General features: G+C 41.8%; 3 protein-coding genes across 6 annotated transcripts; all 3 read left to right on the top strand.

Moving 5' to 3' along the window:
* The first annotated feature begins 28,868 nt into the window (after nt 1-28,868).
* LOC105059312 (WD repeat-containing protein YMR102C) lies at nt 28,869-36,067 on the top strand. Of its 2 annotated transcripts, XM_010942563.4 has the most exons (8): nt 28,869-29,238; nt 29,773-30,991; nt 31,113-31,203; nt 31,313-31,470; nt 31,547-31,598; nt 34,701-34,780; nt 34,896-34,989; nt 35,089-36,067. In XM_010942563.4, the coding sequence occupies exons 2-8, from the start codon at nt 29,792-29,794 to the stop codon at nt 35,634-35,636; spliced, it is 2,223 nt and encodes a 740-aa protein (XP_010940865.1). In that variant the 5' UTR covers nt 28,869-29,238; nt 29,773-29,791; the 3' UTR covers nt 35,637-36,067. The 2 variants fall into 2 exon arrangements, with proteins under 2 accessions (XP_010940865.1, XP_073105894.1); XM_073249793.1 differs by having other exon boundaries at nt 28,869-30,991.
* A 2,882-nt stretch (nt 36,068-38,949) lies between these two features.
* Nucleotides 38,950-51,290, top strand: LOC105059313 (bifunctional UDP-glucose 4-epimerase and UDP-xylose 4-epimerase 1). 3 transcript variants are annotated; one of them, XM_073249794.1, is made up of 11 exons: nt 38,950-39,360; nt 39,449-39,498; nt 42,726-42,861; nt 45,086-45,187; nt 45,302-45,529; nt 47,432-47,509; nt 49,903-49,984; nt 50,063-50,145; nt 50,228-50,319; nt 50,615-50,733; nt 50,861-51,290. In XM_073249794.1, the coding sequence occupies exons 1-10, from the start codon at nt 39,142-39,144 to the stop codon at nt 50,697-50,699; spliced, it is 1,155 nt and encodes a 384-aa protein (XP_073105895.1). In that variant the 5' UTR covers nt 38,950-39,141; the 3' UTR covers nt 50,700-50,733; nt 50,861-51,290. The 3 variants fall into 3 exon arrangements, with proteins under 3 accessions (XP_073105895.1, XP_019711054.1, XP_010940867.1); XM_019855495.3 differs by having other exon boundaries at nt 50,615-51,290; XM_010942565.4 differs by lacking the exon at nt 47,432-47,509 and having other exon boundaries at nt 38,951-39,360; nt 50,615-51,290.
* Nucleotides 51,291-65,993: 14,703 nt separating this feature from the next.
* LOC105059314 (heat stress transcription factor B-2b) lies at nt 65,994-67,542 on the top strand. Its single transcript, XM_010942567.4, has 2 exons — nt 65,994-66,404; nt 66,518-67,542. Exons 1-2 carry the CDS (start codon nt 66,129-66,131, stop codon nt 67,316-67,318), a joined length of 1,077 nt encoding a protein of 358 aa, XP_010940869.1. The 5' UTR covers nt 65,994-66,128; the 3' UTR covers nt 67,319-67,542.
* Nucleotides 67,543-71,768: the final 4,226 nt, after the last annotated feature.

Below are 71,768 nucleotides of genomic sequence, written 5' to 3'. Positions count from 1 at the left end.
CCCTTGATCGTGGTGAGCTAGTTAAGGTATTTATAACTTGTTAGGATTTGACGCCTCGAGATTCAGCCCACATTGAGCCCACAGCGAGGTTCGCGGTGAAAAATGGAGTCCAACGAGACCAAGATCACCTGAAACGGAGCTCGGATGGAGGAGATACGAGCTTATGAAGTCGGCACGAGAATCGAGGCGGCGGAGGACCGCCGGCGACCGGCGGCGGGCGGCAGCGGCGCGGCCGCAGGCGACGGCGTGCGGGACGCGCGTCCCAGGCCCGCGTGGGACGCGGGACCCAGGCCCGTGCGGGACGTGCGACCCAGGCCTGCGCGGGACGCGCGACCCAGGCCCAGGCCCGCGCGGGACGCGCGACCCAGCGGCCTGCTGGCCCATCCTCGGTCCACCGTGGACTGGGTGGTCCACGGAGCGGTCTGTGGACCACGTGGGCGTTTCCCACGCGTTTCTTGCGGTCCACGGCACTATTCCGTGGACCGGAGCACGATCGGAGGGCCCAGGTGGTTCCCGATCTTGATCCGACGGTCAGGAGGATTTCTTGACTTTGTTTAGGACTCCTAATCCCTCTCTAATCAAGTTTAAAGAGTGTTTAAGCCTTTAAAAAGGCCCTGTGAGGTAACAGAGAGGTGTAGTTTTGTGTTTCTCGCCGTACGAAGGCCGTACGACCCCGAGAAAAGAGAGAGGCGAGGGCGCTGTGAGAGAAGGAGCGGGAGGCTCCTGGACAGCGGTCGCCAGGCTCTTCAGGGGTTCAGGGGGGTCTCCAAGAGAGAGAGAGCTTTTGTGAGGGGAACTTCATGTGAGAGAGAATTGGATGTACAAGGGTTGAGGGTGAGGTCTCCTCTTGTAAAATTTTCTTTTCATAGTAAAGTTTGCATGCCCCGTGGAGGCGAGCCCTTTTGTGGCTGATCCACGTATTTTGATTGTTTTTTCTTCTGTTTTGTTTCTTCTTTCTTCCTGCTGCATCGCGTGGTACTGAAAGGATCTTGGGAGGTGGTGTCCTGGCCAGACATCCACCCAACAAGTGGTATCAGAGCAAGGCGGTACAAGGACGCAGATTGCAGTGGTGGTGAGCAAGACTGAAGATGGAGAAAACAGGAACAATCAAGATGGAGATCAACAAGTTCGATGGTAAGAGCAATTTCTCCTTGTGGCAGGCAAGGGTGAAGGACGTACTCATCCAACAGGGGTTGATCGATGCTCTCTTATGCGATGAGAAGCCGACCACTATGGAGGTGCGGGATTGAAAACGGCTACAGATGCAGACGGTGAGTACCATCCGCATGTATCTGGCGGATGAGGCGGTGATCCATGTGCTGAGCGAGACTTCTCTGACGGTGCTGTGGTCGAAACTCGAGGAGTTGTACATGACGAAGTCTCTCACCAACACTCTTTTCCTCTGGAGACAGTTTTACCAACTGCGGATGACTGAGAGACAGAGCGTGCAGGAGCATCTGAGCCACTTCCAGAAGATCCTCACCGACCTTCTCAGCGTTGGCGAGAACGTTAAGGAGAAGACCAGGGCGCTGGTTTTGCTGGCATCGCTTCCCTCTTCGTACGAGTCCTTGGTGACTGCTCTTCTAGTGGGGAAGAGCACAATCAAGATGGACGAGGTCACCGCGGCGATACTCCAGAACGAGGTTCTCAGGAGGGAGAACCCAGCTTCGAGCTCAGGTGTCGATAGCTCAGCTTTGGTGGCTTCTGGAGGTGCAGGAGGCGGTAGACAGAGCGACAGAAGATCGCATCGAGGGCGGTCTAAGTCCAGGAGGGACTTGAGCAAAACCAGGTGTTACCGGTGTGAAGAGTTGGGGCATCTAGCCAGAGATTGCCCTCAACTGAAAAATCGGACAGTGGCTGCTGTAGCGACGGCCGGCAGTGATTCAGATGGAGATGTCCTGGAGATATCTGACGAGGTATCTACTTCTTCCCAGCAGTGGATATTAGATTCTGCATGCCCCTATCATGTGTGTTGCAGAGAGGAGCAGTTTGACTCCCTGGAGAACAGTGAGAGCACTGTATATCTGCCGGATGGATTGAGCTGTGCGAGCAGAGGCATTGGGACGGTCAGCTGGAGGACACATGATGGTGCAGTGAGGAGATTGGGGGAGGTCTGATACATACCCGATTTCAGATGGAATCTTATCTCACTTAGCAGACTGGATTCGAGAGGCTACAGGACGGTAGCTGGTGGAGGAATCCTGAGGGTGCTACGCGGCGATAGGATTGTGCTGGAGGGGAAGAAGGGGAGCAGAGGACATTATTACCTGGCAGGGAGCCCAGTGCGAGGTGGAGCATCGGGAGCCAGGTGGAGCCCAGAGCGAGGTGGAGCTCCAGGAGGCGGATCGGGCACGAGACAGGAGACTCGGGAGGACGAGAGGCGACGTCGCAAGGTAAGATTCCTATTGCCGCAGGATGATGCCCCGAGCAGGTCTCAGGTCAGGAGGAGCACAGCATACGACGGAGATGGGATCGAGCAGCCTGGCTCGACTCCCATGTTTGCCCATCCATGATCAGCAGGCGATTGCCCCAGGGCATGGGGGCGAGGAGATCCAGAAGCTCTCGGAGTTTGGAGGAGGCCGAATATCGAGTCGAGGTGGAGATTGTTAGGATTTGACGCCTCGAGATTCAGCCCACATTGAGCCCACAGCGAGGTTCGCGGTGAAAAACGGAGTCCAACGAGACCAAGATCACCTGAAACGGAGCTCGGATGGAGGAGATACGAGCTTATGAAGTCGGCACGAGAATCGAGGCGGTGGAGGACCGCCGGCGACCGGCGGCGGGCGGCAGCGGCGCGGCCGCAGGCGGCGGCGCGCGGGACGCGCGTCCCAGGCCCGCGTGGGATGCGGGACCCAGGCCCGTGCGGGACGCGCAACCCAGGCTTGCGCGGGATGCGCGTCCCAGGCCCAGGCCCGCGCGGGACGCGCGACCCAGGCCCAGGCCCGCACGGGACGCGCGACCCAGCGGCCTGCTGGCCCATCCCCGGTCCACCGTGGACCGGGTGGTCCACGGAGCGGTCTGTGGACCGCGTGGGCGTTTCTCACGCGTTTCTCGCGGTCCACGGCACTATTCCGTGGATCGGAGCACGATCGGAGGGCCCAGGTGGTTCCCGGTCTTGATCCGACGGTCAGGAGGATTTCTTGACTTTGTTTAGGACTCCTAATCCCTCTCTAATCAAGTTTAAAGAGTGTTTAAGCCTTTAAAAGGCCCTGTGAGGTAACAGAGAGGTGTGGTTTTGTGTTTCTCGCCGTACGAAGGCCGTACGACCCCGAGAAGAGAGAGAGAGGCGAGGGCGCTGTGAGAGAAGGAGCAGGAGGCTCCTGGACAGCGATCGTCAGGCTCTTCAGGGGTTCAGGGGGGTCTCCAAGAGAGAGAGAGCTTTTGTGAGGGGAACTTCATGTGAGAGAGAATTGGATGTACAAGGGTTGAGGGTGAGGTCTCCTCTTGTAAAATTTTTTTTTCATAGTAAAGTTTGCATGCCCCGTGGAGGCGAGCCCTTTTGTGGCTGATCCACGTATTTTGATTGTTTTTTCTTCTGTTTTGTTTCTTCTTTCTTCCTGTTGCATCGCGTAGTACTGAAAGGATCTTGGGAGGTGGTGTCCTGGCCAGACATCCACCCAACATAACTACATAAGAAAACATCAGTACAATAGCCAAGGGACAATTTGCCCTCTTCATGTCTAAAATATGGAGCATGATCTCCACTCGTGCAATTTGTATGAACCTTTCGATAATGGCCACCATCTTTTGTGGGAAAGGCCACTAATCCATCTCTATAACTAGAGGGAAGCAGGGGACCCAAGTAAGTATCGAGTCTACATCAAAAAAATTCTTCTCATTCTCTTTTTTTCTCTCCTTGTTCTCCAATCATCTACTAACTTAAGCATCAAGGGATCCCCATAGAAATACTTTCGATCAGGGAGGCCAACTTCATCCATCTTAGTCACCTTCCATTCACTCCCAACCACTAAGCCGACATCAATGTTAGCTTAGTGATCGACAGCAATACAGAGTATGTTAGTGACGTTGATTACCTAAAAAATTGGAAGCATGATGATGATGATAGCATGATGACTTTGCTTTCAGTTTGAGGATCCATTGAGCCTAGTTATATGCCTCGAGAGGTGCAACAACATTGCTCGGTTCATCAATAGCATCAACAACCATAGACCATAAGTATATTCAAAATTTTTGTTGAGTTTGCTGGCTAATGTGCTTTGTTTTGGAATATTTAATTTGCTTGAAGAACTTTTGTTGTGATTATTAATTAGGTTTGCTCTTCTGAAGCAGAGATGGCAAGAAGAAGCAAAATCTCAAGCTAGGTACAATGTGGATGGGAGTGTAGAGTTCTATTGATTGCAATTAGAGATATACCAAAGGGAGAGAGAGGTTGTATCAGGATTACAATGGGTCTGAGCAAGAGTACCCAACTCAACAGTTTTTTTAAATTCTCTATCCATCAGCTTAGGTTATATTTTAGGTGCACTCTTTTTTTCTTCTTTTTCATTGTGGGGGCAAATGTGATAATATTAGTTTGTTTTGAAGAGGACCAATGGGTGTATAATGTAGCCTATCTTAGAGCTTTCGGTAACCAAGATTTATTACTTTTTTTTTTGGTAAATCAGATGCATTAAATTAAACTAAATATGAATAGATATATTTGTTGGAATTAGAAGATAATGTATCTAAAGACTGAACAGGAAGATCAATCGAAGAAATCCTTGATCCTATCTAGTTTGCCATTAATGGAGTAGTGACTAATGAGTGTATCATTCTCTAATAATTCTTAATAGCAAAAATGTAAATTATCATCGGCAAGAGTTGGATCAGAAAGTCATCTCATAGTCATCATACAGTCGTGGTCTAAATAAATTTATGAAGCCCTCAATTTGCATATAGCCCTGAGATTTTATTATTTTGTAAAGGTTGAGAATATTTCTATTCTTTTGCAAGCAAACAAAAAATAGTGTTACTTTGCATGGCGGGGGAGGGTCGGACCAAGTAAGGTGAAACATCACATGGTTCTAGGTTCCCATCACCAAGAAGCTTTTAAATCTTTGATTACATATCAAGGTAAGAATAAGCTAGAAGCAAATGGCTCATTGGGAACTTTGCATGGTGGCAGTAGAGGCTGTTGAAGATGGAGATTGGAAACTTATCCATTTGTTACACAGGCAATTTTGGTGGGCTGCTCATTGGAACCTAAAAACTAACAATGCCAAATGGATGGTGTAGTTAGTGGTGATGGTGAGAGGCTGGCAGTGCAACTAACAATGCCAATTACCAGCATCAACAGGCAAACATGATGGCTTCTTTATGCAACTGTCAAGCTCTATCAATGTCTTATAATACAAAAAAGGCAGGCTCATGGACAGGGACTTGTCAAATTGCTGCCTTTTGATGAATAGGTTTCAAACAATTCATCCTTGAATGCATCACAAAAACTTCTCTTATGACTCAAATCAATATGACTTTTGATAAATCTGACTTGAGAGTATGAGAAGCTCTTGAGAGGGCACAATTGGACCATGCAAAAGATACATCATGTGTGGAGAAATATTGGTAGCATTATGTTGTCTACATCATTATTATGCAAAATAAGGATAATGTTAAAAATATCACACATTCGATACTCATGGCAATAATCAAGATTCTCATGGGACCTAATCCTCAGCCGTAAGTTCAATGTTTGTTGGCATGGTCCAAAACATGTGGGTCTCAGGATTTACGACAAATGATGGCATTAGATTGAATAAACTCATCCATAAAAAATCAAGCAAATGATGAGAATCTTGAAAGAAATTGTTTCATGCCCCGCAAAACCTCCTTGAAACATGTTCAACTCATGGTTTCTTGTAATCGATGAAGAACAAAGTTATTACTTTTTTTCCATATTGACAGCCTGATCTGGTGTATAGCACTGCAACAGAGAACTGGGGAAATACAATTTTGTTTCTTTAGAAAATTTTCAAGTTATGTCATCTCATTAATGATGTTAATTGTGTTTTTAGCTTTATCACAGATACTGATCTGCTTGGCATAGCAAGTGTGAATAATTGACAATTGACTAGTAATTATAGTATAATTAAAATAGTAAATACTTGTTTATTGGCACTAGTAAAATTAATGTGAGAATTACAAGAGATGGGGTGATCTGGATCAAAGTCAAGATTATTTTTTGCGTCAGATTAACAAACACATTCTTATCTTTTGTTGCTTTATGTGTGGATGAAGGTGGAGTGGGGCCATAGAGTTTGTATTGAAAGATAATAATGGGGTCCACTTCTGCTTCTGGTTCCAAATGAAGGTATACTTTGTGCGTATCCAAAATATGTGGGCCACTTGGCATCACCTCTTTTGCTAAGACGTTCTGCTTGTCCTGTTTCAAAGTTTTAGGAAGAAGAGAGGCCCTAGAAGGTTTCCAAAGGAGAAAGATCAGCTTAGAAAGGCCAGGCTCCAAAACAAGTCATAGTAAAAGCATAAGCTCGGACGAAATATCTTTGTCAAAAGTAGACCCACCGCTGAAAATAACCCATCACCAAACAATGAGTGGTTCATGGCTTTCTCTACCAAACAGGGGAGGGGCGGGGCGGGGCGGGGCGGCCGGGGGGGGTGTGGAGGGGGGTGAGGGAGAGGGGAACGAAGTGCATCCCCTCACATTTCTGAAATTAAAATGTCCTTCGGTCACTCAACAAATTACCGGGTAGGGGTGGCAATGCTTAATTGTTTAACCTATTTTACTTGTTTTAATCCATTGTACATGGAGCTAGATTATCTATTTAATAATATGATCAAGTTTGGATTTGAATTTTTGATCTGTTTATAAATAGGTTGGATTCGGATTGATAAATTTTGGATCTATTATATATCTAATCTGACCTGTATGTTGTCTGATCCAACCCGATTGCCACCTTTACTATTGAAGTAATTTATATATTTTAATATATTAAATATCTAAGTACAATTTAGTATCAATACTTTGAAACAAAGAGAGAGCACAAGCGGGAGAAGTAAAGAAAGGCATAACTAGGGCAGAGCACGAGTCAGGTTGGGTCGGATTGAGAGAAAAATTTGATCCGACCGAACCTAATCGGATCGAAAAAAATCCAATCCACTGTCGATTATTTATCATATATAAACCGTTTGAAACTGAAGTTAATGGTTTATAGTGGGTTCGGATGAGTTGTATCGATTTGGACTTCAATGTTGATCCAATATTGATTTTAAACATCACAAATTAATATACCAGTCAATTCATATAGAAACTAGGATATAATAATTTTATAACATCCATAAGTCAGTATATAACATATCATACTTGTCAATTTTCAATTTTCTAAACAGCCTAAGTATTGAAAATATTATACCAGTCGGTCGGGTTCGGTTTCATATGGGTTAAAAATATAGAAACTGAACCGACCGTAATTAATCGAATTTTTTACGAATCACAAACCAATTCAAGTCTTTTAACCAACCGAAATTGATGTTTATCGGGTCGGATTAGGTGGGTTTCTTCGATTTTCGGTTATTTGCTCAGCCTTAGACGTAACAATTTTTCATTGGTTAAATGGTTGCTTACTAAAAGATATGCATGGATTTGAAGTGTATCCATTGTTAATAATAGGCTTAGCACCATTATTTTGATCAAGCACATTTTTTAACCATTCTTCAAGTGAAACGAGAGGTAAACATGGTAGCAAACTAGGTGGCTGCTTTCATTGCTAAGTACCATGAAGATATTTTATGGATGAATGTGAGGACGCCCCAAGGTCTTTTAGAGATATTTTATTTTTTAATTTTTTTTGATATATTTATATTAGATTTGTATGAATGATTTGTTTTTACCGAAAAAAAATGAAAAGGTTTATAGCTTGAGTAGAATATATTTAGCAAGATCTATGGTTTTGCCGTATAGAAAGTATACTAGCACTTGTTGCTCAAAAAAATCTAGGACCTTGGATGCTTCATGGATATGGTTGATTTGAAATGAATGTACCATGAGAAATTGGGAATTGATAAATATAGTTTTTATATTGTGTTACTTGGTTTTAACTTGTTTGTTTTGTTGATGGAGAATAAAGTGAATGAAAATCATAGATGGGTTGCTGAAGGTGTTTGTGGTGTAAAATTGGGGGCATGAAATCAAGAATTATATCAAAAACTTGGAAACTTTTAGGTTTAAGATGGATATAATCCATCATCTAACCTATGCCAATAAAACAAACCAAATACATATATAAATCTTATGGATCTGGATATATACATTTTAATATATAAGTCTCTATAAGGGATCAAACTAAAGACTTCTAAGATATTTGTCTATTATTTAACCATTATGACAATATTAGCTTTTATGTGAGGATCCATGTAAATGTGTATTTATTCGTATATTGATTATTTGTTGAAAATATATTGAATACTTTAATAAGATCAAGAAATCTAAATAATACATTCTGGCTAGTATTTTTGAATAAGATGCTGAGTGGTTAAAATAGTATCAGAGCCGACTGAGCTCATAAATTATATAAACTAGGAAATATTAACACAGATTCATTGAGGCTAATTGTGGACCGATTATTATATTTGTGAATAGATTTATATGAATTTGGATCCTTGAGTTGGCGAGAATATTGGAGCTTAAATGAGGAAAATATGTAAAAATCCGAATAGGCATGTATTTAGTTCCATATTGACTATTCGTTGGAAAGATCTTAGATATTTAAACAGACTAAAGAATTTAAATAATACTTTCTAACTAATCTTTCAGTGAGATGTTAGGTCGTTACACTATGATTATCCGATTTTTGCATCTTTCGAACCATTATGGCATGAGACTATATGACTCGTGCTAATGAAACCAGGAAATAGTGTGACAGGATGAAAATATATCATGATAAAACCTAGATTACATGAGAAAATCATGATCAACATATGCTCTGCAAGTTGGTTTTCTTTGTTTCTTTTAAATTTTTCATAGAAGCTAACAAGTGGGCATTTTATCACCTATATGTTATGAAATTCAATGCCAATTTTGCATTATGCAAGGGAATATGAAGAACAATACAAAGTAGACATTAACAAAGTGTCAGAAATAAGAGATGTGATAGAAAATCTTCAAGTCTCTTGGTTCACTTAAAGCTTCAATAACTCCTTCTCATCCATGTCGGTCATTCACCAGTCGTCCCCCAAGATAGAGTGTTCTTTCTCCCCATTAATGTGTCCAAAACCATAGTAATTGGTCAGCTAGATCTTAGGTGAAGTTTTCTCTTAGGCTCACTGTTATAACCCAAAACAAAAAAAAAAAAAAAACAGAGCAAACCGAGAAGAAGACTCCCGGTAGGAGTCTTCTTCTCCGGCGAAACCCAAGAAAATCAGGACTCCTAGGACCCCTCGGAGTCCTAGGGTCCTCTATAAGAATACCCCCTCCCTCTTGAGACCGATCATTGGCCTCCTCCCCCTCTTTTCCTCTCCGATTTCCTCGAATTAGAGCCGCGGACACCGTCCGATTTCTCGCCGTATTGCTCGCCGGCGAGGTCTCCGGAGGCTGAGGTAAGTTTTCCTCTTCCTCCCCTCTTTCTTCTCCTTCCTCCTCGTGCATTGTGCGCGCTGCCAGCGACGAGAGTCGCCAATTTCCGGTCGGGGAAAGAGACCTCTGTTTTGGTCTCTTTCTCGTGGATTTTTTTCGGCACCGGCGATCGAAATCGATCGCCGGCCCCGCTCCTCCGTGACCGGGGGAGTGGCCCCCGTCGGCCGTCGGCCTCCGCCGTGGCAGCTGTGGCCTGAACGGCCCGGCAAAAGAGGGAACGCCGGTCCCCTGTTCCGACGTGGGAAGAACCAAGAAAAAAAGAAGAAAAGAAGAAAAAAAGAAGAAAAAGAAAAAGAAGAAAAAGAAAAGAGAAAGAAGGAAAAAGAGAAAAAAAAAAGAAAAGGAAAGAAAAAAAAAGAAGAAAAAGAAGAAAAAGAAAAGAAGAAAAAGAAAAGAAAAGAAAATAATAATAATATATATATATATATATATATATATTTATATATATATATATGTATGAACAAATAAGTAAGTAAATAAATAAATAAAAAAATTTTTTGAAATTGATGAGAGAGAGAGTTTCTCTCTCTTCTTTCAGACTGAACCCTGATTTTCTCTCTCTGGATTTGGACTTTCTCTCTCTACTTTCTCTCTCTAGAATTTTCTCTCTCTAGCTTGTTTCTCTCTCTTGATGGATTCCTCTCTCTCTAAAGTTATCCTTCTAAGATTAGCGTAGGGGAAGGCTTCATCTGATGATTCTGATCAAGTTTAGAGACGAGTCTGATTTTAAGCGAGATTTTAATTTTGGGATTTGTTAGATTTAATTTTGAATTAAATTAATGTAAAAATATAATTTTGGATAATAGGCACGGAAGAATCTCCTAGAAGTTAGTCGATCTATTCATTCAGTGCTCCGTAAAAGGTAAGTAATGAATCATCTTCTCGAGATATTCCATATTTATTCTGAAAATAAATAATTATTCTCTGAAATTATGCATGATTTATGGAATTATGTTTTGAAAGAAAAGTACTTTTGAAATGTTATGGTATATCGATTTATGCACATGTTTAGTGAAAGATTATGATATATATTGTGGTACTAAGTATTTTGATATAGATCGGATTTATGCTCTCAGTCTAACTATGTTTCAGTGGGCCCCGTCAATGGGGATTATACGTTGGTACTTTGTGGACCCTGCCAGTGGGGGTTGTGCGCTGGTATTTGTGGACCCTGCCAGTGGGGGTTGTGCGCTGTATTTCTGGACCCTGCCAGTGGGGGTTGTGCGCTGGTATTCTGTGGACTCCGCCAATGGGGGTTAAACGTTGGTCATAGTCGAGGCTGTTGAGTTACGAGTGTTTTGAATCGAATCGGATTTATAAATATATTATATGTGAATATTTGAAAATATTGGATTTGCATTAAATCAGCATGAAATATATTTTTATGTTTAATTGCAGCATTATTCTTAAAAATTATATAATATTTGAAATATCTGGTAGAGATACTTGTTACTTACTGGGCTGTCTAGCTCATTACCTTTCTTTCTATTTTTCAGATTCAGATAATTAATATCGAGCGTGGGACGAAATATTGGAACAGAGCTTTTAGAAGCGAGATTAGCATTGTCAACTTCATTGAACTTAGATTTATTGTTTTAGTAAAAAATTTTATTGGATGTAAGACATTTGATTTAATTACTTGAATTATAGTTGAATAATAATTATTTGAATTTATTCCGCTGCGATGCATTGATATCGTGATGAGATGCCTTGCATGCTTATGGAGAGAGTTCTTCATAAGTATGCGGCGGTTGCCATGATCCTCGATTCACAATCTCGAGTCGGGGGCGTGACAATTAATATGGTATCAGAGCATAAGTGGATAAATTATGATACAGAATTTGACATAATATGAGTGTAGGTGGGTAAACATTAGGAATATTGGGACGTTAAAGTATGAGCATCATAATAATAAAAACATCAAAAGATCAGCCAAGGGAACAGTAGACAATAAGACTCAACAGATTTATGATGAGCTGTGCTCCAGATGTGGCAAAAATCATGCAGACAAAGATTGCTATTGGAATACCGGTGCTTGTTTCAAATGTGGTCAGATGGATCATAAAATTGCTAGCTGCCCACTAAATACTGAAAATCAAGCTGGCAAAAGAACTCATGAAGGACAACATAAGGATGGCGGAAAGATTTCTAATACCTAGGGAAGAGTTTATACACTTACTCAACAGAATCCACAGGCTTCCAATACAATGGTAATAGGTATGAAAAATTTCGAGGACGAAATTTCTTTTTAGGGGTGAAGAATGTTATAACCCAAAACAAAAAAGAGAAAAAAAGAGGAAACCGAGAAGAAGACTCCCGGTAGGAGTCTTCTTCTCCGGCGAAACCCAAGAAAATCAGGACTCCTAGGACCCCTCGGAGTCCTAGGGTCCTCTATAAGAATACCCCCTCCCTCTTGAGACCGATCATTGGCCTCCTCCCCCTCTTTTCCTCTCCGATTTCCTCGAATTAGAGCCGCGGACACCGTCCGATTTCTCGCCGTATTGCTCGCCGGCGAGGTCTCCGGAGGCTGAGGTAAGTTTCCCTCTTCCTCCCCTCTTTCTTCTCCTTCCTCCCCGTGCATTGTGCGCGCTGCCAGCGACGAGAGTCGCCAATTTCCGGTCGGGGAAAGAGACCTCTGTTTTGGTCTCTTTCTCGTGGATTTTTTTCGGCACCGGCGATCGAAATCGATCGCCGGCCCCGCTCCTCCGTGACCGGGGGAGTGGCCCCCGTCGGCCGCCGGCCTCCGCCGCGGCAGCCGTGGCCTGAACGGCCCGGCAAAAGAGGGAACGCCGGTCCCCTGTTCCGGCGTGGGAAGAACCAAGAAAAAAAGAAGAAAAGAAGAAAAAAAGAAGAAAAAGAAAAAGAAGAAAAAGAAAAGAGAAAGAAGGAAAAAGAGAAAAAAAAAAAGAAAAGGAAAGAAAAAAAAAAGAAGAAAAAGAAGAAAAAGAAAAGAAGAAAAGAAAAGAAAAGAAAAGAAAAGAAAATAATAATAATAAATATATATATATATATATATTTATATATATATATATGTATGAACAAATAAGTAAGTAAATAAATAAATAAAAAAAAAATTTTGAAATTGATGAGAGAGAGAGTTTCTCTCTCTTCTTTCAGACTGAACCCTAATTTTCTCTCTCTGGATTTGGACTTTCTCTCTCTACTTTCTCTCTCTAGAATTTTCTCTCTAGCTTGTTTCTCTCTCTTGATGGATTCCTCTCTCTCTAAAGTTACCCTTCTAAGATTAGCGTAGGGGAAGGCTTCATCTGATGATTCTGATCAAGTTTAGAGACGAGTCTGATTTTAAGCGAGATTTTAATTTTGGAATTTGTTAGATTTAATTTTGAATTAAATTAATGTAAAAATATAATTTTGGATAATAGGCACGGAAGAATCTCCTAGAAGTTAGTCGATCTATTCATTCAGTGCTCCGTAAAAGGTAAGTAATGAATCATCTTCTCGAGATATTCCATATTTATTCTGAAAATAAATAATTATTCTCTGAAATTATGCATGATTTATGGAATTATGTTTTGAAAGAAAAGTGCTTTTGAAATGTTATGGTATATCGATTTATGCACATGTTTAGTGAAAGATTATGATATATATTGTGGTACTAAGTGTTTTGATATAGATCGGATTTATGCTCTCAGCTTAACTATGTTTCAGTGGGCCCCGCCAATGGAGATTATACGTTGGTACTTTGTGGACCCTGCCAGTGGGGATTGTACGCTGGTATTTGTGGACCCTGCCAGTGGGGGTTGTGCGCTGGTATTTCTGGACCCTGCCAGTGGGGGTTGTACGCTGGTATTCTGTGGACCCCGCCAATGGGGGTTAAACGTTGGTCATAGTCGAGGCTGTTGAGTTACGAGTATTTTGAATCGAATCGGATTTATAAATATATTATATGTGAATATTTGAAAATATTGGATTTGCATTAAATCAGCATGAAATATATTTTTATGTTTAATTGCAGCATTATTCTTAAAAATTATATAATATTTGAAATATCTGGTAGAGATACTTGTTATTTACTGGGCTGTCTAGCTCATTACCTTTCTTTCTATTTTTCAGATTCAGATAATTAATATCGAGCGTGGGACGAAATATTGGGACAGAGCTTTTAGAAGCGAGATTAGCATTGTCAACTTCATTGAACTTAGATTTATTGTTTTAGTAAAAAATTTTATTGGATGTAAGATATTTGATTTAATTACTTGAATTACAGTTGAATAATAATTATTTGAATTTATTCCGCTGCGATGCATTGATATCGTGATGAGATGCCTTGCATACTTATGGAGAGAGTTCTTCATAAGTATGCGGCGGTTGCCATGACCCTCGATTCACAATCTCGGATCGGGGGCGTGACAATTAGTTTTCTTTATCCAAGTTCTATAGAAGTCATGCCTCTCCTATTATTCAACATATGCTGAAAAAGTTGTAACCAATTATTGAACTCTTGCTCAAAAATTGTTTATTTCTTTCTTAACCATTGCAGTACAAACTTGTCATAAGCAGTTCAAAAACTGATAGAATTACATCTATAAGAAACAGTTTGAAGAACATCATGTTGAGACTGATCACACCTACATAACTACATAATCTAAACCTAGTCATTTGGATTTCTTCCAACATGAATCGTGATACTACTTGAAAAACTTTCTCAACTTTTGGGTTTTTTCATATGAAAAAGAAAGAAGAGATTCTACCAAAGTTTTTAGCCAAAGTTCTTGAGCAATGTTTTGGAATAGTAGGATTTTGCCAATATTTTCTTGTTTCCTTTCTAATAAACAATTAATCTCCAATATTTTGTAACAATAGATGTGTTTTCCATTTCAATTAGATACTAAGTTATCTACTTTTGCTAAATTAGGATAGTTCTTGTCAAAAAAAAATGCCATGTTAGAATAAAAAGATGCACCAATTTAGATCACTAAGGGTGAAACTAAACATCACCATAACATCCATTGCACCTACTAAATTGTAGGTATCACACGTAAATTAGACAAAGGCTGTGGTCCAGTGGCCTGCTTTTTAAGAGGAGGTTCCAAGTTCCAAACTTTTAGGCCTCTTTGTACGGGATGATTATTTTAAAATCAAAGATGATATGGATAAAGATGATGTGATCATCGTATTTGATTATACCATTGGGTATAAAATACCCACAGCTGGAATCCACGGCGGAACCACCATCAGCAAGTGCAGCTCCGCCCGGACTCCTACGGGAGCCGGGCTCCACCGCCATCAGCAAGTGCAGCTCCGCCCGGACTCCTACGGGAGTCGGGCTCCACCGCCGACAGCAAGTGCAGCTCCGCCCGGACTCCTACGGGAGCCAGGCTCCACTCTCGACATCAGCGCAGCTCCGCCCGGACTCCCACGGGAGCCGGGCTCCGCTCTCAGTATCAACTGCTGGTAAGCTCAATCCGGACTCCTATCAGAGCCGGATTTCACCCTTAACTTTGTTTGCAGTGCAGCTCCGCCCGGACTCCTACGGGAGCCGGGCTCCACCGCCGACAGCAAGTGCAGCTCCGCCCGGACTCCTACGGGAGCCAGGCTCCACTCTAGACATCAGCGCAGCTCCGCCCGGACTCCCACGGGAGCCGGGCTCCGCTCTCAGTATCAACTGCTGGTAAGCTCAATCCGGACTCCTATCAGAGTCGGATTTCACCCTTAACTTTGTTTGCAGTGCAGCTCCGCCCGGACTCCTACGGGAGCCGGGCTCCACCGCCATCAGCAAGTGCAGCTCCGCCCGGACTCCTACGGGAGCCGGGCTCCACCGCCGACAGCAAGTGCAGCTCCGCCCGGACTCCTACGGGAGTCGGGCTCCACCGCCATCAGCAAGTGCAGCTCCGCCCGGACTCCTACGGGAGCCGGGCTCCACCGCCGACAGCAAGTGCAGCTCCGCCCGGACTCCTACGGGAGCCGGGCTCCACCGCCTACAGCAAGTGCAGCTCCGCCCGGGCTCCTACGGGAGCCAGGCTCCACTCTCGACATCAGCGCAGCTCCGCCCGGACTCCCACGGGAGCCGGGCTCCGCTCTCAGTATCAACTGCTGGTAAGCTCAATCCGGACTCCTATCAAAGCCGGATTTCACCCTTACCTTTGTTTGCAGTGCAGCTCCGCCCGGACTCCTACGGGAGCCGGGCTCCACCGCCGACAGCAAGTGCAGCTCCGCCCGGACTCCTACGGAAGCCAGGCTCCACTCTCGACATCAGCGCAGCTCCGTCCGGACTCCCACGGAAGCCGGGCTCCGCTCTCAGTATCAACTGCTGGTAAGCTCAATCCGGACTCCTATCAGAGCCGGATTTCACCCTTAACTTTGTTTGCAGTGCAGCTCCGCCCGGACTCCTACGGGAGCCGGGCTCCACCGCCATCAGCAAGTGCAGCTCCGCCCGGACTCCTACAGGAGCCGGACTCCACCGCCATCAGCAAGTGCAGCTCCGCCCGGACTCCTACGGGAGCCGGGCTCCACCGCCGACAGCAAGTGCAGCTCCGCCCGGACTCCTACGAGAGCCAGGCTCCACTCTCGACATCAGCGCAGCTCCGCCCGGACTCCCACGGGAGTCGGGCTCCGCTCTCAGTATCAACTGCTGGTAAGCTCAATCCGGACTCCTATCAGAGCCGGATTTCACCCTTAACTTTGTTTGCAGTGCAGCTCCGCCCGGACTCCTACGGGAGCCGGGCTCCACCGCCGACAGCAAGTGCAGCTCCGCCCAGACTCCTACGGGAGCCGGGCTCCACCACCGACAGCAAGTGCAGCTCCGCCCGGACTCCTACGGGAGCCAGGCTCCACTCTCGACATCAGCGCAGCTCCGCCCGGACTCCCACGGGAGCCGGGCTCCGCTCTCAGTATCAACTGCTGGTAAGCTCAATCCGGACTCCTATCAGAGTCGGATTTCACCCTTAACTTTGTTTGCAGCGCAGCTCCGCCCGGACTCCTACGGGAGCCGGGCTCCACCGCCGAAAGCAAGTGCAGCTCCGCCCGGACTCCTACGGGAGCCGGGCTCCGCCGCCGACGGCAGTTGCAGCTCCGCCCGGACTCCTACGGGAGCCAGGCTCCGTTCACGACCCCTACCGCCAGGAGGGCCTCACCCGGACCTCAACAGAAATCGGGCTCCGACCGTTACCGAGCTTCAATCGATAGATCCACGCCCCCTGACAGGCCCTCAAAACGGCCACGACCCTGCTCCACTTCCTGTGGCAGACTCCGCGCAGTACCATCATTCCCTGGCAAGCCGCAGTAACCATAGCCGCCCTGCTCCACTTCCTGTGGCGGACTCCGCACAGCTCCACTATCCCCTGGCAGGCCACAGTAACGGCCACGAACTTGCTCCACCTCTTGCGACGGATACCATGCGATTCTCCTGACGACGGACGCTGCTCCACCCCTCATAACAGATTCCACGTGGCGGGTCGAGGTGATGCCCACGTATCTGCTCCATTATATTTCGCAATCAATTCTCCTGACCATGGGCGGCCCACTACCAGGCGGTTACAAACGTCGCCATCAGTCCGTTGCCTCCCCCGCCTATAAAAGGGGGACTCAGATGCTCTTTTACCTTATCTCAAAACTCTGCTAAATTCTCCGTTCGAGCACTCCATTCTTGTTGAGGCAGAGAACTGACTTGAGCGTCGGAGGGTCTTGCCGGAGTAACCCCACCTCCGGTTTAGACTTCCTTTGCAGGTCCCGGCGGCGACCGCGGCTTCCCCAACTCCAGCTTCTCCGGTGCAGGCAGATTTTTGCACCAACAGGATTGGCGCTAGAGGAAGGGCTGTGTCTTCGCAGCACCCTTGTTCTTGAAGGAGCGCTCAACGGAGCCGCCTCCGGCCATCTCTCCGTCATCTACTCCTAATCCTCCCCCGCGAGATCGACACCCGATGCCTCCGCGCAGGGCGTCCACGGCCTCCGCGGCCAGATCTCAGGCTCCGGCCTCCCCTCCTGTTTCTCAGCCAGCTCCTCCTCCCCCTCCGGCGATGGCGGTCGGCGCGGAGCAGTTTGACTTGCTGGCGCAGCAGGTCAAAGGCCTCGTCGAGGCCGTACAGGCAATGCAGCAGCAGCCGCCGCAGGCGTCGGCGCATCTGGAAGGGGCATCTCCGGAATGCCAGAACCCGACGGTGGGGCGGGCCACCTGGGCCAGCCGCCCCGTCCTTCCCGAGAAGGCGAATCCAAGGGTGGAGAGCCCTCAATCGGACCACGACTCCACCCCTGGGAGATCCCTGCCCCCGTTCTGCCAAAGGACCCTCGAGACTCGAAGTCGAGAGGATTTCCTAGACCGGAGGCTCCAGGAGATGAACCGGCGGATCGAAGAACTCCGCCATGCGCCTCCCGCTTACGGTGAGGATATCTGCACTGACCCTCCCTTCTCCCAAATGATTATGCAGGAACCGATCCCGCCGAATTTCAAGCTTCCCCAGTTCGAAAGCTACGACGGGACGTCGGACCCGGTCGATCATCTGGAGGCCTTTCGGACGATGATGCTGCTCCACGGTGCTCCTGACGCCATCTTGTGCCGGGCTTTCCCGTCTACCTTAAAGGGAGCAGCAAGAAACTGGTACTCAGCTCTGAAGTCGGGTACCATATTCTCCTTTGATCAAATGAGCCACCAATTCGTGGCCCATTTCGTCAGCAGCCGACGTCTCCGGAAAGGTTCGGAGTCCCTCATCAACATCAAGCAGAGGGAAGGGGAGTCCATACGGGCCTACATCAACCGCTTCAACATCGCGGCGTTGGAAGTCCGAAACTTGGACCAGTCGGTTGCCATGGCCGCCTTGAAAGGTGGCCTTCAGAAGAATGATCTCTTGTACTCCCTGGAGAAGAAGTACCCCAGGGATTTTGCTGATCTACTGGCTCGGGCTGAAGGATACGCCCGAGCGGAAGAGGCCTTCAAAATGAAGGATGAAGAGACTGCGAGGGAGCGTCAGGCGGGAGATTCTGGTAAGCCCGCAGTTGAGAAGAGGCCAAAGGAAGCCCGACCTCGCTCCCGATCCCCTCCTGGACATAAGCGCACCCATACTCCCCCCAGGGCGCGCAGGCAGAGAAGCCCGGACAACAGGTTTCGACGGGGTTCCCCACCAGGAAAGTTCCGCAACTACGCCCCCCTCAACGCCTCGAAAGCCCAGGTACTGATGGAGGTCAGGGAGCTGATCCCTAGGCCGGAGAGGATGCGCATGCACCCTGGGAAGCGCAACCCCAACAAGTTCTGCCTCTACCACCGCGACCACGGCCACGACACCAAAGAATGCATCCAGCTCCAGGACGAAATCGAGGAGCTCATCCGGCGAGGTCGGCTCGACAGATTCATCCACTGCAGGCCTGAGGGTAGAGGAGACCGGCCAAGAGCCCTCCCACCGCCCGAACTGCAAAAAAGGGAGGAGCAGCCCGGGGACCGGCCTCCTATCGGGACCATCGACTCCATCGCCGGAGGGCCTCAAAGAGGAGCGGGAGAACTGTAAATGTATTACTTACTATTTCGTTTTGAATCTACTTTTCTTTCTAGCTAACGCGCCCCTCCTACTTAACGCGGATGTACTATGACTGGATATGACCCCTCCAAAAACAACGGCCATGTCAGGAACAGGAGGAGAACCTCGTCCTGACATGAGCAAAGTCAAAGGCCCGGTTCTTTTAGAGCGGATGGGGGGAGAGGCCCTACAACGCCCTAATGTGCCCCCACAGCCCTGTTAGGGACAGGAGGAGAACCTCGCCCTAACTTGAGCAAAGTCAAAGGCCCGGTTCTTTTAGACCGGATGGGGGGAGAGGCCTTACAACGCCCTAATGTGCCCCCACAGCCCTGTTAGGGACAGGAGGAGAACCTCGCCCTAACTTGAGCAAAGTCGAAGGCCCGGTTCTTTTAGACCGGATGGGGGGAGAGGCCTTACAACGCCCTAATGTGCCCCCACAGCCCTGTTAGGGACAGGAGGAGAACCTCGTCCTAACTTGAGCAAAGTCGAAGGCCCGGTTCTTTTAGACCGGATGGGGGGAGAGGCCTTACAACGCCCTAACGTGCCCCCGCAGCCCTGTTAGGGACAGGAGGAGAACCTCGCCCTAACTTGAGCAAAGTCGAAGGCCCGGTTCTTTTAGACCGGATGGGGGGAGAGGCCCTACAACGCCCTAATGTGCCCCCACGGCCCTGACAGGAACAGGAGGAGAACCTCGTCCTGACATGAGCGAAGTGGAAGGTCCGGACTCCTACGGGAGCCGGGTTTCCACGACAAAGAGAAGCTTCGCCCGGACTCCTACGGGAGCCGGGTTCCGCCACCAAGGTAAGCTCCGCCCGGACTCCTACGGGAGCCGGGTTCCGCCACCAAGGTAAGCTCCACCCGGACTCCTACGGGAGCCGGGTTCCGCCGTAAGGTAAGCTCCGCCCGGACTCCTACGGGAGCCGGGTTCCGCCGCAAGGTAAGCTCTGCCCGGACTCCTACGGGAGCCGGGTTCCGCCGCCAAAATAAGCTTCGCCCGGACTCCTACGGGAGCCGGGTTCCTCGCCAAGAAAGGCTTTGCCCGGGCTCCTAAGAAAGCCGGGCTCCATCCGCAACTTCGCCAGCAAGGGTTAAAAACGGTGGCGAGGCTTAGCCACATGACGAGATCAGATGGAAGGGAAGAGCCCCTTCCCACGATGACCTCTAAGCCAAATAGGCCAAACGACGAGAAAGGGTCAACGGACGACAATATCGGTGCTACGCGCGGACAAGGTAACACAAAGTGCTTTTTCCTCATTTCCGATATATGTACTACAGGGCCAGGACGGCCAGAGAAAGAGGGACAAAACAACAAGAAAAAAAAAAAAAAAAAAGGGGGGGCAGCTACAAAAAGGGGGTGACTACAAAAGAACTCTAAGGAGGTCCTGCTCCCTCTAACCTAGGGTGATCACCTCCATCCCCCAACCAGGACTGCCTCAGGCTACCCACCGTTTCCTCTAGTTCTTCCTTCTTTTGCAGCATATCCTGGAGCGCCTGACGAAGTCGCCGGCTCTCAGCCTCCGCTTCCCGATGCCACTTCCGCAAAACTTCGGACTCCGCCTCTGCGTCCGCGACGGCCTTCCGCTCAAGCCCCAGTTGGATTTTTACTTGTTGCAGCTCGATTGTTTTCTCTCCAAGGGAGACAGAAATCCCTTCGACAGTGCCCCTTAAGGCTTGGAGCTCTTCGGTATCTTGAGCGTTGGCAAGCTGCACCCTAGTAACCAACTGCCTCTGGAGACGAACAACCTCGTCCGCCGCCCGACGGAATCTCCCTTTGTACTCTTCTACCTGCCGGCGCCAGCTGGCCCGCTGCACATCGTGGCTCACCTCAGCATCTTGAAGCTGCTTCTGGAGGTCGGAAACTTTTTGTGACCATATCTGCTCATCCCGCACTGTGAGCCGGGATGAGTTCCCTTCCAGTTGGCCGATCCTCCTCTTCGCAGCTGACAGCTCCACCTTAAGGGCGCTGATCCTGGCTTCTTGAGCCCAAGTTCGGTCGCTGGCGCTCTTCGTGCATTCCTCGAGCTCCTTTACGAAGTTCGCCTTCCTCCGGCTGTAGTCCATGATTGCCTTCACTTGGAGACTCCTGAAGTGGGCGGCCTCAGCGGCGGCCTCGGAATAGCATTTTTTCGACTTGCGGAGCTCGTCCTCCGACTTTTTCAACTTCTTCGTCAGGTGAAGGACCTCCTTTTTGAGCCGTTGGATAGTTGACTTCAGCGGGACCCCCAGGGGCAAGGGGAGTGCTTCAGCGGGGCGCTGCCATCGGAAAATGCAAACGTCAAAGATCAGCTCATTACGAGAAAAAAGGCAGGAAAGAAGGAGCAGGGGGAAGGAAAGACCATCCACAATAAGAAATTCAATTTTATTGATTAATTTTGAAGACAAGCGGAAAGGAAATATGGCGACAAAAGGAAACCACAAGGTCGGAGGTCTCAGACCTCGGGGGCAGGGGGTGGAGAGCCGGGCGCGGAGGGTGCAACTGCGGCAGCGACGGACGAAGGGGCGGCCTCGTCGTCAGACTCCTCCAAAAAGCCGAGATCAAGGTCGGGATACCTGCTGGCCACCCTCTCTCGACAGAGCTCGAACCCCTTGGTGAACGCCTCCAGGCCGAACTGGACGTTCAGCTCCCTCATCTCCGCGGAGGTCTTGAACTCCTCCACCGCAAGGGTCCTGGCCTCCGAGACCAGAACCGGAGTTTGCTCGGCCAGATGGGCGACCTCGGCCTCCGCCTTCCTTGCCGACTCCTCCAAGCTTCGCCTCTCCTCCTCCCGGACTCGTCTTTCCTCTTCCCGATCTTGTCTCTCTCTCTCCAGGGCCTCCCGGAGGGCGGCCACCTCGGCCGTCTTCGCTTGAAGACGAGCAACCTCGTCTTGGCAGTGCTCCTCCGCCCGAAGAAGATCCCTTCTCATGCGGCCCGACGCCTCGACATAGGCGAAGAGCTGGTGCCCGATCTGCAGGGACAGATGGAGAATTACAACAAAGACCGAGCAACTGTGCAAATAAAAATCCGCTTACTTCAAGAAAGGACCCCAGGGTGTCCCAGGCCCGCTGCTCGGGATCGGCACGGTCGATCCTCTCCACGACATCGGACAGAATGCAACCATCGAGCAGCCGACGGATCAGAGCCTTGTCGTTGAAGGGGTTCTCCGATCCCCCCTCGGAGCAGACGGACTCGTCTGCAGCGGCTCGGTGGCTGCTCGGCCTGCGGGCCACCGATTTTCTCCTCCTCCCCGCGGCGGGCGCCTCCGTGGGGCGGACCTCCAGAATGGGGACCCCGGTCGGCGGGCTCCTTGAGGGAGCCCGGGGGGCCGCTGGCTCGGCATCCGAAGGAATGTCGATTGCCGGGGTCGCCTGGACGGGCGCAGCCAAGCTCGTCTCCTCCACCCTGGCCCTCTTCGCCGAGCCAGAAGTCGTCGCGCCCTTCCTTTTCTGAGCTCTCATGGCCTTGGCGAGCATCCGTGTGGCTTCGACGTCCAGAATCAAAAAAAAAAAAAAAAAAAAAGAAGAAGAAAGAAAAAAGAGAAAGAGAAAAGAGGAAAAAGGAGAGAGAAAGAAAGAGAGAGAAGAAGAAGACAAGAAAAGGAAAGATATATACTTGCTGGATCCTGAGGGCTCAGGCCGATGTTGAAAAGAAGCTGCTCCCTCAGTAGGTTTGGAAGGGAAGGAGCGGGGTAACTCAGGAGCTTTTGGGCGGCCTGAAGGTCGTCCTCTCCCAGGCTGGGAGCCCGACGGACGGAATCCCTCAGAGACCCCCAAGGGGGCAGGCCCAGTTCCAGGGTCGGACAGTAAATGAAGAAAAATTTCCCCTTCCAGTTGTGAATCGAAGAAGGGACGCCCTTCAGCAACCCCTTCTTACCGAACTGGGGGGAGAAGTACCACCAGTCCTTCGCTGAAGGATGACGTTTAAAGGTGTAGAAATGTCTGAACAGGGAGAGGGAAGGCTGGACCTCGGCTATATGACAGAGAGAGAGAAACCCTATCAAAAACCTAAAGGAATTCGGGGTGACAGAGGCAAGAGAAATGTCTAAGAAGCGAAAGAAGGCGGCAACAAAAGCAGGAAGCGGAAGCCGGAGTCCGGCACGGAATGCCTCCTGGTACAAACAAAAGCAACCAGGAGGGGGAGCGCTGGCCCGGTCAGAGGGGCCAGGAAGCTCCAGGTCGTACTCTGAAGGGACCCCGTACCGAGCCCTTATCAGGAGAAGTTCGTCCGGAGTCGACGAACAAGGAATGGTGCCCGGTGCGAAAACCGGACGAGCCCCTGACCCGAGCGCGGGTTCGTCCGCAGAGACAGGGGCCTGGGGGTTTGAAGCAGAAGAACTCCCAGAACTTACGGGGGCAGAAGAATCAGAAGATATTTTTCTTTGGGGGAGAACCTAAAGGGCCCTAGAAAAGCAAGCCGAGAAGGGAGGGAGACGCCGGAGGTCAACTCAGGAGAAGACACAAAAGAAGCGAAAAGAGGAGAGGACCCTAGGCGGTAAGAAGAAGAAGGTGGGCACTAACCTATCTTGCTCTGGGGGCTTGGGGAGCGAGGAACGGAAGGCGCCTACGGCTCGAGAGGACGTTCGCTAGAGCAGACTCTCGGGGAGATGACAGACGCCAGCAAGAAATCAGAAACGGAGTGGGGCGCCTGAAGGGGGGAGGACGGGTTTAAATAGACCCTGGGATCCGGCGCCATAATGATCTCGAATCCCCCCAGGCCAGTCCGCATCCGACGCGTGTCCCACTCCCCGTGGCAGACGGCTGAAGGCGGCTGGCGGTTGGCAGGGTCATAATTGCGCTGTACCTAGGCCAGCGTATCCGCGGGGTCTTCGAAGCGTCCCCTCATACCGCCCCAATTCGAAAAGACTCCAGCACGCGCTCATTTAATGCCAAAATATCTGGGAGCGGCAGGGCGCGGGATTCGAAGGGACGGTTCCGGCTGTACTTCTGTGTACTCCTTCGTTTGAAATTCAAAACTCGGATGTAGGGGGACTGGTGTTGGGTATAAAATATCCACAGCCGGAACCCACGGCGGAACCACCATCAGCAAGTGCAGCTCCGCCCGGACTCCTACGGGAGCCGGGCTCCACCGCCATCAGCAAGTGCAGCTCCGCCCGGACTCCTACGGGAGCCGGGCTCCACCGCCGACAGCAAGTGCAGCTCCGCCCGGACTCCTACGGGAGCCAGGCTCCACTCTCGACATCAGCGCAGCTCCGCCCGGATTCCCACGGGAGCCGGGCTCCGCTCTCAGTATCAACTGCTGGTAAGCTCAATCCGGACTCCTATCAGAGCCGGATTTCACCCTTAACTTTGTTTGCAGTGCAGCTCCGCCCGGACTCCTACGGGAGCCGGGCTCCACCGCCGACAGCAAGTGCAGCTCCGCCCGGACTCCTACGGGAGCCAGGCTCCACTCTCGACATCAGCGCAGCTCCGCCCGGACTCCCACGGGAGCCGGGCTCCGCTCTCAGTATCAACTGCTGGTAAGCTCAATCCGGACTCCTATCAGAGCCGGATTTCACCCTTAACTTTGTTTGCAGTGCAGCTCCGCCCGGACTCCTACGGGAGCCGGGCTCCACCGCCATCAGCAAGTGCAGCTCCGCCCGAACTCCTACGGGAGCCGGGCTCCACTGCCGACAGCAAGTGCAGCTCCGCTCGGACTCCTACGGGAGCCGGGCTCCACCGCCATCAGCAAGTGCAGCTCCGCCCGGACTCCTACGGGAGCCGGGCTCCACCGCCGACAGCAAGTGCAGCTCTGCCCGGACTCCTACGGGAGCCGGGCTCCACCGCCGACAGCAAGTGCAGCTCCACCCGGGCTCCTACGGGAGCCAGGCTCCACTCTCGACATCAGCACAGCTCCGCCCGGACTCCCACGGGAGCCGGGCTCCGCTCTCAGTATCAACTGCTGGTAAGCTCAATCCGGACTCCTATCAAAGCCGGATTTCACCCTTAACTTTGTTTGCAGTGCAGCTCCGCCCGGACTCCTACGGGAGTCGGGCTCCACCGCCGACAGCAAGTGCAGCTCCGCCCGGACTCCTACGGGAGTCGGGCTCCACCGCCATCAGCAAGTGCAGCTCCGCTCGGACTCCTACGGGAGCCGGGCTCCACCGCCGACAGCAAGTGCAGCTCCGCCCGGACTCCTACGGGAGCCGGGCTCCACCGCCGACATCAGCGCAGCTCCGCCCGGACTCCCACGGGAGTCGGGCTCCGCTCTCAGTATCAACTGCTGGTAAGCTCAATCCGGACTCCTATCAGAGCCGGATTTCACCCTTAACTTTGTTTGCAGTGCAGCTCCGCCCGGACTCCTACGGGAGCCGGGCTCCACCGCCGACAGCAAGTGCAGCTCCGCCCGGACTCCTACGGGAGCCAGACTCCACTCTCGACATCAGCGCAGCTCCGCTCGGACTCCCATGGGAGCCGGGCTCTGCTCTCAGTATCAACTGCTGGTAAGCTCAATCCGGACTCCTATCAGAGCCGGATTTCACCCTTAACTTTGTTTGCAGCGCAGCTCCGCCCGGACTCCTACGGGAGCCGGGCTCTACCGCCGAAAGCAAGTGCAGCTCCACCCGGACTCCTACTGGAGCCGGACTCCACCGTCGACGGCAGTTGCAGCTCCACCCGGACTCCTACGGGAGCCGGGCTCCGTTCACGACCCCTACCGCCAGGAGGGCCTCACCCGGACCTCAATAGAAACCGGGCTCCGACCGTTACCGAGCTTCAATCGACAGATCCACGCCCCCTGACAGGCCCTCAAAACGGCCACGACCCTGCTCCACTTCCTGTGGCGGACTCCGCGCAGTACCATCATTCCCTGGCAAGCCGCAGTAGCCATAGCCGCCCTGCTCCACTTCCTGTGGCGGACTCCGCACAGCTCCACTATCCCCTGGCAGGCCACAGTAACGGCCACGAACCTGCTCCACCTCCTGCGACGGATACCATGCGATTCTCCTGACGACGGACGCTGCTCCACCCCTCATAACAGATTCCACGTGGCGGGTCGAGGTGATGCCCAGGTATCTGCTCCATTATATTTCGCAATCAATTTCCCTGACCATGGGCGGCCCACTACCAGGCGGTTACAAACGTCGCCATCAGTCCGTTGCCTCCCCCGCCTATAAAAGGGGGACTCAGATACGTTATTCTTTAAGCTCTTTTGCCTTATCTCAAAACTCTGCTAAATTTTTCGTTCGAGCACTCCATTCTTGTTGAGGCAGAGAACTGACTTGAGCGTCGGAGGGTCTTGCCGGAGCAACCCCACCTCCGGTTTAGACTTCCTTTGCAGGTCCCGACGGCGACCGCGGCTTCCCCAACTCCAGCTTCTCCGGCGCAGGCAGATTTTTGCACCAACAAATTCTATATAATAGTGATCCCAAATTATCTCTACTCTATAAATCACCATCTAACTTAGTGATGAGAAATCTATCTTAATTTGAGCTAAGATATTCAAGTGCAGATCTTGTATTGAAATTTGGAAACAAAAAATACCTCTCAATCTAGTGAAAAAAATTACTATATTAATATACCTAATATATTAAATCAATATTATATATATTATATTATAATGATATTATATATATTATATTTATGATATATGTTATAATATAATATATTATTAATCATATTATTATTCACTTATAATTTTATATCATAATATACATATATTATTATATATTATATTTATATTATATAGTTATTTAATATATTGCTTCAATTTACCTTATTTTTCTAATCAAAATAAATGTTAGTATTAAAATAATAATATATTATATGTATACATAAAATAATAATTCTCTAATAATAATTAATATATTTTTAAATGATTAATTATTTATAATATTAATAAATATATTTTTAGAATATAATAATAAGCATATCAATAATTTATTATAACATATTTTATATGATTAATAAATATTTTATAAAATATATCAAGGGTAGTTTTGATATTATATAATCAATGATCTTGAATTTTCATGAAAAATCAAACGGCTTAACTTATGGATATGTAGAAATTTTTAATTTTTATAATATAGTATATCAAATATAGTGATCTTAAATCATTGAGCATCAAATTATCTCGAGATAAGAATCATCGGTGATTTAAAATCATCTTAGGAATCTCATTTAGATCACTAATACCACCAAGAGGTGCTTCGCTCTTTCTATTTCTCAAGAAAAAATGCAAAAAAAATGGTGCATAGTAGACCATGACCATAAATAGGGATGTAATCGAGTTGAGCCGAATTAAAGAACTTAAAGCTTGAGCTCGACTCGATTCAAAGCATTCAAATTTAAAATTCAACTTGAGATTGATCGAACTTTAACATTCCAAGCTTGAGCTTAGCTTGATGAAGAAAAGACAATACTTGAGATCGACTCGACTCGACTAGATATCAATCAAACCATATTTGAGCTCGAGTTTAAGCTTAAATTTGAGCCTTAATCTATTAAAATGATATATATATATATATATATATATATATATATATTATAAATAAAAATAATATTATTGAAAAAATATGTAAATTTAAATATGCTTGGAAGCTTTCGATCCAAGTATTTTTTACTCGAGCTCAACATAAAAAAGCATTTAAGTTGCTTGAGCTTGACTCGATCTCAATAATAACTTAGCCGAGTCGAATTTGGACTCGAGTCAACTCAGGTAGCTCACAAACAGCTTGACCTAGTTTGCCCCTCTAGCCACAGGGCAAGCACGACTATTCCTCCCATCTGAAAAGGTAAAAACTCCATGTTAGCTTTCATAGGCATTTAGCCATTGAATAATAATGTGGTGGTATGGCTTTTAATATTCACCTAACTTTGAGGTGTTTATCAAGAATTAGAATGGGTTGCGTCACTGACTCAAAGGTTTTATAGTAGGACTTGTGCACAATCTTAAAACCACTAGTTTTATGGTTTTTTTTTGACTCCTTTTACATGTCACAAGTCATGTCCTTTTCCATACTTATTATTTTGTTCCTTTAAGCTACCCTACAAATCTCTATGCTTGTCTTGCACTCTAAAGTGGCACTGAGATTTAAGGGCCCTACTAAAAGCAACTAATCTATCAATCATTAGGAAAGGCCACATCATCATTAGCAAGACTACACAATCTGAAGCCACCATTCCTGTACCTTTACTTTCTCCCCCACTAAAAAGTCTCTAGTAGTGTCATTATCTCTATTCATCACATGATTCCTTTGTGCAGCATAAGATAAATGTTATCCTCCAAGTTTTGAGACTCCTTGTAAATATAATTAATCAACAATAGGACTCAAGCTCATAAAGCCGATAAGATAATCCCTTGTGGCAAAGATTACTTAGTTGTCCTGCTATCAAAACCAAAGCAAATTGGGCCCACCAGTAGCCTTTCTGGCACCAACTAAGTGTAGTATAAAAACCAATCTACAAGATGATCATAAATTTTTCTTCCCTAAGTTTTGAGAGTACTTGTCAGTAAAATGACTCCAAACCAAAGGAAAAGGAGCCCATAAGATGACATCAAGCTGATAAGAACATTGCTTAGCTGTGTTGGTATCAAAGCCAAGGCAAATTTGGACCACCGATAGCCTTTTTGGTGTCAACTATAGTTGAAGGGCCAACAAAGATCAAGAAGCTTAGTGGATGCATCCCCTTGATGCTAAACCTTAGTGGTGTGACATCTCATTTTTTTATTTTTTTTTTGGTGAAAAGAGGTGTCACATTCCATTGATAACGATGTTTACATTGACCTTAGCCAGTTGGAAACTAATTAAGGAGAGCAAAATTACTACAGTCAATGGAATACCATCCATGGCCCAAGCAAAGGGGTGCTCATTTTGACTTGGACTTTATTCGGCCGACAGCCCGCAAAGATTATTTAAAAGGGTGAAACCGCGAGGAGAGCAGAAGCTGGGGAGTTTTCCAGTATTTTGGAAACCGAAACTCGGATGGGATTTTAACAGTGGCAGGCGGTAGCTGCAGCGGCAGCAAGCAGACGCGAGGAAGGGGAAGAGCAAATAAAGGAAAAAAAAAAAGATTTTTTTAATAGAAAAAAGGATAGAGAGGAAGAGTTCGGAGGGAAAAATCTTATCATCAATCCTCGAAAATTCTCGTTTTCGGATATATTTGGAAGAATCGATCCTTTCTGTTTCATAGGATTTTATTTGGAAGAGCTCTGTGGAGAATTAGGGTTTTTTTTTTTGTTTTTGGCTTTTCGAGTAGATGGAATCACAGGTAAATGGACTATCTTTTTGCGTATTGTAGTTGATTTTTTTTCTTTGTGCTTGAGTTTTTTCTGTGCAATATTGCTTTTTTTCCCCGCTTTTTTGTTATTTCTTTTTTGATTTCTCGTTTAAATACGATGCACCCCGATCTAGATTCAGTGGCATTGTTTTTTTTATTCTTGCTGGTAATACTGGAGTCTTTAAATTATCCAGTGACTGTAATTTATAAAAGGACTATCTTTTTGCCTATTTTATTTTATTTTTTTTCAAGATTGCTTTTCCCATCCTTTTTATTATTTCTTTTTTGATTTCTCTTTTAAATTCGATGCACCCAGGTCTAGATTCATTGGCATTGTTTTTTTTTTTGGTGCCTTCCTGGTAATATAGATTGAACTGGAATCTTTAAATTATTCAGTGACCGTAATTTATATGTCCTTTTGGTTTGTATTATATTTTACTTGTATGTTGGAGAGAATTTAGGATTTTTCTGTGCCGTTTAAGGGGCGAGAAGTATAGATTTTGAGATAGATTTTTCTCTGCGTAGATTGTTTTGAAGTGAAACAATGAGGGCTGAAAGATATTTTGCTGGAGGAGGAGGAGAAGAGGACGAAAAGGAGGAGTTCTTGGACTCAAGAGAAGATGTTTCGACGGTGTATGATTCATGCCCTGGTAGTCCTGGTCATCGAGATTCTTGTTCTGATGAGAATTTCATTAGCGTTAGTGATTCTCTATACCGGCCTTGCATTGGAGATTTGATCAGTGTGCAGGGGCGTCGAAACAAGTTCTTGAGATGGATGGGTTTGGAGCTTCCCAGTCCTCATGAAGATTGTGTTACTCTGGATGGTGATATAGTGAATGATGAAATTACACTGCACATAGATAGAGTCACTTCGGATGGTCAGGCTGTTCTTCTGAGGAGCTCCAATTCGAATAATGGGACTTCCATGTGCAGCTCATCAAATGAGGGCCAGTGCAGACCTGAGGATAAGGCTCCAGAAAGTAATGTTGACTCCAGAACTGCCAGTTTGGATGACAACACAATGCTAATGGTGGATGACTTAGGCAGGGATGATAATGTAACAAGCATTTGTGATGCTGATTCAGACCGGATAACATCAGTTGATGAGTTTGGGAGAAGTCCTGGTCCATCATGTTTTTTTCAGCAAGTTATGCAGAGATATGGCAACAGATCAAATGATTCTGAGAAGACGGCAAGGAGGAGTATTGGATGGTTGTGGAGATTGGGAGCTGTGGCCTGCATTGTAGATAGACATTGGGGGGAGAATAGTTTAAGTCTTTCCACTTCCGATCAAGGTGGCAGTGCTAGCATCCAAAGAGTCAGGGTCCGTACATATAAGAAGCGATCCAAGTTATTCTCTGCACTTTATGTGGGACAAAATATTAAAGCCCATGATGGTGCAATCCTGACCATGAAGTTTAGCTCTGATGGACAGTATTTAGCCAGTGGAGGTGAAGATGCAGTCGTGTACGTGTGGTGTGTAATGGAGAGTGAGCGAACAGCTGAGAATGACATCCCCAAAAATGATCACTCTTGCATATACTTTTCAGTTAACCATAATTCTGAGTTAGCTCCCTTACATGCCAACAATGAGGAGAAAAAGGGAAAGCTGAGGAGTATGAGTACATCAGGTTCATCTTGTGTAGTGGTACCTCCAGATGTCTTTCGAATATCTGAGAAGCCAATCCATATATTCCGTGGACATGAAGGGGATGTGTTGGATATTTCATGGTCGAAGAGTAAGGTAAGTTTTTATATGTATAAAAAATATGCTTGTATATGTGCCTATGGAACTTAGTTTTGTTTAGTTGTTTATAGAGATAAACCTGCCAACGGTCTTCAGAATGTGAAATATGCTTATGCAGTATCTGCTTTCATCATCTGTGGATAAAACCGTCCGACTGTGGCTAGTGGGATGCGACAACTGTCTCAAAGTTTTTTCTCATAGTGATTATGGTACACCTTTAGTTGTTATGGTTTTTTCTTGTTTCTCTATCTTTGGTGCATACTCACTGGATTCCATCCTGCTGTTCTTGTAACTTATTATCTGTGATGCATTCTGCAGTAACCTGTGTTCACTTCAATCCTATCAATGAGAAATTTTTCATAAGTGGCTCTGTAGATGGGAAAGTACGTATCTGGGAGATTACAAGATGTCAGGTTGTGGATTGGACAGATATCAGAGACATAGTCACTGCAGTATGTTATGATCCAGATGGAAAGGTTGGTCAATTTGAATTCTGTCATCTTATTTAAATGAAATGATACGATATCAATGGTTTTATTTTGGTTGTTGCAGAATGGAGTGGTTGGCTCCATGTCAGGCGATTGCCGCTTTTATGATGCCACAGGTATACATAATTGCTTTATATATTTCATTCGAAATGTCGATGCATCTCTGCTCATCTATTATAGAATGGCTCACAAAAATTCATAAATCCAAACACCTTGTGCTGTCAAAAATGTTTAGCATAATTGTTATACTTAATGGTTGCTTGATAAATTAGTTCTCTATCATCAAACTTACATACATTAATGAAGATTCCTCCTAACTGCTGAAATTCCCAATGTCTGTGTGTGATATGGTTGTGATCAATTATTGTTTTCACCAATTTATTTTGCTTCTTCATCAAATTATGTCCAAAAGATTATTAATGAAGAGAGCTTGTGTGTGATAAATTTCCTTATAACATATCAATGATTTATGGTCCTAGCATTTGAAGCTTTTGGCACTTTGTATTTACATGCAACTGATCGCAATGACCTTAATCAATTTTTATAAACTGCATGACCATGGTAAGCGAAGAAATGGTTTTTGGAAATGTTGAATGAAGAAATTATTATTGGATTTTTGTGGTTGCAGCTTCTATATGATGATTGTTTGATATAGTTGTTGGGGTTCTAGTGGATCTCCATTCAAAAGTGAGAGTTATTCCTTCGATCTTTACAGAATAATACCATTCATTATATAGGTAGCAATGTCGTGTGAATGTAATTCAAAAGACCTTGGAGGTATGAAAGTACTCTTTATATGGTGAGTTATGGTTACCTTGTTTGTCTGCTACTACTTTCTGGTTGATTCCTACCATCTTTTGCTTCTGTATGCTTGTATTGTGATAGTCAATTCAATATTCAACTCTTAACTCAACGTCTACTAGTTACAGGCCATCATTGTGAAAAAATGGGCTGGAAGTTATGCAAGTGTCTGAAGTTTGACCTATCAAATGCTTTTGATGAGGCTCTTGTCGCATGAAATTTGGTTCTGAGAAAAGTATAAAACTGGTTTTTGGCAGATGAACTCTTGAAGGATGTATGGAAAGGAGGGGAAGACCTAAGGGAACATGGATAAAGGTTGTGAGAAAAAGTATGGAAAAGCTTAAAATGGCATTAGAAGTGGCTCTAAATAGGAATGTTTGGCAAATGAGGCTCCATGATTCCACCCTAGATGGTTGGACAAGGCTGGATGGTTATCGTTATGGTTAGATAAAACTGGATACTATATCTGATGGCAATGGGCTGGACTCATGGTGCTTATGCAAAGAAATATAGAAATGAAGAACAAAAATCTTGTTTAAACTCCCTGTGTGTGTGTGTGTGTGTGTGTGTGAGTGAGTGAGAGAGAGAGAGAGAGAGAGAGAAGGGGGGGGGGTTTGTGTGATTTTTGATGGGCACTTGTTGTCTTTTAGCATCCTCCGCCTCTACCCGCCCAAAGAAATGCATCCTCTCCCCAAATAATTCCAATTTGTGTATAGATATTGGTTTCCTGATCTTAGCAACAGCTTTGTTTCTAGAATTACATGTCATATTAACGTCATAATTTCTCATCAAACAAATGCTTCCAGGAAATCCTTGTTGACTACACTAAGCTGATGCTTTGAAACTCCCGCTGCCGATTGTATGAGATGATAATTTTAGTTAGTTTTCTATCATAACATTGCTTTTGCATTGCTCCTTGCACCAGCCTTACTTGTTTATTTTGGCATGCATCTTGTTCTCAACTTGGATCTTGTCTTAAAACAACAATTAGTACCTGAAACAGGAGTGGGTGCAGGTGTGGAAGCAGAGGTTTCAACAAATTTAGAGCAAGAAGCACCAAGGAAAAGGGTGCAGGAGCAAGTTTCTTAAGAGATTCCAAAATGTGTACAGTACCCCTAGGTAGAAATATCCTACTAGTAAGGAACAAAATCTTCTAGAAATTATTCATTATTCGTTATGGTAATCAGAAATCAATTTCCATTTGAGATGTTTCAGTAGATATGAAGGTCGTGTTTATAAGTGATTCAACTTTTGTGTGCTTCACATCCCATAAAATGAGGGTTTGAGTGAAGCTCTTTGGATGTCATGGGAACGATCGACAGATCCCCTGTTGCAGTCGCCTTTGAAATGCAAATCTGCATTTCTTAAGTGGCATCCTTAAGGAGCATGCTCCCTGCTAGAAGGTAATGCATAAGATCCATGATTCCTATTTAGAGGTGCAAATTTGTATTCTCTCCTTTTATAATGGTTCATAAGATGCGTGTGGACATATCTGTGAAGATTTTGTTATAAAGCAAGTTGAGCAAGAATAATATGACTTAATCCTTCACCCAATATGACAAAAAGTTTTCATATTCTACCAAGTTGTATAAATATGATTATAGCTGCAAATGTCAAACAGCATATGCTATGTTGAATGCCTTGTGTATATTTGTATATATGTGCATTACTATTTGTGTTACTAAAGCCATTTACAGAGCACCACCTGAGATCCATGTATAACCTAATACATATACAGATAATGTACACATGCTGCATGTGTATGTGCTCCTTCATTTCTCCAAACTCCAGATCTGTCTTTTGTCTCATGCAACTAAGTGATTGCTCCCTTTTTTTCCTAGGGGGGAAGGTGTAGTAGTCAGAATCATATAAATTATTAGATAGAAAGTCACGCACAGTGAAAAAATAGTATGCAGCTACAAATTTGTCTAATGAGAAGCTTGAGGAGATTATTCATTTTAACTCTGAATTATTTTTCTTGCAAATCCATCATAAAAACTGGGAATGGCATGGCAAAAAGCAAAAACTCTCTCCAGAAATGGTAGTTGGCAGTTCCCTGAAATTTTGTTAAAATGATAACTTTGGACTTTGTATTATGGATAAACTTTGAAATTTCATTGAACATTTATTTTTTTGTTTTTTTAAGTTAGAAAAAATGCATCTATTTCCATGTTGACTGAAGTTTCTTGAACTCTATTACTGGCTTAGAAATTAGAAGATCTCTCTATAGTCCAAAATATTAAATTATTAAGAATTGTTGTTGTTGTTGTTGTTGTTTGGAACGGCTTGCTTATCTTGTGGGATGTTGGTAGTAGATACTACTTTTTCAGTACCAAAAACTGGCAATCAATTTATGGACGTTCTGGTCTTGGATGCACATGGTAAAAATCTTATGGGTTTTATCTGGCATGCTTCAGATAATCAACTACAACTAGAAGCTCACATCTCCCTACAGGGTAAAAAGAAGTCACCTTACAAGAGGATTACTGGTTTTCAGGTAGTTATAATCGATGCACCGACTTTGACATGATATATATATTTTTCTATTTATGCTTCTAATTTTCTTATAATTATTCCTCTCATTGCATCATGACTGTAAAATGTTCCTCCAGTTTTGCCCATCTGATCACCGAAAACTAATGATCACTTCTGCTGATTCAAAAGTTCAAATTCTTCATGGGGTTGATATTGTTTGCAAGTACAAGGGTATAAAACCTTTGACCTAGTACTTACTATTTCCTCGAATACAGGCCAAATGCTAGGCAATCTCCAGTTCTTACAGATTATATTTACTGCCTACTCTAGGTCTTCGGAATTCTGGAAGTCAGATATCTGCATCATTCACTTCTGATGGGAGGCACATTATTTCTGCCAGTGAGGACTCATACGTCTATGTCTGGAGTTACAATAGCCAGGATACACCTAGATCAAACCAAATGAAGAGCACATGGTCTTGTGAGCGTTTCTTCTGCAGCAATGTATCGGTTGCAATACCTTGGCAAGGCATGGAATCGAGAAGTCCAGTTTCCAACCTTTCTCAGTTTCTTCCACTGGGACAAGTTCCTGACAACCAAAGCCAGCCAGGCTCAAGGGGTGACAACTCCCTATATATGTCTCCTGGTAGGTTCAGTCATGAGTTCTCGGAGTCTTTGCCCAAGGGTTCAGCAACTTGGCCAGAAGAGAAGCTTCCCTTGAGCTTGATGACCTCACCTGCATTGCCAAAATCCCAATACAAGTTCCTGAAGACTTCTTGCCAAAACAATTCTCATGCCTGGGGTCAGGTGATTGTAACTGCCGGATGGGATGGGCAGATCAGATCGTTCCAAAACTATGGATTACCAATTCATGTGTGACAATCTTCGAGCAACAGTTATCAAGGAGTTTCAAATCCTAACAGTTGATGCTGGTCCAGCTTTTAATGACATGGCATGCAGAACATGGTGTGCTAGATGCTCCTCCCAAGCTGGTTGTGCACCAGAACAATATCCATTTGGAGGGTCCTAAAGATTTGAACCAGAGTGGAGCAGCCCTTGAGGATTTTGACAGGGCCAGTGGCTGATGGGGTTCTGGGGGTTAATTATTGGTAGATTTGTGCATCACAGGCAGGATTTGGGAGTAGTAGGGGTCTAACTACGGGGCCCTTGACATGATTTGTGGAGATAATACTGTCATTATGTTGTGACAAACAACATTTATCTGGTGAAGCAGCTGCTTCAGTGCCAAGTGGTGAGATTACGTTGTTGGAGACACAAACTTGGTTAAATAAAATACAAATTCTTTGATTTATTTTCTCTACAGATGCTCATGAATGGCTACTTGAAATGGAGGTTCCATGCACCAGGATGGTTTCGGATTTCTTGTGGGATCTAGGGAGAGGTGGGAGTTGGTTTTCTGATGCTCCAAACTCTTCCATGATTTAGTTCCAGGTCTTGCTGGTTCATTAAGAATCTTTTTCTGAATATGGTTCAGGTCTTGAGAGATTGTAGAGTGGCTGATGGTGATCTCTTCCTGGACTTGATTCCTTAGGCTTGAGAATTATTGGGTGATGGAGATCTAGCATAGCTCTTAAGCATCTTGAGAATTATAAGAATTGCTAGTACTGATCCTTCCTGCATTTGATTCTCTAGGCTTGATGTTTATTAGAAGAAGGGGGCCTGCTAGTCTTTTGGTGCTCCGGCCTTGTCTAGGCTGCTAGCTTAGCTAATTTTCAGTTTTTAGTATTTTAAAAATTAAAATCCAGTTTCTTTCTTTTTCATTCTTAAAACTGAAAATCTGAAACCTGTTTGGTAGTCACTCAGATTGCGTTTAATGGCAGTTATGATGCAAGATGGCGGCAGGTGGAGGCAGGCAGTGGTGGGTGCCTGACGGTTGGTGGAGATGGTGACAGTGGTGGGTATAACAAAGATGACGGCGGTGGTTGGGCAATTTTAGTTTTTTAGCAGCCACAAATTCCAGAAAATGGAATAGTTTTTAAAAGACTACATGCAGAAATGAGGTTACTTTGATTTTTATGTTTTTCGGAAAAAATTGAAAACCAAAACCAAAAGTGATGTCTTAGCATGCTAGGTTCATTATTTTCTCCACTCTTGCAAGCATAATCTTTTGAAATTGAATATCTTGTGTCATGCAATTCATTTTTATGTGGCGGGCGTGGGTTGAACAAATCTAAATCTTTATCACGTCTGTTGTCTCTGAAGATTATGAGCTGGATGATGAGTAGGAGAGTTGAGGATGGCGATCCACAGAGGAGGGAAGCTGGTTAGAGATCTCAATATAGTTGGATATGATGGTATTTTCATCCCAATTTCTAAAAGTGTATTCGAAAACACCACAAATCGAAAAAGTTCTCTTGTCTGGGGTTTCTTTACGAGGAACCCTTCGATGCTTAAATTAATATTTCTCTATGGAACAAAGAAATTTCTGAGTGGAAGAAGGTAAAGAGAGAGAAGGAAGTCAGAGTATGAGTATAGGAGGTTTGAGTGACGATGGAGGAGAGAGAGAACTATATGAGTTCAGGAGAGATTCTTTCCCTTGGGATGTTGCTCAATCGGGAATTATAAGAGGTTCTTGTAAGGATCTCTATTGATACTTATCTTCTAAGCTCACAAGTGGGACTTGGATACTCAAAAGACTTCTAAAGACTCGATCAAACTCGTAAGATTTTCAAAGACTTACGTGACTTGAATGATTTTAGGGAATGGTTACATAGCGAGCTATAGCGATCAGCATCTTAGGACATGTGAAAGAATTTATTGAGGCTAATCGCTCGTATATAAATCTAATGAGATATGGATCTGATGGTGAGAGGAGCCGCTCTGTCATTATGGGCCTGCTGTTGTCGAATAGAAGAAGATCTGGATATCTCTATATATCTTTAGAGTGACCATATGGCAGGAGTTTATTGGCCAAGATAAGAGCATCATGATTGGTTCGTATCAAGCTTCGATTGGTTAGTTATATCATATTGATTGGATCAAATCTTTATCAGGACCTATTCCAATACATTTATGATGTTTTATCCTGAATGTAATCTGAACCAACTCCAAGGTCCACCACTAGTTGAGAAGTTTGCATTACTTGCAGTCCAAGCGATGGAATGATTGTTGACTTAAAACAGCAAATAAACCAAAATAGCCGTTACGTGATTCGTCATCAGCTGCGTCATCTCCGCCGTATTGTTTCTCGGACAAAATTAATATTTTTTAATAAAAAAATTCTACAGCCATGGAATTCTTTTCTACAACATATATACTCATTGTAGGTTAGTAATGTTGTTTTTTGAATATTTATATTGTTTTATTTTCACTTTACGTATGAAAACAAACAGCCCTTGGTGCGAATCCAGTTGGCCCCTGTGACAAATATAATCTCACGTTTGTCTCAGAATCCATTACAGATTCATATCCTTTTAAAAACTTAACATCCCATTGTGCTGCGGATAATTTAAACCATCAAGGGAACTCGTCCTTTGTTTAAACATGGAAAGAATAAGAATCTCTTACTTTCCTTTGGCCCTCGGTAGGTTAGCTTTATTTAATTTCCACCTCTAACAATGAGAAAGTTTTTTTTCCATACGTTTCCATCTAAATATTGAAATTTACATGAGCATTCTTCTAAAATTGATATATATATATATATATATATATATATATATATATATATATATAATTTTATAAATATTTATTTTTTATAAATATTATTTTTTTCTCTATATATACATATATCTAGACTATCTAACATTATTAATAAATTAATAATTTAAAATTAAAATAACTAGAATTGTACGACCAAACACAAACTGTACTGCCTCATGCTCCAACATGCAATAATAATCATAACTATCAATCCATCTACCTACTTATGGTGCTGATAAGTTCAAATCAACCATCACCGGTATCTCCAGCCCTAACATCCACTCATAATGAATGCATAATTGGGTCCTATACGTGCCTATTTTCTTGCTCTCATGGTGTAATAATTGAGTTTGGGATACCTCCAAAGCTAAAAAGAAACCCTAATGCAATCCCGGGCCCAACACAGATGAAAACTTGGGCCCAAAAAGGTACATCCAGCCCACCTCACCTTGCTTTTACGTAAAGGCAAAAGAAAACTGTTAGTGGGCCCACCGTACAACAATTCTTAAATGACGCGTCCCTCCCCTTCCCGTCCTCTCTCTCTCTCTCTCGCTTTAGCTGGCGAACGACGAAGAATCCATCCCCACCCTACTTCCTTTTTAGTTGTCGACTACTGTACCTATCCGCTTCTTCACACACTCCCAAGCTTCCTCTCTCTAAATTCTCCTCTTTATCTCTGTCTCTTGTCGTTCCTCGTCGTCGTCCTCCTCTTCGTTCTCCTCCAATGGCGCCGTTGTCGGATTCATCGTCGTCGGAGCAGCAGCAGAGCATTTTGGTGACGGGTGGCGCGGGGTTCATCGGGACGCACACGGTGCTGCAGCTCCTCAGGGGGGGCTTCCGTGTCACCATCATCGACAACCTCAGCAACTCCGTCCCGGAGGCCGTCGACCGCGTCCGCGATCTCGCTGGCCCCGCCCTCTCCCGCAATCTCCAATTCTACCTCGTACTCGATTCCTCCTCTTCTTCCCCTCTGTTTCTCGATCTCTATCTCGTCACAGTTCGATGATGAATGCCCTTGTTTTTGTTGGCAGGGCGATCTTCGGAACAAGGAGGACTTGGAGAAGGTCTTCTCCGAAACCAGGTCAGAATCTTCTCATCTTTACCTTTTTTTTTTGTGTGTGTGTGTGGTTCTTGGTACATATTTTATATTAGTTGGTAATTGACTTTGACGCTGAACCCATTTATTGCACCTATTTTTGTATATTTTAGCAAGATTGAGGGTTACGAGGTGTTTTCTTTCCTTTTTTTTTTTTTTTGGTGCCACTAGTTCAATGTGGACTGTTATTGTATAAGGCTAATAGATGGAGCAACTATATATATATATATATATTTTATATGTACGGATTTTGTGTAAAGCTTTGATCTTTGATCTGTATATGATAAGTAGTGAAGCTCTGGAGAAGCCACCCGTTTTTTGGTCTGTCGCTTGTCCTTGTTTGCTGAAATACCATCCAGATATGAATGGCATGGTCTTTTAATGTAGGAAATGGGCAAGTGCGATTTCCGTGACAGATTGCATTGCTTACAAATAGTTTTGCTTTTGATTGATGAGCAGAGTTGATCTGATTTTATTTTTGTGATTGTTTGTGGGTAGACTTTCTTATTCCAAGTGGAAGAAGGAAAGTTAAGAAAGATTATATGAATGCCATTTTTAATGCAAATTTTATTTAATAGCACTCTAAGCTCACAAGTGAGAGTGAATTTTCTACACAAGAAATGTTCTACAACCATAAGATTCCAACAACAACCAATGAAATGTATGGGCCTAAAGCTTTTGTCCTCAAGCAGGCAGGAAAAAGAAAATAGTTAAGAGCCTTATAACCTTGACAAAGAATTCCATTTAATTCATCTTGCCAAAAAGGGTGTGTGGAAGCTTGTTACCACTACAAACAGGCAGGAAGGATAATTGAGAACGAGTGTTTTCCAGGAACCGTGTGTTTTCATAGCTAGTGCTAAACACGTAGCTAGTGCTATAGGGTAGAAAGTTTTTTCCTTTTTTTCCCCTTTGCCTTTCCTTATTGAAAACTTTTTCTTGGCAACAAAATGGTTGAACTACTGTCCAAAATGACATAAGGGATCTTAGAAACCTAAAAATGTTCTAACATAAAGATCTTAAAAGCAATTTCTAGCCTATCTGCGGCACTCATCTTCATTCACTGAACAAGTCAGCTTGGAACATCAACTATACTGATAAATACAATATGGACCTCTATAAAACTTCACTTAGTTTCTTCTTATTGTCCATGTAAGCATTTATGGCCAAAGTCAACACCTTAGAAGCATTATAGCGGGATTAGGGTGTCTGTATAGATCACAAAAATACTTGTACAGTTTGGACCTAAATCTTATCATTCCCTCTAGGCTCTGTTGTACCATACCCAGTCTTGCTCCTTTTCCCATTCCCATTCTGAACTTCTAGGTGACTTGGTGTTTTTTGGATTTGCAACCAAAATTCGTTAAGCTGTATCATAAGCAATGACACTTCTTAAATCATCAAAGCAATGACAAACCCTATAGATTTTCATTTGTTTAGTTTTGTATCTGGCAACTGTTGTTGTAACTGAAACCGAACTTAACAAAGTGAGAATCTATTTCCTTGACTACCTGTCTCCTGAATTTATATTTAATGAGTTGTATTAATTGGTTCATATGCATTAAGCAGTGTAGGGTGTTCCGTTGGTACATATCATCTGATCGCATTCATTGAATAATCAATCTGGAATGCCATGATAAGATATACCACATACTGTTCTGTCCTTTTAGGCATGTACAAGAGAATAATTACATTGGTATGCTATTGGTGAAAGATCTACCATGACAACATGGCCCAGGGTTATGCTTGTAATTTTGTTTTAGATGATTACAGCTAACAGCTAATGGGATGATGGATGAATACCTCTTAAGTACAATAACAAAAAAATTAGTCTGAACCAGATAACCCATTTAAAGCAAGGGAGAGCACCACATTGAGGTACTTTATTAGAAAATATCAAAATTATTATTTTATCATTTTTGTTCATTAAAACATAATATAGCTAGGCTATTTTTGTTCATAGCATTTGTTATAATTCAAATTATTAAATCCTTATTTGAATTTTGTCCTTCTATTGCGTGTTTACTATTTTCTTCACTCTCCAACTTTCTCCTGATACTTATTTGATGAACAATGAGATTTTATTGTTACTAAATAGATGTTGAACACCAATTTGTTGTTAACTGCTTATACATAATGTTAGCTCACTCAAAAATCTGCATAAGAATGTTGCATGCATTTTATCTTGACTACTATAATTAATTGCATCTATGACTCTCATAACAGGCGCAGTCCAATCTTTAACAAATATGCACCTTCTTTATTCACAAAGAAGAAAAGGAGGAAAGTACATTAATAAATTATATAAGTGGATTGGCCAGTTCCTCTCATGCCTTTCTTTGTATCAGCTACACACATGACACATATCGGGTGCTTGCATACATTTTTATCAGAAGAGACTGTAATGTCTTCTTCTTGCAAACTTTTAAAACAGTACGAAGGATTAGCTACCTTAAGTGGGTTTTGTTGTGAATGCACGTAAGTATATCTCTCAAAATATTTTAGAATAGGAAGCACTTATGAAGTTGGTGGAGGAATGAGTTTTCTGAGAGATTCCTAAGTGGTTGTGGCATCCCAAGTAGAAGTTTTCTGCTACTGATGCTTGTTCATGACATAAACTGACAAAGAAAGTACAATCAATTAATATATTTAATGTCAAATTGGGCTAAAAAATGAATAGCTTGACCTTTGAAGCACACCTGTTTCATAGAGCATATGCAGATGACATTTTGACTATGCTTATTTATCACATGATAACAGCGCACGCTTGACATGTAGCAACTTCATTGAATGGTTTGGTTTTCATGATATAAGTTTATTAATTTGAGGCCTTAAATCATCATTGTGGTCCGGCATGCTTTAGATATAATGTTTTTTTTGCATGCTCTCTTGTAATAGGTTTTGAATATGCAATTGCTATAAATCTATGATTGTGAAAGTGAAACATTGTTTTCTTTGGAAAACCTACTTATTGTACTAGTTTTGGCACCTTCCATTTAGTTCTTTTGTACTTTTTATTGTGTTTTATGATCTAGCCTATATAACTAGTTTAGGAAGAAAATCAACCCTATATAAATGCATTGTTTCATTAGTTTTTCCTGTCAGGAAGAATCCATTTAGGTGTTTTAGCAAGGCTTTTCTTAAGCTTGTGGCTTTTTTCATCCTTAAATAATTTGTTAATTATTGTAACATGTAACTTTTTATTGTCCATGTAGATATGATGCTGTCATCCATTTTGCTGGACTGAAGGCTGTTGGCGAGAGTGTGGCAAAGCCTTTGCTTTATTACAATAACAATTTGATTGGCACAATAAACTTGTATGAGTTTATGGGAAAATATGGTTGTAAAAAGGTTTGCTCTCTTCAACTTGGCACTCATAATTTCTAGCTAACTTTGTTCTCTTTCTAAGTTTGTACATAAAAGAAAAGATAGAGATAGTATCTTAAATAACTCAGTAATTGTCTACTTTATATACTGACATATGTTTTACATGGTGATTTAAGCAATCCTTTAGAAAGCGTAATAAGTTTACATTTATTACTTTCATTGGGTTGTAGTTTTGGAAAATAGCATGTTCCTATCTTCAAAAAATCCAATGTTAGGCTCTTGCAAAAATCTATGAACACACTTCAATTTCTCATCTTTAGGGAATAATAAATTGGTTGATTTCCAAGCACGTAGCTAAAATTATGTTCAAGGAGTTGATGGTGAATGTTGTGTTTTCTAGTGTTCCCTTACTGTATGACCACCATAGTCTTAGGCCCTGTTTGGCAATGCTATAAATAGTAGAGCTTTTAATAAAAAACTGTTTGCTATTTGGTAACTATATTTTTGAGCTGTGGAACTTTAATAGCTATTTAGCAATCAAGTTGATATGGTGCTTTTTAGTATTAGGAAATGATAATAAAGAATGTTACATAGTGCTTTCAATTGTGTAAGTATTTGTACTTTCAAAAACTGTTAAATATTCTTAATTTGTAAATTATTTATTTTGATATTTAACATAAAAATATGTTAAATAATAAATTTAAAATATTTATTTTAAAATATAGCAATATTTTTATAGTGTTGTTATATTTTAATAATATTGTTATAATATAATATGATTATTATATTGCTATATTATAATGTATTATATTGTTATTGTATTGTACCATCAAAAAATGTTATTATTAAGTATTGTTAACTTATAAATAATTTTAAGTCTCTTGAGTGAGCTTTTGCCTTAAAAAATAGCTTCTCGGCATATGTTAAGTAGAGTTTTTGCCCAAAAGGCTTAAATTAGAGCTTTCCCCTAGTAGACCTTTTTCAGCTTTTGGAGGAGTTCTCAAATTTTTTACCAAACACCTCAAAATTACCTAAAAGAGTTTTTGGGCCTTCAAGAAGTGCTCTTTGGTCCTCCAAAAGAAATGCCAAAGGGGACCTTAATTATTTGGCTGTCATACTCTTTTAGCATTAACATCATTGAGATTGCTGCTGCTAAGTTTTCGTATGCCCATTGTTGTACACCATCTTGTACCAACATGAAGTTTTTTTCTAGAGTTGGTTTATTTTCGTAGCTTTTTGTTGGGTTGAGGTGATGCTTTGGATTCTGTTGGACAAACTTTTGAGTTGGAAGCATCAGTAAGAACTTATCCAAACAAGTGTCACATTACCTCATCGACAAAAAGAATCAAAGAAAAAGGAGGAAAAAAAGAAGGAAAGAGGTGTTCCCTACTCTTTATGAGTTTAAGACTTCCATTCTTGCATTTGGGTAAACCATATATAAAAGGAGCGGCTGTCTAAAGATAAAAGATAACAGAATTTATCCAGTTTTTGAGAGGAGAAATTTTCTTTGTAGAGTTGTGGCCATGAGATACTCCATCATTTCTCTTTTCCCCCTTTTCCTTTTCTATTTTTCCTTTTGTGTGTGCGCGCGCACACGTGTGTGTCTAGCTGTTGGGGTGAGGGGGGTGTTTGGTGGGCCTTTTGTGTTAACCTTTCTTGAGGGTTCCACTATATCTGGCAAAACTCTCACCTTTTATTTTCTTATTATATGAGTGCCTTATGATAGCCTTAAAGCAATCCTACTTGTGTTCGAGAAAGTAAGATTAATCTCTTTTTTCCACTCTCCTTGTTCTTGTTGGGGATAGAAAGTTTATAAAGAGGTCATCAATCATGTGATCTCACTCTGAATGGGAATAATTGTAAGTGTCGATAGGAAGATACCACCGCCAACATGTTCCAGACCTCATTTTTGTGTTTCCCTGTATACACACTTGATACATTTTGTCAACGTACCTTCAATGCTTCCAAAGTTGTCATTGTGTAATCCCTACAACCATCCCTGAGGTAGAAAATCTTGTGAATCTTTGTTTATATGAGGTGATGTGAGACTTTAATTTCTGTATGCAATTCATTGGCATATTCAGTGTGTTAACAGTTATTTTTGTTTCCAACCTCACTTGATTATTAATAACCATATTTTTTTAAAAGGAAAGGGAACTGCTTTTAATGCAGCTTTACTTTTGGCTTTACGTCATTTATGCTTGTTTTATTTTCACTGATTTGTGCTATGTAATTTTATGCAAAGTAGATGGTCTTTTCATCATCTGCTACAGTTTATGGTCAGCCTGAAAAGATTCCATGTGTTGAAGATTTTGAGCTCAGAGCAATGAATCCATATGGTAGGACGAAGGTACATTCAACAGCCCACAAAAAAAAGCTGTCTGATTCTGTGAAATGTTCTTGGGCCTCGTGCAAATCTGGTAGTTCTCGATTACTAATGCAGTTGTAATATGTGGCTTACTAGCTTTTTCTTGAAGAGATAGCTCGTGATATTCAAAAGGCTGATCCAGAATGGAGAATTATACATTTAAGATACTTCAACCCTGTTGGAGCTCATGAGACTGGTCATATTGGTGAAGATCCTAAAGGTATTCCAAATAATTTGATGCCTTACATCCAGCAAGTTGCTGTTGGCAGGCTGCCTGAGCTAAATGTATATGGATATGATTATCCAACAAAGGATGGTACTGCGGTATGTAAACGTTAGTCATCTCTGATTATATGTGGTTGTTTATTGTTGTGATTTTCTAACCAGGATGGCCTTAAGTGATTGTTAGAATGCTTATGTTCACTCAAGGTTATCAGCCATCTCTTTTAAGCTATTAACAACTGTAAAGGCATTTATTATGGATAATACACGTCTGATATAAATGTTTTTGTAATACCCGGGCCATTTGGGCCTTGGACCAAGCCCAAAATCTCAAAAGCCCAACGAAAAAAAAAAAAAAATTGAAGAAGACTCCCGCATGCGGGAGTCTCCTTCTTCCTCCCGATCGGCTCCTAATCGGAGTTGGAAACGCTGTCGGGGAGGAGTCATACTCCTCCCTCCGGCTCTATTTAAGGGGGAGACCCCTTTTCCCTTCTTCCCACCAAGGAACTCGGAGTGAAACGGCGAGGATCGCCGGAATTTGCTCGTGGAAGCCGTCACCATGCTCGCCTTGATTTCTCGCCGGAGAGGTCACCGGAGCTCGAGGTAAGCCGCGATCTCTCTTCCTCTCTTCTCTCCCTTCCTTTCTGTGCCTGTGAGCACGATTGCCGACGATCAGAGTCGTCGGATTTTGTCGGAGAAAAAGTCTCCTGTTTTTTATTATTTTCGGATCTCTGTCGACCGAACCTCATCGCCAGTCATCTTTGGCTCCACCGCCACCTTCACCTGTCACTGAACCTCCAGCCATGCCGTCGCCCTTCGTCGGAGCCCGAGCCATCGAGCCATTAGGTCCCACGATCCCTCCCCTGTTCAGCCAGAAAGAGAAAGAAGAAAAGAAAAGAAAGAAGAAGAAAAGAAAAGAAAAGGAAAAGAAAAAGAAAAGAAAAGAAAAAAAAAAAGAAAAGAAAGAAAAAAAAGAGGAAAAAAAAGAGAGAGAATTTTCTCTCTCCTCTCTCCCCTCTTTCTCCCTCTTTCTCTCTCTTGTCACTCTACTTTCTCTCTCTAAAATTTTCTCTCTCCTCCTTTCTCTCTCTAAGAAGACCTATGGATCCCATATCAGGCCATCTTTTCCCCTTCTAGGGACCTATGACTCTGAATTGATTTAGTGCCTGGGGGGTTTATCTGATTGGTCATTCAGTCAATCACTTTCTATTATTATTTAATTTTTTTGAATATATAGAATGAAAATTGATTCTAATTTAATATTTTAAATAGGATTATTTGATTCATTTAAGGAAGACTAAAGATCTAAGATGATTGAGGTAAGTAGATCTTATGCTCCTTATTTATTTTTAAATGATCATGTTTTTATGCAAAGAATTGTTATTGATGAAATCATATTTTTCATAAATTAAAGATCAGCATATGTGAAGTCAAAAAATATGTTTTATTATGAGCATTGGTTCCATGAATGTGTTTTATGAAAATAGCATGATTATGAAGCATAAATTTCATTATTTTTCCCATCTATGTATATGTATGTTTTAAGAAAAAGATATAAGGATTTCAAAGGCTCTCAGATAGCTATGAACGAATTCCTTCGGGAAGATCGACATCCGGAGCTAGCATCCACATGAAACATGGCCTTGCCAACGAGTATAAAGTTGGCATACGAAATAAGAACTCTGTCGATTAAGAAACATGGTCCTGTTACAAGTATAATAGTGATCTTAGCACGAATATCTGAGAGCAATGCTTCGAAACTTGACATGAATACATGACAAGAATGATTTATGATTGTGAAATATACATGATTTTATGCATGCATGATTGATTTATGATTTGTTTTATTATATCTCTATGAAATATTTTATTTTGTATTATCTGTTATTTTCTAAATATTATATTATCATGAAAAACTTATGCTTGATCTGATAAGAAAGCGCAAGTTCTACTTACTGGGCTAGTGTAGCTCATATCCTTTTTTTTTTTTTTTTTTTTATACAGAGAAATAGAGCTAGAACCGGTGAAGAAAATCCAAGCTTTGGAGATCTGCGATGCAAGCTTGAAAATTTTGTAGATGAAGTTTAGTTATATGATGATCACGAATTTATAGTAAATAATTATGAATTTTGAGATATGAATTTGTATTTGCTTTCGGATTTAGATACTCTGAACCAATATTAGTTTAATTATCTGATGAATAAAGAAATTGAATCTTTTTATTTGATGGATTTTAGATGATTATGATGGATTGGCTTCGTGTTATTGTGAGCTCTATCCCTCGGTAGCATGGCCGTGTTATGTCTCGAATTTGGGGCGTGATAGTTTTAATGGTGTTAACAGTCTTGCTTCACATTATCACCGTACAAAGACATTTTAATTAATATTTTTATTTTGATGCCTGATAGAATATAGCTATAGTATTATTACTTAATCTTGAATAAGCTTTAAATATTTGATGAATCATTACATCCTTGCTCAAAGCTATTTCAATGACATATAAAAGTTAGTTTTATGGAACAAAAGTATAAATTAAGAAAAAGATTCACTTGAAACACCAGTCACTTATAACTACTATTAGTGGTGTGCGGTGGTTATGGACCTTATGGTACATGGTTATTATATGCCACTAATGGCGTATGAACTCTTCTAGTGATTACAAATGCTTCTACTAGGAGTCTTTCGTGCGTTCATTTTTAACAGCTTTCTAAATGTAGAGTTATCCATTTATATGTCAAGGTGCAAGATCAGTGCGTAACTGTACATTGCAAGAAATTATTGGCACTCAATACTTAGTAATTGATTGATTATCCATTCTAGATAAAGATTATATTGACATATTCATCATATTCATCTATTTTGGCTGAATATAATTACCTCTGTTCCTTTCCCCAGCTTTTTCATTTTTTTGGGTACAATCCCCAGATTTTCTTCAGCCTCTGTATATGGTGACTGCTAATGCACCCTCTCATTTTCAGCCAATCACTTTGCTTCTTACAGTGGGCATCTGGCTAGAATATGAATAGTGATTATTATGAAATAAATTCTCTAGGTATGTCACCATATCTTGCACCTACTACTAACCATCCAAGCATTGAATGCAAAGGCATGTGCAGCGTGGCAGTCCGTCTAATGGCTTTTGGACAATTTGCCACTGCATTTGATCTGACCTGGGTTTTATATGAAGAACTTAATAAACAAGTCATGTATAGCAATTAGAGTTGATTCAAAGGGGTGTTGCATGTGATTGATGGTGTAAAGGTGGTTACAAATTTTGGGGATTCTGCAGAAACTTTCTACTCATTATCGGATTTGCAGAAAAGGGATGTTTTTTCTTTTAGAGAAAGTCTTCCAAAATTTTAAATGTGCATCAACTTGTATTATGTGTTGATCCGCTGCATTGTATGCATGCATTGACTAAGATTAGTGTGTGCATTTGTCTGAGGCCAGGGGCATAATATTTTACTCAAAAGCAGAGCATTTTGCAAAAGAGAAATATGTGGCCCTATTCAGCAATTATGAAAATAAAATGGACTGTTTTGGCAAAGTTTCTGTTGATTAAATAAGTCAAGCAGCTAAAATCAAATAAAACAACGACATTGCATAAGTTACATATCAAAGTTTCAATTCAGATAGTGCATGGTATCTTGTGGTATATCCAATTTTTAGGACTTCTGCAGCATATGTTGCTTCTCCTTGAGTTAATTTTTCTAAATAACAACTATAATAATAATTTTTTTTGGGGAAATTGATAAAGAATATGTATCAGAATTATTGATAACCGAACTATTTTTGATTGATATAAGAGGAACATGATCATTTCTTTGTTTTTGGTGGGGGTTTCCTTTGGACTTTTAGGGCTTCTGTCTAAGATTACCTTGGCCTGTAATTCATTCTAAGTCATGGAGGGCTGTGTCAGGTTAATAGTTCGCTGCAGATAAGTTCTCAAACTTGATATATTTTACAACAATCCATAAAGCCAATTCGATGGAAATGGGATAGGGCTTGATGGTCCAGGTTTATAATACCTTTTGTGGAATTCACAGTATATTCATGCCATTTCATTGTCTAGTATCACTTCAGTGACCTGGTTTTGTGCATATGAACTTAAAACCATGCTACTAATGTCATGCTGGCATGGAAACCTGATTTTATTTTTGTCATTTGCTTTGTGTTTTATAATGAACTACAAACTGATATGCACTAATGTGTGGCTTGAACGAGGACTGGTACTATTAGCAAATAATATCCATTTTTGTGCCAAACTTTGATGGTTTGTCTATTTTCTGTAAATACTTTATGTTTAAAAATATAATAATTCGAATTTATATAATGTCAACCAGAAGTGATTAATTTACATGAAGTATGTTTTAAGAATAAAAATTATTTCCATTTGGTTGACTTCTATTGCTGTTAGACAGAATAGTATTTTATTCAAAGTTAATCTTCTTATGACAATTTGTTATCCAAATCAGATACGAGACTACATTCATGTCATGGACTTAGCTGATGGCCATATAGCAGCTCTTAGAAAGCTTTTTGCTACGGAAGATATTGGTCCTCTCTCTCTCTCTCTCTCTCTCTCTGTGCGTGTATGCATCTGTTATGTGACCACCACTGCACTGTGTTTTCCAGGTTGTGTTGCTTACAACTTGGGGACTGGCCATGGAACATCTGTACTTGAAATGGTTGCAGCATTTGAGAAGGAATCTGGCAAGGTATGTTACTTATGAGCATTTTCCTGTATCTTGCAAAAAAAACATTGTTCATCCTTTTGTTTTCTTAAATTTGTAAATTCAGAAAATACCCATCAAGTTATGCCCAAGGAGACCAGGTGACGCTACTGCTGTCTATGCATCGACAGAAAAAGCTGAAAAGGAACTAGGTTGGAGGTAAGTTTTCCACTAATTATTGGTTATATGACTATTTCTTACCAAAGTTTGTTCGATACTTTTCACGAAGACCCCACCGTGCTGGTGATTTAGCAGACATTGTAAAGGTCTCATTGGGAACACATAGATCTAGCTTTAAGATGGTCTGGAATTGACACATGATTTTATCCATTATACACTATTGCACTGCTTAACATTGCCCCATTTGTTTTTATATCTCGATTGATCCATGTTTCTGGTTAAATTTATTTCATTGAGCAGTACTGAATTGGTATTATATGAACGCTACTTGCAGAGCACAATATGACATAGAAGATATGTGCAGCGACCAATGGAACTGGGCAAGCAACAATCCATATGGTTACCAGCCCCAACCTTGAATTCTCAAGTTGTCAGTCTCGTGCAAAAAGCCAAGTAGATATTAGACTATGGAATTCCAAATAATCTTTCTTTTCTGCCATGACGAGCCATTTGCCAGGTTCAGAAATGTCTTTGTCACATCATGAACTAAAGTAAGACATTATCTTTTTTTATCGTGCAGCTGGTTAAGCCCTTCTTTGTGAAAGGTTAAGTTGGAATCAAATGCACATTTTACTTCAAGGTGTTTCTAAATGAAGTTCAGTGTCAGAGAGTGAGAAGTATGGTCTGTAGAGGCTCAGGTTCCCGTTGTTGAGGTCACAGGTACAGTTCACATATGCAGCTATAGAAGTGGATGATATCGCTGGTGCTCTGTGCCCTGTTTAGGGGTGCCTTTACGGTCTTCGATCCAACCTGTTCATGGAGAACTGTGGGCGATCAGGTTGAGTTAGCTTGCTTTGAGTTTTATTTGGTTACATTGGTCTGGTTTGGTCAAGTTTGATCCACTCGAGTCTGATTAGATTGGGTTGATGTAGGTCACATTTACTTGAGTCTGGTCCATCGGAGCCATAAACTCAAAATTAATGACTTTGAAAGCAATTGCCTTGAAGTAATCTGGTTTGTTTGTTTTCTGCTGGTGATATCATTTAGAGGAGAAGGGCAGTGCCCAAACAGGCTGCAGAGGTCGAAGGTTAATAAGCTGAACAAAGCCAAGTTTGCAAGAACACTAAGGGCATCTGCGATGTCACTTCTATTATGGATAAGTTTTTCAAACAAAAGAGGTCAGATTTTAGGTTTTCCAGCTTCCCCTAAAAGTGTTTTTTGTAACCTCTTGTAGGAGCATTTTTCAGATATTTTTACCAAACTTATTTTCTAAAAAGAATTTTTGCTTTAAAAGTTATAAAATTCTATTTTTATAGTGTTAGGTTGAGGTTTTGTCCAGTGAACTGCAATTAAGCGACCACAGGTTTTAAATATGTAGTATAACTAGCATGTAACCCGTGCTATGCTGGGAGTCTTAATTGATACATAAAAGATAGAAAAAAAAAATGATCTTCAATCGCCGGTTCCTTCAGAGTGGTCATCCAAATTGCATAGATATAAAAAAATTATTAAAATTATGATTATAAAGATTTTATGAAAAAATAATAGGATAGTGCAATCAATTTAACAAAAAATTAAAGAAATTATAAACAATAATAAAAAGACACATAAATAATTAAATTTTAATAAAACTTTATGCATGTGTATATATATGTGTGTGCATGCATACATGCACATATCCATGTGTGTGTACACACACATACATATTGATCAAGAAAAAAAATTCAATTTATTATCTACTATCCTAACTTATTTTTTTAAATTCATTAATAATATATAAATTTTTTAAAATATGATGCATAATTATCCAACATAAAAATTAAAAAAAAAATAAAATAAAAAAATCTCATAAAAAATACACACACATACATACTGATCAAGAAAAAAAATTCAATTTATTATCTACTATCCTAACTTATTTTTTAAAATTCATTAATAATATGTAAATTTTTCAAAATATGATGCATAACTATCCAACATAAAAATCAAAAAAATAAAATAAAAAAATCTCATAAAAAAAATTTGACAATTGAGCTACACAAAAACTACCAGAACACACATATGAAAAGTAATTCAAAATTAATTTTTACATTCCTTATTTCTTTTATGTACACAACTTTCGTAAATATAATAAATAAAGCATACTTCACCTAACTCTTTTAAAAATTTGAACAAATAATAAATGACAAAAAAAAACATAGAAACAATTTAATTCAATTAAACCCTATATATATATATATATATGTGTGTGTGTGTGTGACTGCATGCGTGCGTGTATCTATGTATATATATATATATATATATATATATATATATATATATATATATATATATATATATATATATATATATAAAACACAAAATCCAAACAATTATCTCCTGTGTTAATAATTTTAAAAACTCTCTAAACTATTGTAGATATATAACATGCAACATAAAATCAAATAAAAAAAATTTTTCTAAAACAGAATAGTTTATTCATAGAAAAAGTATGAGGATGCTTGCATAGAAATGAATTCAGAAACATTAAAGCATGTTTTCTTTGTGGGGATGACCGCATGCTTTTTCGCCTCTTACTTTCATGGGATCGAGGTGCATAAAATTATTATACGTCTCCCTATTTAAATTTTCTTAACCCCTCCCCACTTACCCACCGTCGTCTCTTTCCCCTCTCCCTCTCTTCTACGGCTCTCTCCCAATCCACTGCCGCCCTTTTCCCACCTCCCACTCTTCTTCGGCTCTCTCTCGATCATAATATCTTTCTCTCTCTGGCTATCCCCTCTCCTCTCTAGCTATCTTCGCCACCATAACCCTTCCTCTTCTCCCCCTCCTACAATCTCTTTCTAGAACCTTCCGCTGCTTTAACCCCTACCCCCCCAACCCTGGCGGCCACCTACCGTCTCAATCTCCACCGCTCCCACCCCTTGCCACTCACCTCCGCCACTTTCTCCTCCACCTCACCTCCCGATCTCTCAACCACTGCCGGCCCCCCCTCTGGACCCTCTCTCAACCACCACCAGCCCCCCTTCGGACCCTCTCTCAGCCATCGCCTTCCCCCCCTCTACGGTGGCCACCCACCTTCTCGATCTCCATCGCTCCCACTCCTTGCCATTCGCCTCCGCCACTTCTCCCTCCACCCCATGTCTCGATCTCTCAATCACTGCCCTCCCCTCCGGCCCTCCCTCAACCACCGTCTTTCTCGCTCCTTTGCCCTCCAACCCTGCTGCTTCCCCCCTTTTGGCCCCTACCCCCACTGCTTCCCCCCTCGACCATCCATCTCTCATCTTCCTAATCTCTGACTGGATCCCACAAGTCCCATCGGACGGAGTCCCACCGACTGAAAGGCTTGGAGCGGCCGAACAGACAATGGAGTCTCGACCTTTTTCTCGCCGTCATGCTTTTCGTTGTCAATTACATGGCTACGAAGGATGACTGACGCCACCAGATCGGATCTGTTGTTTTGTTTTGTTTTTTTTTTGCTCATTTCCTCTTTCGAGATGGTACATCGGAGCATACCTTCTCCGAGACCTGTATTCCCATCTCCGACCGAGCCTATTCAAGGTATGTATCCTCTCCACTACCAATTATTTCTAAATTTTTTCATATTCTGTTACTTATTATTTTTCTTTAATCTACTTCTTCCTACATTTTTCTCCTCTTCTCCATGGTTTATTTTCATTTTTTTTTCTGTTGTCTTCTCCAATCCCACCTTCTCCGCAGCCCTATCCCCAACCTCAACTCTAACTCGAGTTCTAACCTTAACCCTAATCCTTAGCTGAACCCTAACCCAAGTTATAAACCTAACCTCAACCCTAAGACTAATCGAGCCCTAACCCCCACCCTAAAAGCCTAACCGGGCTCCAAATCCTAACTGAAGCCCTAACCCTTAGCCCTAACCAGATCACTAACCCTAACCACCACACCCAATCCAAGTGCAAACCTTACCCAAACCCAGGTTTTAATCCAAACCCTAGATCCAACCCTAGTTTGTTCCCTAACCCTAACCCTGATAGCTGGCCCAAACCAAATCATGACTCCAACCAGGCCAACTTGGGTTCAACGACCCGTTAACCAAATTACCCATTAATCCAATTGAGTCCAATAATAGTGGATCTGTAAATCTATTTTTTGATCATGCTCACCCCGATTATTCACCCATTAACCTGATAATTGGATCCATTTTCTCAATAGCCCGAATCCATTTTTCATACCTTTTCTGTTCATGGATCCCTCACTTTTTTTCCCACCTGTTCTTTCTATTAACTGATCCCTCACCCACCTGTTCTTTCTATTAACTGATCCCTCAATCGGTCTCCTCAACCCGCATGCATGTCTTCTCTTTGTTCATTGGAAGGGCAACCGTGACATGTGATTTTTTTTTTTAAACGGTGTGGAAGGCTACCAAACCATTGTAGCAACCCTGTGTCCCTTCGTTCCCTTATATGATGTTGGCAAAATAAAAAAGTTGGATGGCTATCGAAACCAATATAGCAACCCTCTATTTTTTATGAGAAACAAAATTCTATTTGTTTCTCATATGAAAAATAAAAAAATACAAAGACTACGGGATTCCTACCAGCAGCTTTATACAAACTGATGAGGGAATAAAAATTTTTAAACAACAAATAAACAAATAAAAAAAATGAAAAAAAAATTCAGCACTCACCTTTTCTCGATTCTTTGCCTGCGGAATACTTAGAACCATCCTTCTCAATTCTTTCTATCATCAAAAAAACCAACTGAATACAAAAAAATAGTAATCAGAAAAAGTTAAAAAAAAAGCAAGAAAAGTTACTATCAAACTCACCTTTCTTCTTCAATTCTTCTAACACCAAACCTTTGTCTTTGAATCATCCTCTGAACTTCCCACATATATATAGCATGGATGCGATGAGATAGTTCATTGTATTCTCTATTTTTTTTTTACAGAAACCTTCTCTCCTCATTTAAAACCTCTGAAACTTCTTTTCTATGAGACGCCTGTGTTATGTCCCTCCTTTTTTTCCTTGCATGTGCCTCTCATGATAGAAAATGGCATGGGAGAGGAGAGTCACTGTTAGAAAACCCGCTCTACGATTTTGTACATGTAGTTTAAAATTTTTTCTAAATGTCTATGTAACGTCTACATAGCGAAAATAAATAAATTAAAATAATTTTAATTTATTTACATACTAGATCAGATCTGAAAATCATAGTAAGGATCTTGATACAAACATGTAACCACGATCTGAAATCTGAAACAGAAAAATAAACCGTTAGAAAAACAAACAGAGATCAGATCTCCATATCTCGGATCCTATGGATGTCCTGGGTTCTGATCGCAGCTGTGCACGTATCCGGTCTCTACTAGTATCCACATGTAGTTACCTGATCGGAGCACCAAGATCACCAGTGTGCTAGCACCTTGCAGATCTCGCTTCTCATCTTTGGATCTAGATCTCTTTTTCTAGATCTCAAAGAAGAAGATCGCTGCACAAATTTTTTTACGCAGATCCGACAGGATCTGAACCAGATCACCATGAAGAGAAAAAGAACCCTTCTTCTTCTCTTTTTCTCTCTTAGATCTGATCACCTATCGGATCTAGGCATTGGGGATGAAGGAAGAAAAGAGGAGGCGTTGAGATGGATGTGTGCGGTAAGAAAGAAGATGTTTTTGTGTCATAAAAGAACCCATCCCCTCTTAACGCCAAAAACTCCATGCCCCTAATATTTTGTCGCACAAAATCATGGTTTCCTTACATCCCATATTAGATAAGATTTGATCTAAATCAGATCTTATCTACATCTGGAAAGAGAGGAGAAGGGGTGGCAATTAAGAAGAAAAATCTCACGCTACTTCCTAGCGCACGCCATCTTTTCTTCAAAATTTTTGTTGCACACAAAAATTCTTCCATGCCCCAACAAATCAAATTAGGTAGTTCTCTTGATAAGGCATCTCTATGTAGATACCAGTAGAGGCCGGATGCGTGCACGGCTGCGATCAGAATCTGAGACATCCGTAGAATTCGAGGTATAGAGATCCGATTTTTGTTTGTTTTTCTAATGGTTTATTTTTCTGTTTCAGATTTCAGATCATGGTTATATTTTGTATCAAGATCCTTACTACGATTTTCAGATCTGATCTGATACGTGAATAAATTAAAATTATTTTAATTTATTTATTTTTGCTGCATAGATATTTAAAAAAGTTTTAAATTACACGTACGAAATCGTAGAGCAAATTTTCTAACAGTGGTATCAGAGCATACTCTTTTTGTGTGTGACCTCTCAGGTTCAATTATGTCTGATAGTGAGATATACCGTGATCTCTATCATAGTATCATCAAAACTCTTTTCGATGGGCTGAAATGATTCCAACTCACCTCAACAAAGATCATTGATCCGAAAACGATCTTAGTGAGTTCTCACGATCCACTAGTGACGTCTAGCAACATATAGTGGCAATCCAGCAGAATAAAAAAATGAATCCCTAAGTGCAGTTATCGTGGGATACAATCCCTCTATCGAGAGTCTCGACTTGACGGAGGTCCTAGAAAACTCGTCAAACCTTATCATCAGTCATATGCTAGATTGGCTCGACTCGAGTTCATTTGTAAATTCCGTAAAATTTTTTTTTCAGTATTCACACTTACTCTGGTCAGAGATTTTTTAAACTCAGTCTTATAAATCGCATAAGACTTTTTCTTTTCTACCAAGGTCGATAGATTGCATCTAGGTGTATTCTACTCCAAACAGCGACGAGAAGACCATTGATGAGTGAGTAGATATTCAAATGGTTTCTCGTGTTGGTCACGCTCAGTGCAAGTTATTCTCAAACAACCGTCTGCACTCTCATCCCAGTATCTCTACACCGCAGACTCGAGACTCATCTATTTTAAAGGGAGATGATCCATGTACCGATCTCAAATGGATTGATCACTGTCCTCTGTGACGATCTTTCGATCAGGAGCATTTAGAAATTAACCACTAATGATGTATGTCTCAAATTCTCAATATCTTGAGAATATACAAAATTATTTTTGTTAATTTTTAGGACAAATCATGAACACATATGACATGATTGGTTATTAAGATTGCCCAATAAGTACAAAACATGTCTTAGAGAAAAATATGTGTCAGTCAAGATTTGTTTGTAGGGCACACATCTAACAGTCACCGCACACAAAGCTCTATCCCATTCCTTTTTTTTTTTTTTGCGTGAGCCTCTCTCATGACAGGGAATAGCATGGCATGGCAGAGGAGAGCCAGAGCAGAGACGGCCTCAAGAGCATGACCCATTCAATCTAGACGGCTACATGCTGGTGTGCATCCATCCTCAGCGTGCCAAATAAAAAGAAAAAAAAAATACTGAGGGAGAACACCCAGTGGGCTGTCACGTGGCGTGCTGAACATCCAACAAATGTTGAACCGAGAGAATCCTGATCTCAACTTTAATGCTTTACATAGATATTCCGAGTAACTACTAGTTGGATATCATCTTTCTTTCTCCTGGTGTTTTTTATTTTTTATTTTTTTAAAAAAAATATGATAGCACTGCCAATCATTTGAAGAAATGATATAAGATTTACCTATGCTAAAAGTTGGGAGTACATCTCTCAGAATTCACACAGAACTTCATTTGGAGAGGGGCTGCAATTAATTGTTGGGCTATAGAGAATTGGATGATCAAGGTTTTATGGTAAATCTGAAAAGATTCAATGCAGAAGAACCAGTCAGAATATATTAAAAATTTATTCGTGATGTAATGGTAAAATTTAAATTATGTAAATGACAACATATTTAATAATTCATTTAATCTCCCACTGTTAAGTTCTGTCATCCATATAATGTCAGATTTGCTTTACGTTCCAGGCAATATGAAGAGAGTGTCGGAGTCATTACAAACTCCAGCAGTGAATAAAATATTTTTCCTTTTTGAAAAGGGTTAGATAAGAATTAAAGATTCTAAGTTTTGTCTTTTAGTGAGAGGGATGTCTGAATGAGAGCGAACGGAACTCATTATTTAGATATTCTTAAATGATTTCTTTCAAAAATTTTTCCTTCTATTATTGTAGCTTGATTTATTTAGTGATTGTTTTGGATCTTAGACCAGCACATCTGACCTATATTGAAAAACAAACCATTCTGCAATAAATAGATAAAATATAAAAAAATTCAAAATAAAAATTGATCTCATTAGAACAATTAAATCTGTGAAGATAATAGATTCAATATATTTATAGGATATTTTGTTATAGTCAACAATTTAGCGATTATCTCCGATTATTGCCCACCTAAAAATTTACTCATTTATGTAAGAAGTTTTATAGTATTTTGAGAAGGTGATATCCTGTCCTAGATTTAAGATTTTTGAAGTTTAAAAGCTGAGAGAAGGTGGATAATTATTAAAAAGCGAAGTTTCCAAATGGAAAAAAAAAGTAAGATGACAATGAGAGAAAACATTAATTTTGAAGAAAAAAATACTCTGAATATTTTTTTTTTCACTTCTCTGTTTCTAGTGATTTTGTGAAATTTCATAGCACAACCATACACCCAATTTTATAAACTCATAATTTTTTATTTACAAACCACGTTAGTCCCGAAAAGAGCTTGAATGTGTGCTTATCTTGTACATCCAAATGCATTCTAAAAGAAATCATCACAATGAACTCCTAGATTGTTCTGGAAGTTGCAAACATTTATAATAGGATATCAGGATTTGTGACAAATAATCATTTTGAAATCAAAATAAATGCAATATAGTTGAAATTGCAACATTAAAGAAAACATTTAAAGTAGTGAATTTATTGTTATTAGAGATGTAATAATTTATAATTTATAAATTGTTTATTTTGCAAACTAGAGGAGACTTCCTCTCTCAAATTTTATTGCTCAAGGGGTCAAAATACTTGGAGCATGGTTTCAGATTGCTAAGACAGTAAATCTAAATCTAACATTATATGTTGAAAGATGTGAATATTTTCTAGCAGCATGCGACGCAGAGGTACTAAGCTTTTGCACCTCGCACACTCGATATGCTAATTTTGATGTTGACTTCTTTCATTTGACTTCATGATAGGAGGAATATCTTGAACATTCTTTTGTTTGACTATCATCGCATGTCAACAATCCACATCATTTTCTAGAACTAAATTCATGTTGTCCATAACGATCATTGTCAGTTAATAAATAGAATTCCCTGTTTGAGTGTTTCAAATGACCAGCAACATGGTCTAAAGATGAAGGTCTACCAGCCAGAAAGATGATGCATGCATCTTTAGAAAGTTATAAGCCTTATTACAGGCAACATTCTGAGTCATGATGTATTGCTTGATTCCAGTGAATGGTCATATCTGAAAAAACAAATCATTCATAAGCCATGATTATCACTGTTATTTTTTGAGAAGAATTATTACTTTGTCATTGATCTATTTACCATTGGCTAAAGTGGATCCCTACTGATTTCTTAGTCATCATCTTCAAATTTTACTGCTCTGATAATTTTACTTGTGCTTGGTCAGAAGAATTTTCCATTCCTATTTCTTTTTTTCTTCATTGTTGCTTTCCTTCCCAATTAATAGCTGGACTTTCCATCTCATCAATCTAGACTTCCATCTTTTGTAGTCAACCAAGCTTATCTAAGATCTAATTATTAATCCAAGTAAATCTGGAAATAAGAGAGAGAGAGAGAGAGACCAAGTCTTCTTGTATAACTACTAATGAGGATGCCATACTTCACCTTAGTCATGTAGTAGTTAATTGATATAGGATACCGTTTTTCCATTTAGATGGTCTATATTTAAAGATGGTTAGGTTGTACAAAGTTTATGCCCTTCTAAAGTTATCTAGAGTTGCTTTACATTAAACAAAAAAAAGTCCCCTTTTTCCCATTATTCAAAGGGTTATGGTGGCCTCTCAGTTATCAGAGCTTTCAAATTATCTATTTAAAGCCATCAGCATAAAGGTTGTATGGCAATAGTTTTGTCAATTCTTCAGAACCAGTGATGAACATACAACATAAGCATTGAGACAGACTATCTCAAAGCATGCCTTGAGCTCCATTCCCACAGCTTTATTCTGGGTTCTGTTAGCTCCACTAGTTTGGCCTTTTATGCATATTCTATATGTTTGCACTTGCCTTCACTGGCCTTCATCCTTCAATTGAGATGCCAAAACCAACACAGTCGGTTATCTATCAACTTCTATTGGTACAATTATCTTTAGTTTGGTCATAGATACTTGTAATTATAATTTCATTATTCGAGCGTGTCATAGGATCGAAAGTGTCAAGTCACCCTTTAATAGAAGACTACTCTAATGGTTGTATCCAATTCCTGCATTGGTGCCTATCAATTTCAGGCCTTGTTAGAAAAAGAAGAAAAGCATATATTGTTGGCATTGCATTGTTATTTGATCTCAAGGTCCGTATCTCTAACCATTAATCCAAATGAAAGACAAACTTGGAGGTGCCTGGAGAGGTAGGGCCGGAACCATATTTTTGGCCATTTTGAATCTATTGCTTAGAGGAATTATATCCTACGTCATATGCACCATATGACAGTACACCACACTAATCATAGGTGCTTATTCCATAGATCAATCACTGAGATGAGTGTTGGGTGGATGTCTTATCAGAACACCACCTCCCAAGACCTTTTCGGTACTGTGCGATGCAGTAGGAAGAAAGAAAAAATAAAACAGAAAACAATCAAAATACGTGGATTAGCCCAAAAAGAGCTCGTCTCTACGGGACATGCAAACTTCACTATGAGAAAATAAATATTACAAGAAGAGATCTCACCCTCGACCCTCGTATACCCAATTTCTCTCTCACAGGAACTTCTCCCTCATAAAAGCTCTCTCTCTTGGAAGACCCCTCTGAATTCCTGAAGCGACTGCTGTCCGCTGTCCAAGAGTCTTGCTCCTTCTCTCCTCAACGTCACGCATCTCTCTCTTTTTCTCCACAGATTCGATTTTCGCTGAAGCCCATGCGCGTCCACGAGATCACCGGCCATCACACTTCTCAGTTCACGAACAGACCTTTTTAAAGGGCTTAAACATCAATTAGATTAGGTTTAGGAGTCCTAATCAGATCCAAATCAAGTCTTAACCATCGGATCAACACCAGGATCAACCCATGCTGTTGGATCAGCTCCGGTCCATAGAACAGTGCCATGGACAGCGAGAAACGCGTAGGAAACGCCCACACGGCCCACGCCCTCCTCTGTGCACCACCCGATCCACGATGGACCGGACAATCGACTCCTAGCGCGGCGCGCTGGACCTGGGCCACACGCGCCTGGGCCTGGGCCGGCTCGTGCGCTCGCATGCATGGGCCTGGGCCGCGCCTCGCGCACTCGGGCCTGGGCCGGCCCGCATGCCCTGCGTGCCTGGGCCTGGGCCGAGCCCCGTGCGCCCAGGCCTGGACCGAGCGCCGCGTGATGGGCCGCACCTTGCCGTGCCCAACCGCATGCTGCCACACCTGGGCAGCGCATGGCCCTACCACCGACCGCCGGCGGTCCTCCGCCGCTCCGAGTTTTGTGTCGATTTATCTTGCGTATATCTCTTCTGTCCGAGCTTTGTTTAGGATGGTCTTAGTCTCGTTGGACTCTATTTTTCATCTGGATCTCATTATGAGCTCAATATGGACCGAATCTCAAAGTATCAAATCTTAACAATGAGCACCTGATGAATAAAGCATATAGAGCACCTGTAGTTGGTATAGTGTACCGTCATATAGTACATATGGTGTAGGATATAATATTTTCTCCGCTGCTTGTCAACTTTGTTCACATTATAAGTGCTGGCTCACTATTATAATTAGATTGCTATGGATCTAATACTTTGAAAGAGTATATAGAATTATTTTCTGCTGACTTTTCTCGATGTATGCTAGGTTTTATCTAATTATCTTTTGGCTGATTGCCAATCCATTCCATCCCAACTAATATCTAGAATGGTAGGTACTAAGTATCACTTGAGCTTGTAGTGTGCTCAAGGGGAAGCATGAATGACAAGATACTCTTAGGCACGTGTGATCCATGTAGGAGCTAGAAACCATGTAAAACTATGATTTACCATCATCAAAGAATTTTCATTTTCATTTTGCATGTAACTCAATTCCCTTCTTTTTTCCTTTTAGAAATGTATTTAGTACAAAAGAGGGTATTGATAAATTGTGTACTTAATACAAATGAAGGTTTGATGGATGAGATGGTTGGATGTGAGATAGACCACTTCCACACTCTAATCTTCGCATCAAAGGTGGACCCATGTATAATGTGGATTGATAGGAATCAGTTAAATTATTCAGGACAACCTATAGCCAAGCATCATCTGTCCATGGTTTTAGTTGATGGTATATGATATTTATCTGCATGATGGCCATGGCTAGAAACTGTTATGCAACAACTAGAATGCTTCACCAAATAATAGGCTATCGTTGAAGTAAGAAAGGAAAAAAGAATGGAAAGAAGACTTGCACATTTATTTGTTTTATGTTACTACAATGTTATTGAAATTGTTTTAGCCATTGCGAAGTTGTAATGGCATACATAGGGAAGTTCATGATAACAAATGAAGAATGATATGAATATGATATAACATATAGTATTAATTAAATAATCTAATTTGTTTTTATGAAAATAAATGACCTAAATTAAAACCTTAAGTTTTACAATAACTTGCATGTAAAACTAGTTGTAAATAATTGAAGCTAAGGCATCACAAGATCATTACAATGACGGTAATGACATAACAATTATTATCCAAAACCATGCTCTTAACCACTTTCTAATCCCAGCAATTACCCTTTCTATAACTTTAAAAGCAAATCTAGCTTGTTTGACAACTGTAAAACTAGAACAAAAAAGTCTATTATAAAGATTTCACATTCATATTTTTATTAATTCTATGGTCCTAAGTACCACTACAACATTCTCTAACCTTCCTATTGCCATATCTCAATTGCCACAACTCCCTGCTTGCTTGCCCCATAAAAATCAGGCAATTCACTGTATCATCACACTACTTGTAATGTTGGAATTCTTTGCTCAGGGTTGAATTTGGGAGATCCAATCTTTGTGGAGTATGCTTGGATGGAGAATAAGTGGAGAAGTATTGCTACAAAGTGAAAGCATATTCTTTCAAACCTCAAAACGAATCGGTGAATAGGACCTTATGCCGTGTGGGGGCACCAGTGGACCTACAAGTCATAATTCTATTGGATCAAGAATAGCATTATGCGATGGAAGAATCGATGGAGGAATGGAAGTTTATCCTCTTCTAGCCGCCCCTATCCAATTATTAAACACCGAAAAATATATAATGATAAGATCCAAACTATCATGGTGCTCTTTATTCCCTCCACTAATCCCTAGCATTTATCCATTACCACAATGGAATAGATCTATCCCAACAATGGGTATCTCTTTGTTTATTTCGCTCTCCTAACCATAGACTCTCTATAATTAATTAAACTTCACGTCATACATGAGATAGCATAGTATACTGCACGGAATTTATCGAGTGGTTGTGCTTGAGACACTTTGCCACTTTTGTGTACATATCCCAAGCCGACAAACATCGCCATGTGTCGGAATAATGGATGATCGGTTCTGTGTTTGCTGTTTTCTTGGAGCAGCTGATCCTCTGTCTCAAGTACCAATAAGAGAGGCTTCCAGACCCCTTGATGATCCCTTTCGGTCAAAAAAAAAAAAAAAGAAAAGAAATAGACCGGGTGCTCGAAGAAGGCGCCTCTTTTCTACCCTTCTATTCTCTTTCTTCTGCTTCTTAGTTCTTATCCCCAGCCGGGCGCACCATCTTATCCACGTGTCGCTACCTCCGCCCCATTCTCCCCGCTTTCTTACCCTTCCGGCTTAAAAATACGACCCGGTCACCCGCCCTTGCCCCTTTGAACCTTCCAGAAAATACCGAATCGAACCTTCTCCACGGTTGGAAACCGCCGCATAGAACTTCCCCTGCGAGCACTCGATCTCTTGGTCAAATAACAGCCTTTGTAACACTAAAGGGCAGTTATATAAGTTCGAAGAATATTTATATATATTGAGAGAGAAAAATAGATTTAAATAAGATCGATCAAATTTGAATTTAGATTTAATTAGATTAAAACTAAATAATTAAAATCCTACACCGATAATCTAAGTTATTCTACATAATTTACTATCTCAAATTTATTTACATACCAAAAATCATATTGTTTGAAGATTCCTATCTTATGCATCAAGTGATCAAAAAATATATCTAATTTAATTTTATTTAAACTGTCTAATTATTGATTACTTGATGCATAAGATAGAAGTTTCCGAATCATATGATTTTTTGTGTGTAAACAGTTTTGAGATAGTAGATTACATGGAACAGCTTGTATCATTGATATAAGATCCTTAATATAAAGTTTTGATTTGATCGGATCTAACTTCAAATCTAATAGATCTTATTTTAATCTGACTCTCTCTCTTTCCATATGTTTGTATGCATGTATGTATATATGTATGTATATATGTATATATATGTATGTATGTATATATATATATATATATATATATATATATATATATATATATATATATATATATATATATATATGTGTGTGTGTGTGTGTGTGTGCGTGTGTGTGTGTGTGTGTGTGTTAAAAAGATAGATTAAATAAGAACTATGTTTTGCAAACCTAAATAATTATAATGTTAGTGGAGCTCTCTTTTTTTCTCTCAAAAAAAAATAATGATATTATTAATAATAATAACTACCATTTATTAATTATTTTGTTGTAATAGCTACACTATAATAGAAATAACAACATTTAGTTTTTTTAATAAATAAAATAATATCTTTTGAGTATTTAATTTTTCTAATTTCTTTCTAACATATTAGCTTAAGAAGAATTTGTTATTTAAATAATTATTTAGAAAACAAGAAATAGTGCAAGTTTCATTTATTATAGAGTAGAGAAATGTCACTTGCTATTTAACATTTGAATAATTTAAGATCTTATATATTAGGATAGATGGATAAGTGAGTTGAAAATATTTTTAGCCTTCCTAAGTCAAATATCTTAAAAAAATAGAATATAAAAAAATTGATAGTAGGATCTAGATTTATTTTTTAAAAATTAATATTTCATAATTCATAAATTATTATATATATCATGAGTGGATATTAGGTCTATGCTCTTTTCTTACACTTTTTTTGTTTTTTCTTAATCCAAAATGATAACATGCTCTCTATTTGTACTAATGATGTTCTTTTTTTAAAAAAATAAAATTTATTTTATAGGAAAAAGATTAATAAGTTCCGTTGTTTCATAGAGGTCCAACCTATTTAACTAAATCTTGTAACAAAAAAAAAAAGCTAGAGAGGATGAAATTTCTTTTTTTTAATACTAATGTACTCCAATCCAAATCAAATTGGATTTCTCTCCAATTAAAAAAATATAAATTACATAAATAATAAAAATATTTTAAATATTTTATTTTTTCAAAAAAAAAAAAGGTTAGAACTTATGCCAAATTCTTTCCCATCCCCAAGCCGTTGAGAGATATCGCATAATAATTTATAAGCGGACGGTCCGGACGTGAAACTTTGCCTCCTTTCGTTTTCCAGTTGTGGGTGGCGGTCGCCTTTGCTCTCAATCTCTTTTTTTCCATCCTTCTTTCTTCCTTTTCTCCTCTCCTCCCTAATCATTAATAATTTAATATTATCCACAACGAGAACCTTCTGGAACCTTTATAACCCCGTCTCCGCTCCTCCATCGCCTTTCTTTCTCCAAACGGATCTCCAGATCGTCTTTGGTTTCGGGATTTGTTAGAATTTTAGGACGATCGGTGGCGTTCGGGGATACGCCGTCGGTGATGGCACCTCCGATGGCTCCGGCGAGGGAGCAGGCCGGCGAGTCGCCGCCGGCGCAGCAGCCGCCGCCGGAGGGGGGCCAGCGGTCGCTCCCCACGCCGTTCCTCACCAAGACCTACCAACTCGTCGACGACTCCTCCGTCGACGACATCATCTCCTGGAACGACGACGGATCCGCCTTCATCGTCTGGCGCCCCGCCGAGTTCGCCCGCGATCTCCTCCCCAAATACTTCAAGCACAACAACTTCTCCAGCTTCGTCCGCCAGCTCAACACCTACGTTAGCCCTCGATCTCGATCCGTCTTTAATCTTTACTCTTGGCTCCAGTTCTTGTTTCTTAATTCGATTTCTTTTTTTTTTTTTGTGATTTTTTTAATTTTTTTTTTGGGTAGGGATTTCGTAAGATCGTGTCGGATCGGTGGGAGTTCGCCAACGACTGCTTCCGGCGAGGCGAGAAGCGGCTCCTCTGCGACATCCACCGGCGCAAGATCATACCCCAGGCGGCACCCGCGCCGGCGCCGACCCCGGTGCCGGCCGTCACGCCGATCACTCTGGCCGCGCCGGAGAACTGGGCCGGATCGCCAACGAACTCCGGAGAGGAGCAGGTACTATCCTCGAACTCATCCCCGGGGGCGCTGCCGGCACCGGCTACGGTTGCCGGCGGCGCGGTGGAGCTGAGGGACGAGAACGAGAGACTAAGAAAGGAGAACTCGCGGCTCTCCCGCGAGCTCTCGCAGATGAAGAACCTCTGCAATAATATTGTCCTTCTCATGTCGAAGTACGCCTCCAGCCAGCAGCAGGGCGGAGGCGGAGTAGAGGGCGGAGAGCAGGCGGCGCCGGAGGTGGCGCCGCCGTTGCTGGAGCTGATTCCAGCGAGGCGGGCGGAGGAGGAGGAGGAGGAGGAGGAGGGGCGGGTGAAGGCGGAGGAGGTGACGAGCCCGCCGTCGCCGGCGGGCCCGTGCGCGAGGCTCTTCGGGGTCTCGATCGGAGTGAAGCGGCTCCGTGGGGAGGACGGCGGCGAGGATCCGCCGGATCGGGCGTCGGCTCCGGAGGTGAAACCGGAGCCGTTAGATCCGGGATCGGGTCCGGATCGCGAGTCGTGGATCCTCCGTTGCCCGCGACCGAGTCAGCGGGCGTGTAATGGATCGGATCGGGTTGCCGGAGGAGAACGGGAGAGAGGTCACGTGAGCTAGGCAAGGAACGGTCACGTGCAGCCAACTAATAGTAGATTAGAAAGTTAGAAGGCCGAAATTGTTTCTTTCTTCTGATGTAAAATATAATTAATTTAATTTCTTTGGTGGAGGTGCGCTTCTCCACTTCCAGGAAGGTGTTATAAAAAAGGAACACCGGAAGCGTATTTCCAGAATCTAGAACTGACGTGATGTAATTGTGAAGAAAGCGTGTCGGTTTTGTGCTCTCCCTTTGTTTACTATCTGACTTTTTCTACGCATTTTTTTCACTAGAAAATGCTAAAATAACACTGAAATCTATAGAGAGAGTGTGTGGATTCAGTCATGGTTGGTGGGACTTTTAATTAGCTGTGGATCTGACTGACGAGGAGAAGTTGGAGAAAAACAATACTAAATCTAAGTATAGTTTGGAGGATGGGATGCAATGATTCCTTATTGTATGCAGTTGGATCCAGCTTTCTGCTTATGTTTCCTGGCTTAGTGGTATTTCTTTTTCTTTTTTTTTTTTTTAATTGGTAGCAATTGATGGAGTCCCTCGTGCTGCATGTGGTGTACTGCCCGGATTTTCTTTTTCTTCACTCTGACCCATCAACAAGGAGATTGCTGAAATTTCAATCCCTAGAAATGGAAAAAAAAAAATTGATTTGTGGAGTAGTAAGGCCTGGACCAAAAATGAGCATCATCTGTCCCAGTTTCGTGACCATTGTGATTTATTTTGCTATCAGGGATTAGAATCCTCTATGGTGACTTTGGCAAAATCCTATTCGTCTATGGATGGCTGCCATATCATCCATCTACAAGAGAAGTGGCTCTCTTTAATTATCATCATGATGCGCTATAGATCGTATTTTAGGGTTAGATTACATCATCTATCTTGGTGATGGATGGTTTTTTTTATATCATCGTGATGTACCATATGCTGTACTACTTTTAAAATTTCATTAGGACCTTAAAATGATAATAACAAAGTTAAGGATATTTGACGGAAGCAGATTCTGAGCCAGACCAAAGGAAAGTCAACAATCGTAGGACAGGAGGGCTAAAACCGAAAAAGAAAGACTCCCACTGTCCCACATCTAGGAGGCATGGAGGCCTACACCCAATGGCCATCCAAAAACCAGGCACAAAGTCTGAAGGACACGTAAACAAAAAGAAGATGAGAATGGATGTAAGAGTAGTCGTTCAGATAACTAAGCAGGTTAGCTCGTTGATCTAGTCCCGTTAGCATCACAAGCATCTGTTATTATGATTGTTTGAGATCTCAGTATTTTCTTCTCGTTCTAGCTCGACTTCCATAAATTTGAAAATCTTGGAGCAGCATTGGGTTGGGATCTTCCAAAAAATAAATTTCAAAAAAAAAAAAAAAATCCCATCAATAACGGAAAATCTTAGATATTCCTTCTTTCCAGTCTGCAATACCTATGGAAGGTTTTTGAAGACAGACTCAACTGGGTTTCTAAATTTAAGCTCTGATATTTGATCCAGGCAACTGGACAAACTCAAAATAGACCTCTCTTCTCTGTAGAGCTTGAGAATGAGGACTCCTCCGGTCCTCCAATTCTCCCAGTGGACACAGTTGTTCAAAAGCTCAAATAAAATGAGTATTACCATGAAGGCGACCTTCCCAGGAATTCATATGTTTGGAGGGTAAAACATTGGACCATTAGACTCCCAGAGGATCAGACATCTAAGGGGTCAACCATCCAACAAATGGACTGTCCAAACCCCAAAGGGTCAAACACTAAGGTTCATCCAAGCACAAGCCAAGCTGCAATTGTAGGGTTTGACCCAACCAAATGAATGAATGCGTGCGCCAACCACAATTGACAAAAAGGAGCTAACCGCCAAGACCACATAAATAAATTGATTAATAAATTTATAACCATAGCAAATAGTTGGAATCATCCCTAACTTGTCAAACTATTAAACTGACCAAGAATCTTATTGCAAATGCACACCAATTTACAGGAAGAATCCCGGTGCAAATGCATGCCAATTACAGGACTACTAAATAAGTAGCGTGAGCCTGAACTCCACAAAAATTGGATAAGAATTTCAAGAGCTCTTACTAACTAGTTTACGTCTAAAAGGTATTTGGTTCACGATCGGAATCGAAATCAGAATTAATTAGAATGAGAATTGGAATGGCTATATCCTCTAAAATATTTGATTCATGATTGGAATCAAAATAGAGAGTTGAATTCTTGGAGGAGAGTTGTGGTTGGGTTTTATGATTAAGCCATTTTTATTTCACTATAGAATTGAAATCGGAATAAGACTTGTTGGGGCAATTCAGCCGACTCTCCTAATTTTGACTTTCAATCGGTCTGATAAGTACAAACCGTCGATTATCAATCGATTGGTAGATCTACAGTCGGTTATTCTCAGACATCTCTAGTAAATTCCGACTATGACGACTTAACTAACTTCGGATCGAAGATCGTTGACATATTAGAGTTATCGATCGATGGTCATGCGGATTTTTATAATTGCCAACATACAGTCGATGTCTTTAGACTACCGATATATAGTCGATAATTGTGAAACCGTCAATGCAGAAAGTACATAATGATCAAAACATGATTAGTAGCGGATATAACCGTCTATCTCATGATCACATAATACTGAGATAAATGAGATCCATGTGTCTAACCGTTACCAACGGTTACCAACAACTAACTCACCTATAAAAGGAGGTAAATGAACAGCATTTGGTAAGGACTCTTTAGAGCTAAAATTTTGTCTCTCTAAATATTTATCTGCTGTTCACCATTTTTCATTGACTTAAGCATCGGAGGGTCTCCGTCGAATACACTTTCGGTCAGTATGGATTTTATTTTACAGATGCTCTTCACCGGCAATGGGCGCAATAGAGAATTCGTCGCAACATATTAGCGTGTTAGGTAGAAGAGGCATACGAGCAATCATAGCAAAAATCAGAGCTCAAAATAACTCTAAAAGATCCGTAAGGTAATTTTTTCGTCGAAAAGATCTCTCCTCCACCTCCATTGGCAAAGTCCAGCTCTTCGCGTCTTATAATCACTACAGATGCATAAATTACTACTCTAATGCAGCAAATGAAGGTGTTAATGGAAGCAGTACACAGCCTCCAACAACAACAGACAGCAATAGCAGCAGCCGTTGGCGGAAGAGTCGGTGGCTCATTTAGTACCATCCAGGCACAGCCGCCGTCTTCCACGATGCTCACCCTCTTCACCTCCAGAACGACGATTGTCTTGATATTTTCATTGAGTCGAGCAACCGCTTTCTTGACATTCTCATCATGTCACTCATTATTTACGGCGATCTCCCTCTTTTTTTTCGTATACATAGCATCAAAAAAGAGAAGAGGTCGCGTGTACTTTCTGTTTCTCCATCTTCAAGCTTTTCAGGAGATTCTATCCTTGAATTTTTTGAGCAACGATGGCTCGACGACTATGAGTGCAAATTCAAAAAGATCGACCACCAACTTGTCCGACTCCAAATAAAAAGTCGAAAGTCCTCCAACGATCTCGACTTCTACACTGTCCAATCTCTCTCTCAGCATATCTTTGATGAGCCGATCCCGTCTCGGTTCAAGATGCTACAAATGGAGCCATATGACAGCTCCACCGATCCAATTGATCAGTTGGAGAGTTACAAGGCTCTCATGATGATCCAAGAGACGACTGACGTCCTCCTATATATTGGCTTCCAACTATTTGGAAGGCTACTCGAGCCTGGTATTTTGGACTTCAGTCGGGGAGTAAATTCTTTCGAGCAGCTCGAACATTTTTTCGTTATCCATTTTAGTACTAGTCGAAAGGTACCACGGACATCAAATAGTCTCTTCTCTATCAAACAAGGCAAGACAGAGATATTGAGAGATTTCGTGGCTAGCTTCAACATAGCTATACTTGAGATCAGGGACCACAACGAGGATATGGCCATCTCGATCATAAAGAAAGGTCTGAGGAGATTCAGATTTACCTACTCTCTGGATAAAACTCTTTCTCGGACCTATGCTGAACTTTGGAGCGCGTATATAAATATATTCGCACAGACGAAGGCACTTCTAACCGATGCCAGACAGAAGAAAAAGATCAGAAAAAGAAATAAAAGAAAAGTGAAGCTCCGATCGAACAAAGTCGGTTAACAACCAATAAAAGAGTTTCACCTCATCAACGGAGTCCAAGACCGAACAACTATGGCAGCAGGTATAACTCATATACTCTTCTTTTTACTTTTCATGAGCAAATCTTAATGAAGATCGAAAGAGAGGAGTATCTTCGATATCCCCTTTTGATGAAAGCACCATCGAGGAGTCACGACAAGAAGAAATATTGTCGGTTTCATCGTGATCACGGTCACGATATCGAACAATATATTTAACTCAGGGATGAAATAAAGATCCTGATCCGACGTGGCTACTTCGAAAAATTTCGACGAGATTGTCCGACTTAACCTCCCACTG

Source organism: Elaeis guineensis, chromosome 16 (assembly GCF_000442705.2).
Source record: "Elaeis guineensis isolate ETL-2024a chromosome 16, EG11, whole genome shotgun sequence".
Lineage (NCBI taxonomy): Eukaryota > Viridiplantae > Streptophyta > Magnoliopsida > Arecales > Arecaceae > Elaeis > Elaeis guineensis.
The sequence above is the reverse complement of the archived record's forward strand: the minus strand, read 5'-3'. Positions and strand labels throughout refer to the sequence as shown.

What these genes read in the sequence shown, in the direction of transcription:
- LOC105059314 (XM_010942567.4), top strand. Translation starts at nt 66,129, where the DNA reads ATGGCACCTCCGATGGCTCCGGCGAGGGAGCAGGCCGGCGAGTCGCCG. An exon ending in TCCGCCAGCTCAACACCTAC is followed by an intron (nt 66,405 to 66,517) that starts GTTAGCCCTCGA and finishes TTTTTTGGGTAG; the next exon opens with GGATTTCGTAAGATCGTGTC.
- LOC105059312 (XM_010942563.4), top strand. Translation starts at nt 29,792, where the DNA reads ATGAGGGCTGAAAGATATTTTGCTGGAGGAGGAGGAGAAGAGGACGAA. An exon ending in TTTTTCTCATAGTGATTATG is followed by an intron (nt 31,204 to 31,312) that starts GTACACCTTTAG and finishes TGCATTCTGCAG; the next exon opens with TAACCTGTGTTCACTTCAAT. An exon ending in TATTGTTTGCAAGTACAAGG is followed by an intron (nt 34,990 to 35,088) that starts GTATAAAACCTT and finishes TGCCTACTCTAG; the next exon opens with GTCTTCGGAATTCTGGAAGT.
- LOC105059313 (XM_073249794.1), top strand. Translation starts at nt 39,142, where the DNA reads ATGGCGCCGTTGTCGGATTCATCGTCGTCGGAGCAGCAGCAGAGCATT. An exon ending in ATCCATATGGTAGGACGAAG is followed by an intron (nt 45,188 to 45,301) that starts GTACATTCAACA and finishes GTGGCTTACTAG; the next exon opens with CTTTTTCTTGAAGAGATAGC. An exon ending in TTGAAAATTTTGTAGATGAA is followed by an intron (nt 47,510 to 49,902) that starts GTTTAGTTATAT and finishes TATCCAAATCAG; the next exon opens with ATACGAGACTACATTCATGT.